The sequence below is a fragment of the Sinohyriopsis cumingii genome, chromosome 18 (assembly GCF_028554795.1).
Source record: "Sinohyriopsis cumingii isolate HCF-2022 chromosome 18, ASM2855479v2, whole genome shotgun sequence".
Taxonomy (NCBI): domain Eukaryota; kingdom Metazoa; phylum Mollusca; class Bivalvia; order Unionida; family Unionidae; genus Sinohyriopsis; species Sinohyriopsis cumingii.
Genome location: NC_142978.1, coordinates 54,779,276 through 54,851,364, shown reverse-complemented (window position 1 = coordinate 54,851,364; position 72,089 = coordinate 54,779,276). Strand labels below are relative to the sequence as shown.

Here is a 72,089-nt window from a genome sequence, read left to right as displayed (position 1 = left end):
TTTTCCTTAAAGGGGACGGGGACAGTTTTTATGAACAAATTAAATGCCGCAATCAGGGACCTAGTATAACTAATTCTTAAAAAATCAAATACACATATGAGGTCAAAAAGGTCCATATTTGTGGATACCTACATTAAAACAAAACATAAGAATAGTATCCACTTGACCAGAGAAGTCAATGGCAGTTCATTGCAGAAGGTTTTGCACGCCAATCCAAAATTTATACCTGCCATTTTCATGTCCGAAGGTTATTTTTGACACCATGTGATGCTCAAAGTGCAAACACAAACCCTTTCCTTAGATGACAATTCTGCAAAACAGTGTGTACTAAACATACTAATACCATAGCCTTCAGTTAAGAAATTTGCCAGGGGCCAATTTACGAAACTGGACCCTGCCACCAAAGGCACAGAACAAGAAAAATCAAAACCAACAAATTTGTATAATTGAAAAATATCAATTTATTTGCTTAAAGCACAATTTGAAGGAATTAAATATAACGTACAGTTGTTAATGAATTATTATGAAAATCCTAAAAGTTCCACAAATCCTTATAGTTACAAGTAATCCAAATACGTTCCAAACGTATTCTGAAGGATAACTGTAACGTACTGATGTACCAACAATACAGTGAAATCGTGTTATAAATACAAATGTCCATTTTATGAATTCACGGTAAATCCAAAATCTTTGAATGAATGTTACAGTACTGCAGTGCCAACGAATGATTATAATAAGTAAATAAATCAATCGTCTCAGTGATCTTATAAGATCAGTAATTCTTTGAAGAATGAACTATTCATCGAATTAATCCTTTATAAAGCAAATTAACATGTACTGTAGATACTACTTGGGCTTTGGATGAATCATCTGATATTTCTAAATCCTGAACAGCTGATTCAGTTCTATCCAATCAGGTACTATGTTGTCTGACAATTTCCACATCTTCCATTCACATGAACTAATGTCCTTGTTGGAACACGTGATGTTTATCTGAACTTCAGTAAATCTCAACCATGGAACTATATGAATGAAGCCGACCTGACATGCCTCATCTTTAAATCGCAGACTAAGATCACGTGACATTATCATTGATATTGTCGCTAACTATATGACCTTAACAAAAACTAGTATTATTAGGACAGAATCTTTTAGTTAAAGTAATACAATTTAAATATTCTCTAAATTGTCTTAAAAGTAATTTTTCATTAAATTATAATGACTGTAATTTTCTATTGAAATATATTGAGATTAAATTCATTTATTTCTGTATTACAATTATATAATATTTAATAAAGATTGCGTCCTTATGAGCAAAAAGGCGAAACTTTCTTGCACTATACATTTCTCTCGTATCGTAAGTCAACTAAAAAACTACACTCGGTAAGTTGTGTAGGTAGTTGAACTAACGAATTTCCCTCTGAGTGGGTAAATGCAGTGAAGATTCTATTGGAGGGCTTATATAATAAGTGAATAATAATTCAACGCGAAAGCAGCAGTGAATATAAAGTGCTCTTAAGAACTTTAAGAACAGACAATACATAATAACGATTTAACTGCAGTTGTTTTCTGTCACGATTCTGATATATATATATATATATATATATATATATATATATATATATATATATATATATATATATATATATATATATTCCACTCATCATAATCATCTAATTAAATCCTCTTAATTTTTGTGTTTGTTGTCTCTATATTTTACATAAGGTTGTCTCTATATTCTCCATAAGCAGCATTCCAACCATCCATTCCTCCGTTCAGTGACAGAAGGAATTTCTTGGATAGTTTATGTTTCGTTTTCATTTTCAGAAAGTTTTGGAACGAAGTTTAGATCATTTCAATTTTAGCAGTATTCCTGGTTCTTAATGAACTGATGTATGCCATTAACTTCAATTTCCACAAATTTATTTGACGAACCAGGCGGTTCAGTGCATTTCTTGATTTATTTACTCTCCTTCCCATCTTCAATTGGATCCATGAAATTTCATAACGGTCAGGTAAGTTATCATCGTGATATTCCACGCCGTGTAAAGGTGAGCTGAGAATCCATTTCTGGGTTTCATCTTAGCCGCGGTAGCTCAACTGGTCCGAGTTGTATTCAATTACTTCAGCGGGTTTCCTAAACGCCAACACCAGCTCGGGTAGACTAACTGCGTGCATCTTTGAGTAAGGGACTTATCACCCATTTCTTCGGAATAATATAGCAAGCAATGTCTTTAAAGTACCGTACACAAAACAAGCAACCATGTTAGGAATGTGATGTGTCTCTTAGATAGCAGCCCATATTCCTGACATTATTATAGCCTTGACTCTGAGGCATCTCCACATTACTGACATTATTATAGTCATGACTCTCAGACAGCCCACATTCCTGACATCATTATTGTCATGACTCTCAGACACACCCACATTCATGACATTATTATAGTCATGACTCTCAGACAGCCCACATTCCTGACATCATTATTGTCATGACTCTGAGACACACCCACATTCATGACATTATTATAGCCATGGCTCTCAGACTATCCACATTTCTGATATTATTATAGTCATGACTCTTAGACAGCCCACATTTCTGACATCATTATTGTCAGGACTCTGAGACTCACCCACATTCATGACATCATTATAGTCATGACTCTAAGACAGCCCACATTCATAGTCATGACTCTCAGACACTCCCACTCCCACGTTATTATAGACATGACTCTAAGTTACCTTCACTTTCCTGACATTATTATAGTCATGACTCTCAGACACCCTACATTCCTGGCATTATTATAGTCATGACTGTCAGACACCCCCTCATGTCTGTCATTATTATAGTCATGACTCTATGATACCTCCACTTTACTGACATCATTATAGTCATGACTCTTAGAGACACCCACATTCCTGGCATTATTATAGACATGACTGTGAGACAACCCCTCATGCCTATCATTATTATAGTCATGTCTCTCAGACACCTCCATATTCCTGACATTATTATAGTCATGACTCTCAGACAGCCCACATTCCTGACATTATTATAGTCATGACTCTCAGACAGCCCACATTCCTGACATCATTATAGTCATGACTCTAAGACAGCCCACATTCGTAGTCATGACTCTCAGACACCTCCAGATTCCTGAGGTTATTATATACATGACTCTAAGATGCCTTCACTTTCCTGACATTATTATAGTCATGACTCTCAGACACCCTACGTTCCTGGCATTATTATAGTCATGAGTGTCAGACACCCCACATTCCTGGCATTATTATATGTATCCTTAATAAACAACAAACTATCATTATCGTCACTGACTGCAAACATGATGTCATCCTTTAGAATGAAATCTGGATATTCACAACCTTCACTTGCCAATTCTCATCTTCTTATTTTCGGCTTCTTTTTATTTTTAATTGTTTTTCAATGACAGCAGACGACTTTGGTTTGCACGACAGACTGTCTCACGTGCATTCGGCGCGAATATAGCTTAAGTTATAATTAAACACTTATTTTATAACTGTTTCAGAAAATGATTGTTTTTCCTAAATATTGATTGAAAATATATTTTATATGCATTCCAAAATATAAATAGCTATGTTTACATAGATTTTATGGTAATTACGACATGGGTTGCTTACATAGATTTTATGGTAATTATAACATGGGTTTGTTTACATAGATTTTATGGTAATTATGACATGGGTTTGTTTACATAAATTGTATGGTAATTTTGACATGGGTTTTGTTTGCATAGATTTTATAGTAATTACGACAAAGGTTTGCTTGCTTAGATTTTATGGTAATTACGACTTCCGTTTGTTTACAAATCTGGAAAGGAGGTGACAATTACTAATGCTAAAAGCAGAGCGAGTTATTCGCCTTACTTAGACACACGTGGGATTGTGGCTGTGGATGATGTATGGTGGTTATATGGGTGTTACTAACCCCAAAAAGCTTTCACGGATTGGATGCACTGTATCGAATGAATGCATTCTCTAGTGTCATTAGGTAATTAAGATAACATGTACAGAATAAAGAGGGAAATAAATATTCAAGTCCCCTTTCGAGCTTCTCTGAACAAAAATATATTTAATTCCCCAAGCAGCAGGAAGGGCGAACAGACCACTTGGTTGAAATATAATTTGCTTAAAACAAAACATCATACGAAAAAAAAAATAAGGTCACAAACATCTTAGGGGTTATTCTTCGTATGTACTTTGTTTATATATATGAGGTCGCGCCCTTCCCGCTGCTATTAATTAAAAAAATTTATTGTTATAATAAAATGGTACATCCGGAATCTTATACTGCAAGAATAGCTCGAGAACGATTAGAAGCAATTAAGAAATTTCTTCCTGTTAGAGACTCATTTAGAAAAAACCTACAAGCGCAGCAGGAAGCACAAGTTGAGTACGAAGAAGACACTAAAAAACTATTTAAACATGTTACTGCAGCTACTGAGAAAGTTACAACTGTCATCAAGGAAGATCTTCCAGTATCAAAACAAACCGCAGAACAAACTGAAAAAATAGCAAGAAGAACCAACCAAACAAAAAAGATCTTACGAAACTAATATAGCTGCAGCTCAGTCTCAATCTGTTAGTAAAGAAATACCTGAGGATAGCACTGAAACAGATCGCACACCACAAACAGAACAAGCCAGGGCTAGAGTTAATATAAACGAAAAATTTACCGAAGATAGTATTAAAGCCATAAGGATAATTAAAAACAGATATTTTTGCTGAGTTTGCCGTGCGGAGTTATTTTAGACGAGGCGAAGTTTTAAAACCCGAGTATGCCAGTGATAATATAGGTCACGAAAATTGGAATAAATGGATATATCGTATATGCCATGATACTGATCAGGTTAAAAACACTGATCCTAGATATATTAATTTTGATAAAGCAGTAGATAGATTTTATACACGATTACAACAACAATAACCTCCTCAGCAACAGAAAAAACAACAACCTTCTCCACCTGAGCAAGATCCATATCAACTTCCTCCACCTCTGCAACAAACAGAACAACCCAAGAAATTATTACCATCACAACCTGCAGTAATGTTTACCGACGCGGTTCTTGATATTTTTACTGACGGGGATAAATTAATTGATATTGCTGCGTATCATTATGATTCTAGAGAGAATTATATGAAACCTGAATATTCTAGATAGTAGATAATAAAAATTGGATTTCTTCATTATATTTTGCTTCTAAAAACTCGACTACTAATACAAGGGATATAGAGTACTTAAAATTTAGACGGGATATAAATGTTAAAATAAAACGAGATAAACAACAATCTCCAGGAAAGAAACCAGGTGCTACTGGTAGTGGTTTGGGAAATAATTATGTTTGTCCTGATAATATCCTCAATGACGTATCACGGTTAGAAGTTCTCATAGGAGGAAAACGTGCCGGAAATAACTCACCAGAAATTATTAATGAAGCAGCTGATATTTGTCGGCGATTATTTCAAGGTGGTATTATGCATATCAGCGTTTACCGAGAACTTATCGATGAACTTGTTGATGATTACAGTGACTATTTATTAGATAAATGGCAATTAAAATAAGATGATTGTACACAATAATCATTGTAACTCTGTACCTGTCAGAGTAGTGAACTCACGATTACCTGTCTACAAGGTATTTTACGGAGATGGACTTGGTGATGTTGTACGGGGATTATTTACAAGGATGGCCCCAAAAGCAGCACCTATTGTAAAACAATTATCGATGAAGGCTATTGATATTGTTTGTGAAAAAACTCCTGGTGCAATTGTCAATGCTGCTGGTAAGGCTTTCTCAGCGATCAAAGATAGACTAGCACGATTAATAAGACGAAAATCACAACCAGTAAAATTACCAAGTACTGAAATTATGCCCGCAGATGTCAGTAAAATAATAAATCAAGCTGCAAATCAGAGACGAGCAGCACTAGCAGATCAAGGGCTCGGTTAACCAAGGAATAATATTTCAAGTTTAATATCAGGGAGTGGAATTTCCCGAACACGATGATTCTCGTGTTAGATAAAAATAATTATAATAAAATGTTCTAGCGCGTATCCGACGAAGCATTTGATATGGAAGCACCTGTCCGTAAGGATGAATCGGTACGTGATTATCAATTTTATTCCTATGATGCACGATTACCAGATCAACATGGAGGAAGAATTTAACTACAAGTTCATGACACAAGTAGATATTTTCTACCCGCTGAGGCTTTTATTGAGGTAGAAGGTGAAATTATTAAAACTGAATACGCAGATGCAGCACAAGCTGGTTTTGTCAACAACGGTATTATGGCATTGTTTGATAGCGCCACCTATATGATCGATGGAAAAATATCGAGACGATTCAGAAAGATGTCGACGTTGCTACAACAATAATAGGGTTGGCAAGATACTCTGATGATTATACAAGATCAGCAGGTCCCACGATGATGTTTGTAAAAGATAATTCTAATCATCCAGATGATAATCCGTATAATATAAGACGACCAAGAAATTTTGCAGGAAACGATAACGCTGATGTGGCGCCAGTAGTTCATGGTTCTAATCCAAATTTCAACTTGGGATTTGCAACACGCTGATTAATGTTGAATACACAGAGGAGAAATTTTTCGTGTGCTATTCCACTATCGCACATCTTCGGATTTTGTAGAAATGTTAGAAAAGTTATCTTTGGAGCTAGACACACGGTTGCTCTCGTGAGAAAGGTTACCGACGACGATGCTGTCTGGAGACCTGCTGGTGATGCTGGTAAAGTAGTACTAAAAAAACACTATCGTTGTGGATGCCGGTAATGACTCCAACGATCGCAGAAGAACAAAACTTGCATTCTTTCATGGATACGGGTGGTAAGTCTCTGTTGTCGTGGTTAACAACAACCACGGATAGTATACAAATTAATACTAACCAGTTTACATGGCATATAGCATCACAACAAAGTGTTTCTGCACCGCGACATATTTTTATTGCGCTGCAAAATTATAATCGGTTGAATAGTCAGGAACGTTCACATATGATATTTGACCAACTAGATGTTAGAGAGGTTTCGTTGAGGATAAACGGACAACAAGAATCAACTGAAAATATACTACTAAATTATGAACAAAATTATATAGCACGTGTATATCATCGTTTGATGACATTCATGGGGCGTGATCAAAATGTAGATACTGGGTTGCAAATATCACAACATGATTTTAGAACTCGGTATCCGATCTATTATTTTTCGCTGGAGCATATTGATTTAACGAAGCAATCTGTTGTTGATATACACTTTAAAGTCAGCGTGAATGCAGGTGGTGTTAATTACAGAGCAATCGCGGTTATACTCAGCGACAAAACAATGTTACTTGAAGGTGGTAGTGGTCGAATGAGAGTCGTTGATGCACCAGTGGAAAGTCTATAATCATTATTTGGAGCGTGGCAAGTATTTATCATAAAATGTCATACAGTCATGTTAACGTAACTCTGACTCCTGGTCAGGTGAAAAAGCTTCAAACAAATTCAACAAAACTGCAGAACAAAAAAAAAACGTTAAAACAAGATCAGATTTCTAGTGGTGGTCCAAATAAACTGTCACTAACCAAAAATCAGATTGAACACTTCAATAAAGCACTGAAATCAAAAACTGGAGTTCAACTTGTTCTTTCTCCGAGCGCCATTAAAGATATGGTTAAAACAGGTGGTATTTTCCCACTTCCTGCAGCAATAATCTGCGTTAATAGCTGCTGCTGCTCCAGCCGTAGCAAAGGCAGCTGCGTTAGGTGATGTTGGAACCGCTGTTGGAATGGCTCTAAAGAAAGCAACAGGAAAAGGATATATAAAAAAGGAAGGGGTCTAAGATTACCAGGATCTCGTTGGGGATGAGGTCTGAGGCTTCCAGGATCACTTCGTTAGACGCTCCAGCATCAAATTTTGATTTACTTGATGCTAAACGATTAAAAATAAAAAACTTCAGAGGTGTCTTTATGTGAGATCAATTACCGAAACAACCAAACAGTGTTGAAACAGGTATTATTAATCTCGACTCAAATTCAGGACCCGGTACTCATTGGGTATCATACGCGGTTGATCCACGTGGAATTGTTTATTTTGATTCATACGGGTTAGCTCCACCGCCTGAGTTTATCAAGTATGTCGCGCCATTTCGCACGCTAGTTTGGTATTCAACGCTACCCACACAAACAATGACAGATCCACCAATATGCGGCCGTGAAGCAATTAATGTACTTAACGCTATATCAAAATCATCCAAACCGCCACATAAAGTCGTGCATGATTATACAAGTAACCGATTCGTTTTAAATAGATCTTAGATCTTATATAATGGTTGATATTTACGGAAGAAGATCTTCTTCTACCGGCGCTAAAAAAAGGAAAGATGATATTGATCTGTCGAAGTACGCGACTAAAGATGAACTTGCTGATATCATGAATCTTGCTGGAGTTGACCCAGATGAGGTTGTTATTTTTCAGGATGGATCTGGTAAACTAAAAACAGTAATATCAAATGGAATGATATAGTTCGACGAGTACTCGGTGCTGTCATGGATAACATCCCTATGTTTACTGACAGCGGAAAAATCAGGGATTCAAGTATATCGTTTGCAACTATCAGAGATGAAATTACAAGAAGCGTTGCTAATCGCGTGAAAAATACCGGTGACACAATGACGGGAGAACTCAGTATGAACTGGAATAAGATAGTGGTTTTAAGAGATCCAACATCTGACGAAGACGCAGCAACAAAAAAATATGTTTACGTTAACTACAACACCGTAGATGGTAAACTATCCACGTTGCGGGCCGAGTATGACGTTCACGTAAACGTGTTTACAAATCTCCATAGAAATTTTAGAAAACTTAACGAAACCGCAGATAAATTATTTGGTAATCCGTTGACCGTTGACGCAAAACTATCTGATATAAAATAAAAACATTAGATACGATTAAAAAACACAAGAAGACATCGTAGCGGCGATTCCTGAAATCGTTAATAAAATTAGTTTGATTAAAATTCCACCCGGAGTAACTCCCGGGCATATTACCAACATCGTATACACGGTATCATCTGGATTCGCAACATGGTCACAGCAAAATAAAACTCTCAAATATACCGCAGCAGTCACTGGCGTGTACAGGCTGTCTGTGTTCAGTGCTGCAAAATTTGAGATATTTACAAAGTATCTATGGCGACATTCAACTGATAGGTTTTCCGGGGTTGTGTCTGTTGTATTAAGTAAAGGAACCGAAGGAGAATTTATGCTGGAAGCAGCTGATAAGACATTAAACGCAGCATCTTACTGGTGGTGTTTGGAATTTGTAGCTTAAACACCTCAATTGTTTACTGCATAAAATAATAATGAGTACCTCAATCGACGATGCATCTCAATACAGGTACAATCAAGCACGTGAATGGCAAGCAAAATTAAAAGATATCATCGAAAAATACAAGATAAAAATAAAAAATATCGACGATGGCTAGTTATCGTTGACGTGATTGTTTATTCAGTATCCGTTGTTGTTGCTGGAACCGGTGTGATATTATCAACAATGACAATGATGGAACCAGTAGCCGTGACAATCTGTATTTCAGCTACAACAAAATTTATTTTTAGGTATTATACAACATTAAAATAGTGATATAATTCAACAAATAGTTTCAACAATAGAACATTTAAACCAGGTTATATCAGACCTTGAGTTCATTAATAAGGTTATTACCGAAGAAGTAATTTTAGAAGGTGATGAAATAGTTAAAAAAATTGAACGCCGAATTTCTGATTTGGGAGTTAAAAAAATAGCTGATGATAACAAAGGTTCTAATATTATTATTCCAGATTATATAGAGGTAAAAATAACACTTAAAAAATTATTACTGATCATTATAAGATAACTGACGCGGATATACCAACGCTCATATTACCAGGATTTTCCACAGGCGAATTAAAAAAAATCTCTCAACGATCTTATCACGAAAAACTTTCCTAAAATCGTCGAATCATGGAGAAAAATAGCCCCACCTCCGATTGTTCTCTGACATAATAATGATCCATACAGAGGCGATAGACATGTATCGCCGGGAATAGTCAATATAACATCGACAATCGCAGTTAATCTCGTTTGTGATGTGATCGATGGCAGCTATCAAATAGACCTTGGAAAATCAAATCAGGTTCAACAAGGATATATCTTATACACGTTCACTCCACAAGTTCCCCCGGAAGTTTAATCGTACAAGAACCAACTAATCCTGTTTATCTGCGTTGTCATAATAATATGTAAACACGAATAAATTTTAAGTTCACAGACCACATCGGGCGCTTAATTCACCTGCGTGGGTAAGAATTTATTGTGAATCTGTATGTAAAATTGTAGATTTTTCTGATTTTTTATCAGAAATATTTTATTATTATTCTGAAATATTTTATTTATTCTGAAATATTTTAATTATTTCTGAAATATTTTATTTTTTATGAAATTGATAGGGTAGTAAGGTACTCAAAATTATACAAATCGATCAGTTTTGCAAAAATACTACAAAAATATATCTTATTATTATTCTAAAATATTTTTTTATTATTCTGAAATATTGATTTTTATTCTAAAATTGATGGGGTGGATGGTACTCAAAATTATACAAATCGATCAGATTTTATGATAAAAAAATATTTCAGAAATAAAAGAATATTTCAGAATAATAATAAAATATTACACGTGCTCATGCTCGGTCGTTTCATCAGTAATGAAGTTACTTTGGATCGTTTCACGATCTGACATAATTTTTCTTAATTGTCTTACACGAGCATTAATTGTTTTCTTTGCCTAGTATTCACGAGATAACTCCAATCTAATATTTTTTCTACTGCGGCAGAGAGAGGGACAAATTCCTTGACCTGATCATCTTTTACTGCAGCTAGTGACTGGAACATCGCCGCCTGAATTCGTTTTATAAACTTGTATTCAGACGACAGTGTATAACCACCATCAATTGTACGTTCTTCTAAAAATTCATAATCAGAAATAATCTTTTCAGGATTCAGTTCATCAGATATATTAATACCGTCTTTTTATAATTTTTTAATAGCAACAATTACATCAGTGATATTTTCATGGTACATTATTTAGTATATATATATATATATATATATCTTTAAAATAAATTTTAACAAAAATAAACAGTAGCATGATGAGCGGTTATCTTTCATTGGGGCCCCTTTGTGTGTCTCCATGGGGTCCTTTCTTTGAGATCTTTCTTATGGTCTTCTCGGCACCCTATGATTGTTTCTTTTTGGCCACATTCTTTCTAAATGTTTTTGTAGGGTACCCTCAATGAGATTTAGAGCTTACCCATCCACGCTACTGTTTATTTTGGGGGTGTCACAATTTCTTTCATAAACATATCTCCTGCGAATTTTCTAACCAAAACGAAATGTTAGGATATTCAGAAGATTGTCCATGCACTTCATTCATGTACACCTCCCGCCAGGACAAACCCAGGGGCGAATGTAAAATGCATTCGCCGCGCGGCTTGCGTGGCGAGAGGTGTACATGAATGCTTTCGGGCTGGCGCCCCCACTTATATAGGAAAAACCCTATAGATCAGTACCGTCGACAATATGCCCGTTACGAGATTCGAACCGCTGACCCCCAGAACATGAATCAGCTGCCTTACCACTGCGATATGGTTCTAATCTGCTTGTATATGTTTCAGAAATTATTATATAGCTTAACCATCACTAAAGAAATCAGTATTTACTATTTTGTCCTAAAATACAACTGAATTTTGGTCCTGAAGATATAACTTCGGCAGAAATAAATAATATAAACGTATTTCTGCGTAACAAGTCAGATTTATAAAATTAGTTATTTTCGGGATAATATATGTACCCGAAAATAATTAGAGAAAAGTTCTGGTTACTTGTTGTTTGCGTTATTAACTATTATCGCAGACAAAAATACAGATGAACCAAGAAACCAAACGAATTTAATAAAATAACAATATTGTTTCTTAAAAATATATTGTTTGTGCTTAATAAAAAGATCACATGTACCATAATGACTGTCACTGATACAAAATAACGGAAAATATCAGGGAGATAACTGATACTCTTCCTGTAAGCAAACGGAAAATATAAGGAAAATAACTGATACTCTTCCTGTAAGCCACTCTTGACAAATCGAAATTAAATAAGTACGGTTTGTCGAATTAATTGTTTCTCAACTGACTTTAGAAATACATAACAAACCACCAAAAAAATATTATTTACAAGTTTATATTTATGTATAACAATTCTCCGCTTACACAGAGTGCATGTGATAATATTTATTTGCGAGTGTCTTTGTCAAGGGGAAGTAACTTCATTACATGAATATACTCAACGGAGTTATCTCCCTTAAATACACTGAAATTTATATTTTTAACGTAGAATACAAAATAAGAACAATTTATCGAATTTATGATACAATATTACGGGTTTTCACCTGACATAACAAGGATAATTAACGCCAAAAAAATGTATTCATTTACAAGTCTCATATTTTATCGTAAATATGTCTGCGGGTCCGTGACATGGTCAAAGAGACGTAACTTAATTACATGAGTATACTCAACGGAGTTATCTCCCTTAAATACACTAAATTTATGTTTCAACGATATAGAAAAAAATTAAATAAATAGTTAATAAATATAATTCGAGGTAATTACTTACTAAAGATGATAGTTTATCTCCATTATTGATATTGGAAGATGACTCTTTATTTATATTTTTTAGAAAAGGTATTCTTGGTTGCCAGCTGAACTGATTGATTAAAAAAAACCTCTCTCTTCGCTAGTCTCTGTATTGAAGGATTTAATCGTTCTAGGAATTTTTGAGTATTTTCCAGTCCCTCCCCGTGCCGAGTTCTCTCTCTGTGTAAAAGCCTGAAGGTTGGATAAATTATTGTCGGTTTTCACCACGTTGATGTGATTGATCACAAGACCGTCTTTGATCACCCCGAAGAAACACTCGTATGTGAATCGGTGAAAGAAATACTTTTTATTCCCAACACCAAACATGAGATAACCAGTATTAATAACAAAACCAACCGGTTTTTTAACCTGCAATTTCTAATCACACCATCACGACTTGATTCGTAGTTTGTTATTGTAGGATGCTTCATAAACTCTCTGTTCATTATAATAATATGATTTGTTTAAATCAGAATTTGTCTGAAAACTTAGATAGTCCTCCACGGATTTTATAGCGTTGTTACTGTTATTAATTTAAATATTTGTTTGAAATATAATATGAATGAATTCGATAGATTATCAAGAATCAAGCCTTGGAAAGCAGATAAATTTAATCTCGACAGAATATCTCCTGACCTACCGATGCGAGATCTGGTTGATCCGAAAAATAAAAGTTTGATTAATAAAATTCACGACGCGAAGAAAGAATTTCACGCAGATGGTGCATCTCATTTCTGGTCAACTTTCAAGATTATACGCAACAAAGATATCATCGACGCTACGATGAACGACAAACGAGCGGTAACTATCATTAAATACCTTGATAATCGCAAATATCTTTCCAGAATAAAATTTGTTGTGCTAACAGAAACAGATTATTGGATCATTCGTGACAAATATATTCCTGTTCATGTTAATAAAAAAACTGTCGTACTAAGTAAAGATTCCAAACCAAGTCTATTGACTGGTATTGACAAACCGTATTATGAACGAGCATATCCTGTAACAGCAGTCATTTATGGAATCTATCCGATAAATGAAAAACCCAGCGTTGATAATCTGAAGCCGATGAAATTTTCAAAAATAAACTGTGTAGCTGAACGAGTAACAGAACATTTTACCTTTTCTACTCGTGGAAACGGTTTAACGGATAAAAGACGTAAAATAATAAACGAGTGGGAAGAAATGGTTAAAGATACCGGGGTGTCTATCAAGGATGTCGCTTAGTTAGGAAAAAAATTTAAATTTCCAATAACCGTAGCGACGATAACTGGAGAGATTTTGTATGAATCAAAATATAAATCAAAAGGAGCTTCGATTAAAATTATTGATCATAACGCGTACGCGTGGACTAGCGCAGTAATAGTGTTTCCATGAAATCGAACTGTTAAATTTTACCGCGGAGATATGTTTGATTTTATTAACGAAATAAGTAAAAACGATCCTGTGTCAGTATGGTTGTTTCAAAGTTCTGAGAACGACGAATCAGATATGGAAGAAAAAAGTAAATTTGATCAGTTTGTAAGACCGAATGGCGTTATTTATCGAACAGATCTTCTTCACGAGAAAATGAAAAATCTTGCGCTGCAATATGCTGATAATACTGACGAACTATCGAGCAATTGTTTTACTGTTCCTCAGTTGCGGCTCATTTCGCTAGAAAGAAAAATTCTTGGAAACCAACTCGATTTGATTTTCTTGATGATGTAATATCGAGCTGTGTCGAATACGGGCACGGTGGGCTATGAAATACTAAATACGATCATAAAGATGTTATTTCAGTTGATATGGTTGCATGTTATCCGGGAAGTTTTCTCGGATACGGAGATTGTTCTGTATACTTCAAGAGATTCGGTCATCCCACACAAGAAATGACACGAGTATCGATAAATGAACCATTACCTGATTTTGACCTGACTGGATTTGCTTGTGTCGAGTCATTCGAGTTTGCTGATGATCTCCATACGATTTGTTATGTTTCATTCTGTAGGCATTTTTCAGAAAAGATGTTGGCACCAATAGTATTGCTACGGTATATGCTTGATTGCGCGAATTTCATATCGTTGATTGTAAGTGAAGCAATTATATCATATCGGAAACAAACCGAAGTTTGGTTACCACAAAAAAATATTCCGATGATGAAAACCCCGATAAAACAGATTACGAAAATAAAATCGCAAAAGATCTTGGCAGAAAAATAATTGGTAAGTTCACCCAGGGAGGATCATATGATCATAAACAACTTTGTACAAGACTGATTATGGACGATGCTGAGTTAGATTTTATAATCACTGATACAACGAATAGAAACACGTTTATAAGTCGAGAAATAGCTTTCTTGCCAAATGGAACTAAAGTAGGTACAATTGTGAGCTATATGGACGGTAAGTCACCTCAATATACTCATTTAAGATCTTCAATGTTAGCGTACGTTTCGATAAATCTATTATCGATGATAAACAAGGTTTCTGAGTTTGCTGTCAGAGTCGTTACGGATTCGTTTTATGCCAATAAAAAATATTCCGGACTGTTAGAAAAATTAAATATAGACTTGTGGGGTTCGTGGAGAATAAAAAAGGAAATATTACTTAATTATTCCGAATCCGCTGATGTTGCGGTTAAAGATATTTATTGTAAAAAATATCAAACATTAAAGCTATCGTCTGCACCATCGGTATACGATCCAATAACTAGAAATAAAACGGTTTATCTAAACGGACTGGCGGTTCTGGTAAAACCATCGATCGAAGTATTTCAGAACTCAGATATGATCGTGCTAACACGTACACACAGACTCGCGCGAGAGATGAAACAACGAGGAGTACAATCATGTACTTATCACAGCTTTTTTAGGTACAGTGGTGATGCATGGACTCCTGATCGAATGGGAGAAAAATACATTCCAATTATTATAATCTGTGATGAAATATGTACAGTATCATCAGAAACATTAAAAACATTTCTTGATTGGTTATTAACAAGAAATACTGCTGTGATAATGTGTGGCGATCACGTTCAACCACCACCTATAATTGGACCATCTCCACATGATTGGCTGAAAAATTTCGTTGATTACTATGAAGAAATAACTGATGTACATAGAGCACTTGATGCAGAATTAAGAGAATTAACAAAATTAATCAGACTACAACCGAATAAAATTCAATGTGAAATTATGCGTAAAATAATTTCAGAAACTTCAATAAACGACTTTCTGCAAACGTGGAGACCAAACGATTTGATAGTGGCAAGTAGAAAAATAGTTCGTAATACACTTCAACGTGAGTTGTTTCAGTTACAACGAGAAAAGTTTCCAACGTTGCCAGTTCCGTTATGTTGTCGACCAGCAGATACGATACGGCAAAATATTGACGTTGATATACAAGGACAGGGGAAACAGAATCTTGTGTTGAATTATATTGTTGCAGTTGATGTCAATGTTGTTGAGGAAGCGCTAAAAGCAAATAAATCCCCGTGGACGATTGGATACGCGATGACGATTCACTCATTTCAAGGATTAACTATTACTGATACAGTTGTTTGGATCGTTGATGATGGTATCGAGTGGTCGAACTTAGTTAATCTTACAGCATCTCGAGTTAGAAGAATATCTCAACTACGGAGAATCGTTATGGACTCGTCAGTGATCAATGATGACCTCGATAAATATCGAGGTGATATAATAAGAAAAAAATTGGCTGGTTACAAACAAAGTGACAAAACAAAAATAAACGCGATTTTGATCCCGATGTTGAATTTATTAACACGCTGAAACAACAGCAGAACAATCATTGTGCAAGTTGTAATTGTATAATGCTGTGGAAGTACTCGAGTAATGATCCAAGACAATTTACCGTAGATAGAAAAGATACCCGTCTTGGTCATGCACGCGAAAACACGATGTTGACCTGTCTTGAGTGTAATTGACGTAGAGGTGCTAGTTAAGCGATTTGGGCGGTAATTGTGTGTCCTTGGGAATTATTTGTAATTGTTCACGTGTAAATTCACGCTGAGGAGCAGTTGAATCCAGTCTGTGGATTGCTGGTCTACCAGTGGATCTTGTTACGCTAGACATATTGTGTGTCGTGATGCTCCAAATAGGATCAGTCGCTCTTTTTTTTACCACCTTCAAGTTCACCCGTTTCATATAAATACCTGACAGTGGTATTACCTAATACTGGCTGTGTTGAAAAATCACGTCGTTGTGTAGGTATATATATTTATTTTGTGATTGCATGAATAGGTTTTATGTTGGTTGTTTGAGTTATTTCATTATTTAACGCAGTTGTCACACTTGGTAATCTTGCAACCCATTCGCGAGATCTTTTATCTTGAATAAATTCCTTCGCGTATTGATATCCAAATAACCGCTCAGCAAGTGTTCGATTAAATCGACAACAATTGCCTGATCACGATGAATTGCAGTATGTCCTCGTCGTATTTTGACATTATGTTGATTCATCAACGATGATACTGGGCCAAGAAATTATTTGCCAGGATCAAGCTGTAATAGTTGTGGCCATCGTAGACCACCTCGTTGATAAATTCGTTCAAACGCAGAAGCTACCTCAGATGCTGTTTTAGTTGATAGCGGTTCTGCATCTTTATATCTACTTGAAACATCAACAACTGTTAGCGCGTATTTATATGTTATTTGACCTCTTTGGATTTTAACGGTATCATGTGGCAGAAGTAATATATCAGCTTAATGAACTTCATTAGGAACACTTACATCAAAATGTGCAAAGTGAATTTGCTTAGGTGGTGGTAGATAAATTTGCCATCTTGCCTGTTTGGATAACCACGCTTTAACAGTAGAATACTTGACTTTTGCTGCATCAGCGAGTTTACTAATTGCTGCTTTACCCCTCCAGTATCCTCTTGGAGAATAATAAATCGATTCTATTTATACATTACCAGCACCTAGGGCTAATTTACCTTTCATCGCGGATCTTACTAACCAATTAGCTAATGATTCTCTTATATTTTTATTTTTTTTTATAGAATTTAGCGCATGAATCAACTTCACATCTGCAATATGTCTGTCTTGCAGGTTTTTGCTTTTATAAGCTACATCATGAACATGGCACGCTTCATCAATATCATTTATAGGATATTCACCTGGTTGTGGTTGATCTTGGCTGTCAAGCCTGATATCGAGTCGAGTACCAGGACCACAGTAATTATATCCTGGAAGATGTTTTTCTCCAGGGTATTTAGCCCAGGGAGATCCCGGTAATTTTCATAATTTTGCTGCAATATCACCTCCTCGTTTTTTTTTTTTTTGTTTTTTTTTTTTGTTTTTTTTTTAACACTGACTTTGTCTCTGACTTATCACCAGGAATAAATTTAAATTTATTCGTACCACACCGCGTACACTTACACGTAAGTGCTGATCTGTTATTTTTTGTTATAATAGTTGTTAGATCACATGTTGGGGTACGCGTCCTACATTTCACACAATATAAATCCACGGATATTTTATATTCATGGATATAATTGATTTCTCAGCGACAAGTAAACGAGAACCTGTCAAGCATCATGCTGCGTTACCGAATTCTATTAGAATGATAATAATATGACCATCTGGAAGTGGAAAGACACAGTTGTTACTTAATCTTATAATGAGATGGTTAAAGTGGGATAAGTTGTATTTAGTAGCCCCGTCTGTAGATGATCAGAGATGTTACGATGTGCTTAAAGATTTTAATGAAAACGCAAGATTATTGGATAATCTATAATTTACATGATCCCAGAACAAGATATCGAATCGGACTTGATAAAATTTTTGGATAAATTAATAGCAGCAGGAAGGGCGCGACCTCATATATGTAAACAAAGTACATACAAATAATAACCCCTAAGATATTTGTGACCTGATTTTTTTTTCGTATGATGTTTTGTTTTAAGCAAATTATATTTCAATCAAGTGGTCTGTTCGCCCTTCCTGCTGCTTCCCACATACACCTCCATTGACTCTCTCTCTCTCAATCAATTTTCCAATCTAGACTTTGTCAGCAGCTATTTCCAGTCTTAAAGGTAAGTAATAACTGATCACATCTCCAGTCTTTCAACCAGAGTTGTTTACCTTTGTGTTGAGAACATACTGAGTATTTTGAATATGTTAAGAGTAAATGGCAAAATGTACATATATTGTTTTTGTTTTTGTTTTTTTTAATAAACGTGCACATTCACGTGCCAGAGTAAAACGTGCACATGTTCCGTGCTCTTTGAGCCACATTTTTGAAAGTAACAATTCTGCGTTAGGTAAAGAATGCAATGACGAAACTCTTCGTCTTTCCAAAAAGAAGCAATAGGTGATGCTGATGGTGATAATGACTTCGATGATCATGTACGAAGGCCGCCTAGCAGGCAGATTTATAAGGAATGAGGAGGAGGAAAAGGAGGAAGAGAAGGAGTATATAATGACTTTGAGAAGAAACACGAGGACGACGACGATGATGACAATGACGATGACAAGAGGATAAGGCATATTATTTGTTAATTAGAGTAACTAATTTGTTAATTCGTCAATCAAACAAGAGTTTCATTTAATGCATGTGTGTCGATCTTAGTAACTATATTTATCGCTTTTATCAGATGTAATATGTAAAGCAGGTGGATTTTTGTTTTCTTGCATTCCATTGTAAATCTTTAGTTTACCATATCGAATGTGATCTTTGCCCTGCCTCTGCGAGAATTTGTACATTCTATTGCGCGCAAAGCGTACAAAAAGAATCAAAAACTTTCATTATGACATGATCATTCTTGAATCTTGGTGATGATAAATATAAGTGCAACACATGTATGCAATAAAACAAGCAGGTCAATGTCAAGCGAACAGAATGTTTTCTACTGATCGATCTAGATACATGTATAATTTTTTTAGCTGTCTCGTGTTAAACTATGTAACTGAAAGAAGCAAAACCAACAAGTTTTGTAAAACTTCGCAAACAATTTAATTATCAATGTTTATAAAATAAAAATTCAAGAGGAACATACAGCATTATGAATCCAATATGATCCTAAAATATGTCTTGTTAAGTCCAAAAGAATTAAATGTTTCTTATAAATTTCATATCCGGAAATGTACTGACGCGGCAAGAATCTTACGTTGTCAGAATGGCGTTGTCCATAACTACTTTGAATAATTCACAATATTACCAGAATAATAGTGTAGTCCAATCAGCATTTTCTATTTCCACTGAATAATCGTAACAAATGTTTAGTCTCAAATTATCTAAACACAACATCAAACACATCTGCGGACTGATTTCAAAATATAGAATAAAATTCCGACATAAGAACGAATCCAAAATAGGAATAATTGTGATTTATATTTCCTCCTTATATATACCTTCAGGAGTCTATGACGACTATATACCCCACCTGACAGATCCTACTACTCAATGTTATATTTCAAAACACTATTCATGTGACCTAACTCATCTAATGGGAAATTACTTAATTCATCATAGAACCCACCTGACCTAAACCCTCTACCCAATGAAAAATTACCTTAAAGTTGTCAATGTTTTATTATTAGAAACATGACAACGTCTATTTATAGATCTTGCGCAATTTGCACAAGAAACATCTTAAAATTTAATTTTATACCCGATTATAAAACGTCAGCTATCTAATATATTATCTACAGATGATCACTACAATTTATTGTGATGAATAAAAACTACACATCATATAGATACAGATATGAATCAGTAATTACAAAAGATAGTGATATACATAACACCATAAGATAGTGATATACATAACACCATAAGATAGTGATATACATAACACCATAAGATAGTGATATACATAACGCCATAAGATCTCCCCTTATAAACAAAAGAACGATTTATGCAGTCAAGCTTTCATTTTCTATATCAGCAAAAACATACATATGATAATAACAAAAAATACACAGGAAGATGTCTCATAAAAACACAAAAATACATATAAATTAAGGTAATACAGATCTTATATTCATGAGAGAGTGCATTTGAGATCAAGTTTTCTTTTCCCTTGATGTGCCTAATGTCGATGTTGTAATCTTGCAACATCAATTTCCACCGTAACAATGTCTGAATTTTGTTTTTCCTTTTGTTGAAGAGAGTAAGAGGGTTGTGATTACTTTATACAACAATAAGAGAAGGAGCAGAATTAATATACACATCAAAATATTATAAAGGCAAAATTAAAGTCAAACACTCCTTCTCGGTTAATTGTTCTTGTGCTTATTTAATTTGCTAGAAAAATAGCACACTGCGTAATTAATGTCATTGTCTTGAATTAATACGCCACCAACCTTTACATCATTTGCATTAACAGACGGTTTAAATAATTGGATGAAGTCTGGATCTTAAAGAACTGGTGGACTTTTAAGTGTGATCTTTAATTTATTGAATCCCTTCTGACACTTGTCAGTCCAATAAAACTTGGTCTTCTTAATCAATAAATTGGTCAGGGTTTCAGCAGTTATGGAAAAGGTTGAGCAAAATTTCTTACAATATCCAGCCATGTCCAAATATCGTATCAGTTGCCTTGTTTTTGATAATCAAAGACCAGTATCTCTTTTATGACATTATTTGTGGCCCTGACAATAGCCCTTTGAAGTTTTTCACACACACAACAAAATCATCGACGTTCCATCATGAACTGTATCTTATTAAATCATAAACAAACCCATCAAAGTGATTAATATTTCTGATATAAATACACCGATCAAAGTGATTAATATTTCTGACATAAATACACCCATTAAAATACACATATCAATGTGATTCATATTTCTGATATAAATATACCAGTCAAAGTGATTAATAGTTCTTACATAACTACACTCATCAAAGTGATTAACATTTATGACATAAATACACCCAACAAAGTTCAGAATTGCACACACGAATGTGAATTGTCTTCCTTAAATATGATGCAAGTAAGGATATTATGTCAAAATCTGTCTGCACGATGAACACAATGAAAATTCTGAAGACACCTTCTGATTCGCTCTTTTTGCATACATGACTCTCTCTCTCTCTCTCTCTCTCTCTCTCTCTCTCTCACACACACACACACACACACACACACACATATACGATGAAGCTGAAAGAAAAGAAGAAGAAAAGCTGTTTAAATTTACACAATTCTTTGGAATAAGTAAATAAACAAGCTTACAAATTGTTTATTCAGTCTCTGCTGTTATTGTTGGAACCGGTGTATTATTGTCAACGATAACAATGATGGCACCAGCGGTCATAACAGTTTGTGTTTCAGCCGCAGCAACGATTGTTGGTCTTCCTAATATCATTGCGAAAAAATATATTAACGTGCACAAATACAAAATTGCATGATTATATAATAAAATTACACGCATCAATGCTAGCATATTCCTAATTATCCTCGTTATTATCAACAAGTCCTAATGATGGGAAAATATCAGATTTTGAGTTCACGGAGATAATTAAAATTTACAATGAAGTAATGACTTTTATATAATCCACGCCTGATTTAGAAAATCAGGACTTAAATAAGAATGTCAACTCCACTGACATCGCCAAACGAGTTACTGCAACAGATTGTAAATAATACAACTCCGTGAAAAACTACAATGATATAAGTAAATTCAACCAATCCTGAATTTAATATTAACTTTCCAACTGCGATTCCAGGAAAAGAAATAGCTCTTGCACAATTACGAGTGTATCATAGTTGGCCAAATATCAGATCAAAATCATTTGGTGGATTACAGGCGAATATATTGCTTGTATTTGCAAATAAAAATCTTGACAATGGAACTTCCGATTGGCAGGTTGTTGGCGTACGAACAGGTAATAATCAAATCGAAAAAATCAATGATGAACTTCAGCGCGTAATAAAATCTATAAAGAATCGAATATAGCTATAACAGTCCACGAACCGCCATTATCAGCTGCGATTGAAATATATTCGCCCGATTACGCCGTAGACATGTATCAATCATCGATCAGAACCGTCTTAGGATGGCCTAAAATTCCACCTGAATATCACCGACCACCAGAACCATCTGTAAATGAATTCCTTACACGGAGAGGAAAATACATGACAATTCCAAAGTATGATAATGGATATCCATGGCGTAGGTGGGGAACTGACGAGATTGAAATTGATGGTAAGAAATATATCACTTTGTCGTTATAATTATTTGCTGCTGGTGGAAATATTGTTTATAAAAAAATTCAAATCACTGGTGGATACAATTAATACTGAGGATAAAGATATGTTCACAGCGTTAGAGCAGTTGTTTCATAATTTTGTTCTGGAGTATCCTAATGACGATTTAAAAAATAAAATGATTGCAACAATACAACATTTAAATAATATTGTATCAGACCTCCAGTTTGTTAACCGATATATTGTTATGATAATAATTAATAGTACTTACGATATTGGAGGAAACGGAATAAAAATTATAGGGAACTATTATATAAATCATTATAAGAAACGATGAACAATTACCAAATTTTACAAAACCAGGACGTGAAAATGACAATTTAAAAAAAAATTACTTAACGATCTTATCGATGAATATTTTTCCTAAATCGTTGAGTCATGGAGAAAAATAGCCCCACCACCGGCTATTTTCAGACATAACAATGATCCGAACGGTGGCGGTAGACTTATTTCGCCTGGAATTGTAAATATAACATCAACTATTACAGTCAATCTTGTATGTGAAGCAATTGATGGCAGTTATAAAATAGATCTTGAAAAATCTAGTCAGGCTCAACAAAGATACATTTTATACACATTTACACCGCAAGTACCTCAGATATTTGATTGTGCAAGAACCGATCAATCCGGTTTATTTCATAATCCATACTTGTCAAGAATACTTTTCAAACTTACTGACGAATCCGGACACTTAACTGATTTAAGAAATGAAAATTTTAATATAGATCTCTACTTAAAGTCTTAACGATTTTAATCATGAAGAGTGATTTACACTTAATTATTTAATCAAGAGTTATTATATAATGTACCAGATTGTGAGAGTTTTCATACACCCCAAAGACGTACTAGAAACGGCATCAGAACAATAATGACACCTCCTCAAGCCGCGGAAGAACAATTTAGTGTCAATATATAAAAAAATTATGGATACGGTAGTCAAAAATACATTATTGACGCAGGAACAATTAAATGAACTGCAGCGAGAACATATTATTATGATCACGTGTGATAGAGATCAGATTATGAATTATGCGCATTCTTTTATTGAATTTGATCAAAATATAAAAATGTAATCTAATTCCTCAGATTGATGACAATTTCATAGGATAACAAAATACAGACAAAATCCAGATTTTTAACACTGATTCTCTTACACACAGTCCCTACTTTCACTGACATCACTTTTGTTTTCACCATCTGACATAATCTTTCTTAATTCTCTAACACATATGTTTATAATATTCTTCCTCTCGTATTCGTGAGACTGTTCTGAACTAATTTTTTCGATCGCGTGTGAAGCGAGATGAATTTATCAACTTCTGTTTCCTCCACCGCAGCAACAGATTTAAACATAGATTGCTGAATTAGTTTCATTAATCTGTGTTCAGCGGATAACGTATGTTCATTTTGAAATTTTTGTTGTTGTATTGATTCAAAATCACAAATTATTTTTTCAGGATTTAGATCATCAGATATTTTTATACCGTCATGTTTTAAATGTTTAATTTCAGAAATAATAGCATTAATATTTTCGTAGTTTATTTTATATATATATATATATATATATATATATATATATATATATATATATATATATATATATATATATATATATATATATATATATATTATGTTTAGTTAAACAGTACTTGTGCAGTGACAAAGTCAAGGTAAATATTTACCTAGAGATCTAAAAAATAGCTTATCTGTATCATACATGTAACGGCGCGTGTACCATTGTTTCTACCTTGATTTTTGCCGATAAGTTAGAAACCGTTAAGATCCCTTTACTACTTTGAACTATTATATAATTATGTTACTTCACTGATTTTAATTATTATATAAATGGTTAATTAATTAATCACGATGACAAAAATATTAAGCTCAATGGAGAAAGAAAGCTACAGAGTTATATTCCTTCTTTTAGGTCATTCGCAGCAACAAACGATGTAACTACTGAGTGACTCTGCCATAGAGATAGAGTTATCTCCCGAAAACTGAAGACCTACCACCAACGAGGAGACCCTTGCAAGTGTTGAAACTCGCATAGATACAATATTATATATGATTTTGCGAAATATTTAGCAGCTGCATATGTTAATTGAAATATTATTTCTTCACCTGTCTCTACATTTACAGATACAACTGCTTTGACTCTATTATCACTAGAGCTAGTATTTCCAAATCTGCAATTCTGACTTTGTGTAACAGCTCGCAAATTGCACAAATTATTATGTTTCTCATTTGAATCAACATAATCGATCACAATATATTCTTCGATTAACATTCGAAAATAAATCAATGACAGAAATATATTTTCTTCCCAGCAGTAAATCTTAGATAACAAAAATTACTGACATAGCCGATTATAGGTCTTCTACTTGACAATTCCTGATGATGCCATCACAAGATGCTTCATAATTCGTTATGACAGGATGTCTCACAAATTCTTTTTGTTCCATTTATATATAATATTATTTGTTTAAATTATTATTTGTCTAAACTTTTTGAAAATCTAGCTAGATAGTCTTTTACATTTGTTATAACTTTATCATTATTGTCGTTATTTTTTATCATTATATCTTTTGAGGTTTCTGTATGCTTTACCGCCACATTGCACACAGTTTCTACTCTAACTCCAACCGTAAAGATGGTTTTGGTCCTAAACTCCTAGAACATATCATAAGCCACCTGCATTCAATCTTTGTTTGTATCATTATCTATCTATCTATCTATCTATCTATCTATCTATCTATCTATATATATATATATATATATATATATATATATATATATATATATATATATATATATATATATATATATATATATATATATATATATAATTATAGTATCTTAGTTGTGTTTAACGGAGTCGATACACATACTCGGCGTAAAATTCATCAAACTTGGTGCAGCGGAGATATGGACTTGATTAAGTTCAACACGATCGCCGATCACAATATCGCATGGGACTTGATAAAATATTTGGTTGATCTAATTATAGCAAATGAAAGGCTGCGAGTTCATAAAATGTTCCTCGGTAAACGAAACGCTCATACTTTTTATGAAAGCATTAACAACAGCGATAAAGTAACAAAATAAACTAACCCAATTAGAGAAACTCTCGGTAAGTTAGAGGCTTCGGTTTGGAGTTATTGACTTTTTATTTTCATTTTCGTAGGAAGCTTTAATTTTTCAAAAGTGACGTTTCAGCAAAAACTCGATTCACCCTCTCTGCTTCTCGTACTCTTAGAGAAATTTTCTCGGTATCAATGGAAAAGAAAACCAATGCAATCGACACTAAAATAAATGTGCATGAGAAGTAACTCATCTTTTCCAAATAATGATTGTCTTTGTTACGACTCCAAAATAAACGTCATCGACAGTTTCAGACCTAGTTTTATCAACTTTGAAACAAAGTATATAACCTGAGTTAGACTGAATATAGATAGATACAGAGGCAGAGATACAATTCGGCATCAAATATGGAGTACGTCTATGAACATTGCAATTAGGCATCAAATATGGAGTATGTCTATGGTCTTTCTGTCAACTAGACCAGAGCAGGTAATTGCGATGAGTACTATATTTTCGGTGTTTGAAAACGTTTTTCTACTTTAAAGAAAAACACCCGGGTCTTACCTCCATTCGGGGATCTCTATATGCAGGCACATCTGGGGACATCTCTTACTTTTGCGCGGTGTTGACTTTTTAGGTGTTCGGTTCTCCTTTATATTTTTCATATACTTCAATATCAAACTGAATAAGGATCTGAAATCGGAAGACGGAGATTTTGTATTCACCGTCTAACATTTATACAATGAAAGACACGTCTTATCCAGCGAGGCTTCTTTATATCTAATTTCATACGTGAAATATGAGGCAACGTGAAGATTTGAGCAATTATAAAGGGCTTCTTTTGCAGTTCATTGTACGATCATTTAACGTACTAAACCAAACATCATAGAAACTATGCATCTTTGCATCCTGGATAAATATTGTATAACATTTTAAATGACGAATACGAGGTAAAATATTATGATCGATGGAATTGGTCTTTTGCTAATTATAATTAATCCTTTTTCTTACATTATTAGATATGCTAATACAACTAGAAGCTGAAAAATGAGGTAACATTATCTTCATACTATTCTAATCAAAGCCTTTTATGGATTATTTTAAAACATGGATGGTTTACGTAGTGAAAAACATATTAATACTTTCATAATGGATAGATTACGTTTAATGAAGTTAGGGGTTATTGGTCACGTAAATTGTCTAATCTGGAACGATGACGTCATGAAGAAGGCTGTGTTGACTGGTACTACAGACAAAGTGTAACTGTATGCCAACATACATTCACCCCACCTCCATGTGTGTGTATGTGTGTGTGTGTGTGTGTTTGTGTCTGTGTCTGTTTGTGACTTAGATTTGTAACGTAGCATTAACGATTTTTCACTCATATTGCCTGGATGTCTGAATTGTGGTAGTTCATGCTAATGTCCAGCACTGGGACATCATACCGCAGATATGCAGCAGCATGTACCGCCTGAAACCAGGCCGACCAGTCGAAAAAGGAACAGATTAATGATGAACGCCTTGTCAGGCAGCTGCTAGTAACATTTTTATAAGTCTTTGGTATGACTCAGACGAGTTTCGAATCCGAGGTCTTCATATACAGAGGCGGACGCTCAAACCACTTACGCCACCGGAGAGGTCACCACATGCATACATACATACATACATACAAACATACTTACATACATACTAATCAGAATCAATTATCGGATGCTAGAAATTCTCCTCTGAAAAACAATGACATGAATGATGTGAATAATAATAATTCAAAACCAATCCAGGTACGAATCAGTACTATGCCATTCAGTGGAATGAAGAGGAGTTCGAAAACAAAATATTTGTTGTTATCTCGAATTAAAGCAGACAATGGCCCAGAAGAGCTAATTCATGTAATACGCAGACATGCATACAATCGAGGAGTAAATATCACAAATATTTGGATTCTTAAAAAGTGGTCAAATATGAATGGAGAAACTTATACCGTTCGTGTCACTGTTCCGGAAAATCTGCTTACCAAATCTTTACAGCAGGGGTTTTGGCCGGAATTTATATTAGCCAGAGAATGGTATGAGAGATAAATGATCCCGTGTCCCTAAATTGCATGTGGAATAGCTTTTGTTTACTTTTTGAAAGACTACTCTAAACATAATGACTTGGAATGCGAAGAGCATTATGACAGGAACGCCCTATCTTCAAATGGTAGATATTGTATGCATACAAGAGCATTGGCTATATCCAGAGCAACTGCAATTTTTTCAAAGCATTGACAGGAAATTTACTGCTTTTTCGAGACCGGATAACAGAATTGATACATGTCCATGGGAAAGAAAGCGTACCTCTGGATTTGGAGGAACTGCAATTTTCTATCGGAAATCGTTACCGGTTCGTATTATGAATAACATCGGGAACGACAGAGTTATTGCAATTGAAATTAGCCTGCGGGCTATCAAATTGTTTTTGTTCCGTGTGTGGTTTCCTTCCACAAACGCCTCACCAGATGATTATAATGAAATACTGGAAACTGTGGAATGCCTTAATGATGAATATAGTCAAAAAGGTTTAGTGATTATTTGTGGTGACTTTAATGCGGAACTACACAAAAAAAGTGATTCCAAAAAGTACAAATGGTAAAGGTTACATACTTCAATCCTTTCTTAAAAATAGGCATCTAATGTCAACAAGTGATATTTTCCCTTCTGTAATACCAGGATATACATATTGCTCATCAGACGGCAAGCACTCGTCCTTGATTGACTACATTTTGATACCTTCCTCCAAAATAGATTTAGTCCGTAGTGCCAATATTGAAGATGACCATCATCTCAATCTATCTGATCATTTACCTGTACGAGCAGAGTTGTTAGTTCCAGACGAACTCCTGGAATCAACCTTTTCCAGATATCCAGTTACAATCAACTAGCTAAAAGCTTCTTCAAAACACCAGGAGCGGTACAGAAGTGAAACCAACGAGCACTTAAACTCATTGGAGCTATTTTTACACAAGATTTCAGATGTACAAAACGCCCTAGTTACTGTTTCGACTGTTTTACGCAATACAGCTGACAAAATTCTTCCAAAGAAAACCTTCCTGCCACACTTAAAACCTTACTGGAAATTCACTAATATGGCTGAACTACATAAAGAGATGAGAAGAACACAAGCGTTATGGATAAACGAAGACCGGCCACATGGCACACAATTTAAAACTTATGCAGATTATAAAAATGCGAAAAGAAAATTCAGAAACCAATTAAACAAGGCAAAAGAGCAATACGAACAGGAACAATTCGATAAACTAGAAAAAGCTGCAGAACTGGATATTGGGAAATTCTACAGAATAGTACAACTTCTTAAGAAGGGACAGAGACAAGACATTTCTGAACTAAAAGTGGAAGGAGAAATAATACAAGAACCTGATTTGATTCGTGACGCGTGACGCCAGCATTTTAAAATTTTAGGTACTGAAATAATACCAGATAGTCATTTTAACGAATCGTTCGCAGCTGAAATAAGAAACAAAATGAAGAATAGTGTGGATTCAAATATTGATGACTGAGCAGATAAGGATATGTGTGAAACCATATTACAGAAAGACATTGAAGAGGCTGCAAGAGAGCTGAAGAAAAATAAATCACGTGACATGATACAATATATGTAGAGCATTTAATGTTTGCCTGTCAATCAATTAGTTCCATTTTGTGTAAAGTGTATAATAGCATAATTTCCTTGGAAACCTATCCTGACTACTTCAAAACTGTAAATGTTATACCTATCTTCAAAGGTGGGGAAAAAGACAGACTAGATATGAATAACTATAGAGATATCTCAATCGTTCCTGTTTTTTCAAAAAGTATTGCAAAAATATTGTTGAAAAGACTAATTCTTTTTAGTGAAAGGATCAATTTCCCTCATCCATTACAACAGGGATTTTGAAGCGAATGCAGTGGCATCACTGCAGCCTTTATTATAAAAGAGGGAATAAGCCATTATTTAGAAGGTCAATCAAAAGTTTATGCTGCATTCCTGGACAATGCGAATGCCATTTATACGGTATGGCGTGATATATATATATATATGGATACTCAATCATGGCAGGCATTCATGTGTGTGGTGGCAGAAGGAATAGACGCAATATACAGAAGAACAAATAAATTTGAAAATGATATTTGATATTATGCTTGTTCAGTAAATTAGGGAAATGGAACGATTTCATTTCTATCTTATACATGATTTAGAGATGTCATAAGTGAGAGAGAACATGATAATCCATTTAAATCGTTACAGTCGAATGTAAATAATTCCAATTCCTTTATCTTCCTCTCTTAATCTATGTTGCGTATATATCTCGTTTGCAATTAGTTCTCTCACTCATGTGTTTAGATATTGCATATTTCTTACGTTTCTTGATATCTATCTATATATATATATATATATATATATATATATATATATATATATATATATATATATATATATATATATATATATATATATATATATATATATATATATATATTCTAAGTGCATGTGTATATACATAAATACAAGCACGTGTATATACATAAATAAATACATACATACATACATATATGTATATATATGTATGTATATGTATGTATGTGTATATATATGTATATGTATGCATATGTGTATATATGTTTGTATGCATGTGTGTATGTATATATATATATGTATATATATATATATATATATATATATATATATATATATATATATATATATATATATATATATATATATATATATATATGTGTGTGTGTGTGTGTCTGTATGTATGTATATATGTATATATGTGTGCATGTATACATATGTATGTATATATATATATATATATATATATATATATATATATATATATATATATATATATATATATATATATAGCGTACTGTAGGTCCATTAATGTCAAGCTATGTTCCAATCTTTTCTGTATTAACGAAAAATTAACTGAATGAAATCTCTTCTGAAGAGGAAATAAAGTCAGTCAGTCAGTCAGTCATACATACATACTTACATACATACATACATACATACACATATGTGTGTGTATGTGCGTACGTACGTACATACACACACATACATACATACATACATACATACATACATACATACATACATACAAACATGCGTACATACATACATACATACATACATACATACATACATACATACATACATACATACATTAGATACGTACTCAGAAGGCACAGAACAACAATAAGTTCATCACGTGACTATTCAAGGATTTTACTCTATGTCAAAGGTGAAATGCATGCTTGTATTGCCTAAATAAAGGTAATTAATGCGAAGACGTATATACAGATACCATCATCTGTCAGTGTACGCAGGTCATATGACAGTACTAATTCATAATAAAGGTGCATTTACATAACTGTGGACTGAAAGTAAAACACCGATAAACAAGGTTTACGAAGTAATGTCTATGCCATAATATGTTTTTGCACAGGACATTTTGTTAGCATAATTAAATAGAGAGAGCTTCGTAAGGGCGGCTACAAATTGTTTTACCTCCTCCTTAATCAACGACCACTATTTCGTGAGCCCATCTTCCAGAAGAAAAAGCATGGTATAAATGAATTCAATACAAAATAGATGAGTTTCAATGGGTCATCTGTCTTGGAGAAGACAAAGGAATAATGCCTCTTTGACCAAACATACAAGTGCGATATATATTCATGGCATACCTTCAACCTGATGTAATACATTATGACGACTAGTCAATCAAATAAAGGGACGTACTTGAAAACCCATAGCTAATAGGCATTTGCACTAGTCAAGGAATTGAAGGGATGTAATGGCAACTCCTAAGTTAATAGTTGTTTTTACGATTAGTCAATAAACGAAATGGATGTAAAGATAACCCCAAAAAGCAGTGGGCCTTTCTATTATTAATATATTATTGCTTGTAAGTGCATTGGTTTCTTCAGCGATTAAATTTCTTTTTAATTCAGTCTGTTCATGATTTTGACTTTTTTGATAAATCTGTATTCATTTTTTATATGGCTCACTGAAACGAGAATGGAATTTTTTACCTTAAATTCGAGCTGATGGATCACTTTCTACAGGTCTACGATTATTAAAACACGTGCCTTTATTCTTTTTCAGATTTAATTATACAACCAACATTTATGTCGAGGATCTTGAGTTAACACCTTTTCTGGCAGTTGATATTAATGTATCCTATGTATTTTATTGTATAGTAATCACGAGGGATTACATTTTTGGACTGTAAAATTCATACCTTTACTTGTTTTTGCTTCCTATCGACCCTTCGTCACTCTACATTATTACTCTTCTGTTAAAGTCATCCATCAAATTGCTACAAATTAAGTCACATTGAAATATTTCTCCGTAAGGAATCTCTTTTCCGATTTACAAATTGGCTTTGACCTAGATGACTGATCTATTACTTAAAGGTCACCGGCCATACTCCAACATTTTCCTATTTATATCAGATTTGCATTACATGATTGAAAATAGTCATACTCGTACACACAAAAAAAAAATTTATCAAGTGTTAAGAAGAAATAATAATTGAATTACTCGAAATAGAAGTATACAACGCTGTTACTTACCCTTAGTTACGATTTCCCACCTATAGAGGACGCAACCGGAAATGACGTACATTTATCCCTACAAGACGAAGTACATGCTTCTTATTGTCGAAAAATAAAACACTATAAACTATGGATAGGGAATATTTTAGATGAAAACTAATCTACAGTTCAGCCTTATATCGGTATGCGTGCACGACACACTATATTGTGTCGCTTTCAAAACTGTTTCATTGTTTCAATTTATTTTGAAAATTCCTGTTAATACAGGTAAAAAGAATCAATGCTGGCTTCCCTGTGTTTGCCATATGTAATTATAATTGATGTTTGCAGGGCAAATATTATACACAATTATAATTTGCTTTAATAATACTTTTGTAAACCATGCTAGCAAAAAGATTATCGTCTCACTTGTGCTTTTGTTATTTGACATAAGCGATACACACTACACTAAGGATGCATACGCAAGCCGGCATCCGCTACATATACGGAGTTCGTGAATATATATATTTTCTAAAATAATTTTCGCATGATGAAAAAGGAACGAATATATGATAACAATACAAGGTTAATTTCTTTCATTTTATTTTCAAACAAGTGTTGTTGTTGTTGTTGTGTTGTTCTTGTTGTAGGGTTTAACGCCATTTTTCAGCACACGATAGGCTATACATGGCGGCCAGTATTAATGATAGAGGAAGAACCCGGGAAAACCTCCTGAAAGAACCACCTACCCACGAGAAGCTACTGGCAGGCTTTCTCACATATCCACATTAGCCGAATCTGAGACTAGAACCAACGCAGACAGAGGTGAGATGGCAGTTATCCGTAACGGAGAGCGCTTTAGACCACTCGACCACTCGGGGCCCGTTAAAACAAATGTATGTTTATCAATTTATTTTGTATCGTGAGTGAGTGGGGGGGGGGGCACAAATTAAACAAAATTATTTCCTTTCTAATTGTTATTTTTTTTTTGTTTCTATTATATTTCGAGTTGGGCCGAATTGTCTTTGGGCCAAATTCACTATAATCCGGAATAAAAGATACAACTTTCCAATCCCTCCCCTATTCGATCCCACAGATTAAATACACTTTTTTTTCTGGTAAACATGGTTTTTCGGAAAACGAAAGAACGCTTTCCCCCCATCATCACTATTTTGGTTACATCCGTATGCAACACAGTGCACCATATTTGCTGTACAAAAGCACGATCGTACGCTATATCACATAGACTTTTACGTGGGGAAATTAAGCACTTGAATGGCTAGGTTGAAAAGAAGGGAGAAATGTACGTCATATTCGGTTTTGGCACGCGAAAACTACCGATTGTTTACGGAGATTGCCGAATAATGTTTTCATTTTATAAAGCGGAGTTTTAAGTCTAATTAAACGTTTTTATGGTGTGCATAGGGCCCCGAGTGGCCGAGTGGTCTAAAGCGCTCTTCGTTACGGATCATTGCCATCTCACTTCTGTCTGCGGCGGTTCGAGTCTCGGATTCAGCCAATGTGGGTATGTGAGAAAGCTTGCCAGTAGCTTCTCGTGGGTCGGTGGTTCTTTCCGGGGTTTTCCGGGTTCTTCCTCCACCATTAATACTGGCCGCCATGTATAGCCTATCATGTGCTGAAAAATGGCGTTAAACCCCACAACAACAACAACATGGTGTGCATACATAACCAATGGGTTTTGTTTATAACTATAATAATATCACACGTTTGTACAATATAGGTGGCCGGTGACCTTTAAGTTTAGCTATCTGTAATGCAGCTTTTGGGGCATATGAGGCCGCGGATTAATCAGCCTAGCAGGCCCGGATCCTTTACCCGTGTGATATGTATGCTTCACTGCGAAGCGGAAGTGCTCGGTTCTAAACTAAACATATGTTATGCTACATTTGTTGCCTTGACAAGGAAACATATTAACAAGGATCGATTCTCGCTCGCGAAAACTTTGTTTTGCATCTCACCCATTTATGGTTCGTCTGGGACGCACTACCTCGCGGTTCTACAGAGGACACATTGATATCGTCATTATGTGTGTGTGTGTGTGTGTGTGTGTGTGTGTGTGTGTGTGTGCATGATTGTGAAGCATAAGTACCGTGTTCGATACTCGACAGGAGCTATGCCTCGTCATTCGCTAGCTACAGTAGTGTACTGGCGGTCAATCAGATTTATGAAAATAATGGATTGTTCTTATTCACGCTCTTACCTCATATATATCTTTTATCAGTCCCACGACACACCACCGTCTTTAAAGCAACAAAGACAACAAGTAAACAAAATTCACAAGCGATGGCGTTAAAACTGAATTATTTCGGCTAATTTTCTTATTAGCTAAGACATCGTTGATTACACCCAACATGACAAGATGCATGTGGCCGCCGGTACTGCATCGAAGCTCTGCTTGATATACGTATTATCATATTTATATAAGCTATTATTCAGTGCATTACACATTAGGAAATAAATTTTGTTTCGATCTCTGATGATAAGAGGCCAACAATGATATTAGTAACAAAACATATAAGTTAATACATTACCAGTATACAAACAAGAGATAGAAGATAAGATAAAACTAATCGTACAATCAAAAGATACACTTTATTAATTGTTTTTGGTAAAACATTGGCACCCAGAGTATGCTGACAAAGGGGCTTCGATAGTGAAAACGAATTGCTCTTTGCAAAACAAACACTTTTCAGACCAGTCCCAGTTATTAATGGTATTTGAAGTGTCATATTAAGACGAGTGTAACTTGAAAACGTCTTGATCGTCTTGTAATAAATCAATGGCCACAAACCTTTTTTGCACAATATAAAGATCGTAAAAAAATCAGTAATTTGTAATGAGGTAATGGCAAGAATAAATAAAAAACAATTTACACATTAATATGTTTCTTTGCAGATTCGATAATTACCGTATCACTGGATACATAATCTTACGTGGCTTCCCCGACAGTAACGTATAATGGTGACCAAATTACTTATATTATTGATTTGTGCCGGTATTTATTGGTATGATGCAGATTTTTATTCCATTTCACATTTTAGGGGTAATCTGGGTGGGGTGGAGCGACAGTCTGAAGAGTTATGCAATCGTGCATTAAATGTGTCTTTTGTCATTTTATTATCGTATATATATATATATATATATATATATATATATATATATATATATATATATATATATATATATATATATATATATATATATATATATTAATCCAAAAAAATAAACGTATATGTGTGTTCAGTATTAATCATGGTTTGGAACTAATAATGTTTGTAAATACTTTGTGCCTAATTAACTTTATGTGAGATGCTAAAGATATGTGATAACAAATGAGATAATTTAAAAGATAAATACAATTGTAACTTATGTTACGTTCAATATATGTAAAGATCGTCCTATCGTAAAGAAATTACGAGACATTAATATTTCTCGCAACAAGAAGGCAACTGAATGCAATATGCACATGCAGTGTAATTAATTAGGGACATCTGTTTACGCATTTGTGACATAGATGAACAAAACGTGATGACATTATTCCCTTAGTGCAATTAGATAATTGTAACTTGGTAATTATTCTTGCAGGATGTGCTCGTGCACAAGAAATGAAAAACCACTAGATTCCTTTATAGTGAGTACCAGGTGAATTTAACACGTTCATTATTGCATATAACATTCCCATCTTGAATTTCTTTCCGATGTCAAAACCATACTTGGTTTATGAAAGGTGCAGATTAATCTAATATTACTACATAACTCCACGGTTTTTGTTTACTCATTTGGATGTAGTCCTTTTATTTCTACATATCTCCGCGGTTTTCGTCCACTCATTTGGATATTGTCATTTACATATTTTTAGCGCTTTGACCTGAACAGGGCGTATGGCTGTATAAGCCATACTAAATATCAACACACTTCGTAGAGTTTTATTTGTGAGTTCACCATCAATAGTCCTTTACAAAATGAATATATCTCAAATGACCAAACAATACAATTGGAAACAAAAATACCAAATTCAGGATGAAGGAATGATTGATTTGATCTACAGGAAAATGTTCTTATTTTGACCTTGTGATGCTGTAACTGATAATTCAACTGATCATACCACTGTCTCTTTTTTATAGTTTTGGGATTCAACATACCTATCTTTTAACCGGATTCTAATCTTGACGAGTAATTTTCTTTCCTATTTTGTTAGAATAGAAAGAATGTAAAATGTATTCATATCGTAAATGTGTGCCAAGTTAGTTTTATCGTCTCACCATAGATGTTTCACCGATTGGTATATTTTGTATTGTGCTTTGCACATTCTGTTTTGATTTGTATTTATAAAAACAAATACTGTATATTTTCCACGATGATATTTGAATTGGTTTATACGGTAAATAAAAAATAATAACATTTAATTTCTGGTGATTCTAAGATGACGATACCGTGCATTGCCGCAGGTTGATTGTGACAATAAATTGTTTTTGTTACCAAGTAAACATGATGGCAATTATGACTCTATTAATTAATAACATCTTGTCAACTTCCTTTATATTGCGTCACAAGACTTACGGTTGAATTGTAAAAATAAGTCACGCGAAAATATCCCAAATCTTCCAGCTGCGTTAGCAATTAGTCGCAATTATATCTAAGCATTTATCTGGGTATACGCCCTTTTTAAGTTGACAAATATTCACTTTTATGGAAATTACGACTGCATTGACTTTACTTCGAACATATTGGGCTAATCTTTCAACTGAAGAATACAAAATCTATCAATAAGGAGGGTAAGTCTAAAATATTTGTTTAACTAAATTTTACATTTTCTTCCTAAAGGACAAAACTTTGATATGGTTCTTTGTGGAGAAACCTTTCGTCTCCTTTCAAACTGACTTTGAACAAGTACATTTTGGGTCAGAAAAATCTACGTATTATGCTTAAGACATGACTTGTTTTGTAAGGAATTGGAATAGCGTTTCTACAGTACCTTGTTAAGCTTTTGCATTCAAGTCGTATGTACACCAAATTATCTATCTGTCTATCTATCTATCTATCTATCTATATATCTATCTATCTATCTATCTATCTATCTATCTGTCTGTCTGTCTGTCTGTCTGTCTGTCTGTCTGTGGATTGCTGTACTTTGATTTATATGTATTATTGTATTTAAATGTCGTCGGTCTGTCAGCTGTTTTGACCCGAAAAATGCTACTGATAAGATATCCACTATGGTCACGTGGGTGCTTTTATCTCTACTCCTCCTGGACGGATGTTCATATTGTCTTGGCTTTTTCAACAAAAGGACTTGTTATGATGTACAATTTGTCCTAAATAATAATAATAATAATAATAATGTAAACTTCGTACAGTGGCACAGCTTTAGAAGCTCTAAGCGCTTTATTGTATTAGATAACACTTAAAAACATATACAACGACAAGATTATAAAAGCAAACACAATAAAATTACGAAACACAAATATGCTGACAATAACTAAGGAGGTTAACATTATAAGTTCTTTAATGTTTACAGTTTCCGAAAAATTTTAGATTTTTTTAAAAAGTGAAAATGGTGTTGATCCGACATCTACACGGCCATCTTGGTAGCCATCTTGAATATTTTGCCAGCGCTACTAATACGTAATGGATGGTCTTATCGACATGGAGGGCTCACTAATGGATGGTCTTATCGACATGGAGGGCTCACTAATGGATGGTCTTATCGAGATGGAGGGTTCACTAATGGATGGTCTTATCGACATGGATGGCTCACAAATGGATGGTCTTATCGACATGGAGGGCTCACTAATGGATGGTCTGTCTTATCGACATGGAGGGCTCACTAATGGATGGTCTGTCTTTTCGACATGGAGGGCTCACTAATGGATGGTCTTATCGAGATGGAAGGCTCACTAATGGATGGTCTGTCTTATCGACATGGAGGGCTCACTAATGGATGGTCTTATCGACAGGGAGGGCTCACTAATGGATGGTCTGTCTTATCGACATGGAGGGCTCACTAATGGATGGTCTTATCGACCTGGAGGGCTCACTAATGGATGGTCTTATCGACATGGAGGGCTCACTAATGGATAGTCTTATCGACATGGAGGGCTCACTAATGGATGGTCTTATCGACAGGGAGGGCTCACTAATGGATGGTCTGTCTTATCGACATGGAGGGCTCACTAATGGATGGTCTTATCGACATGGAGGGATCACTAATGGATGGTCTTATCGACATGGAGGGCTCACTAATGGATGGTCTTATCGACCTGGAGGGCTCACTAACGGATGGTCTTATCGAGTGGAGGGCTCACTAATGGATAGTCTTATCGACATGGAGGGCTCACTAATGGATGGTCTTATCGACAGGGAGGGCTCACTAATGGATGGTCTTATCGACATGAGTGCTCACTAAAGACTAATAATAATGTTTTCTTCGTTCTAAATTAAATAGCGCCCCTAGGACATCCAATATAGTCACCTAATCTTTTAAATTGTTTTATCGCCATTCCTCATTAATTGATAAAAAAGTGTGGTTTTTACTAAGAGTCTTTTTAATGAAGACTATATGATTCGGCGTTGTCACTAAAATGTATTTAATGATGTCTAGCTGTATTTGATGATTTTTATAGTGATATAATTCAGAATGTCTTCGAATGAATTCAAAATAATACCAAATTAGAGTTTTAGTTCAAAATATCAATGAACATTTTGTAATCGAAATGAATAATTTCGAAATTACTGATTCCTCTTAAAAATAAATCTGAGCACAACAGTAAATAACTTCCCAGACTATACTTCAAGGAGAAAGTAATAATTTTTTTGACAAGGACTTTATATAAAACCGAATGCTACAATAAAATGACAGTGTGTAGTCAGACGTTTGCTTTCAAAACATTCTAAATTTAAAATAAAATAAACCCTGAACTCAAATATTAGTAAACAAGCTATTTAAAACTTACAAAAATGACAAAAAGCAGTAAACAACCAAACTCTATCCTCAATAATGGAGACAGGTCAAACACACAAAATAAATTAAATGCACAAAACAACAGTGATTCGAACCAATATACAATAATGTTGGCCAGACATTACATTTTGTTGCATTGCAATCAACAAGCCGATTATCGTCATCCTCATAATGCTTATAAGATTAAAGGTCTTGAATCAAGCTTTCAGCAGATCTGGTTTGTGATCAAAGTAATAAAGTCGGTTATGAACAGAGTTTTATTTATTTATACTGCTTGTGGATATATCTGATGAATAAATACAGCGATGATACTTAAATATCTATGCATCTTCCAATGAGATGTTGATTATAACCACATTTTGCATTCAGGATATCTTGATCGTCTAGAACACGTTCCATGATTTTCTATCCATGATATCAGATTCAGGGTCAAAACCAACAACCAGTAGTATCTACAACATTTACCTGCATCATGTGATCATGGTAACTCGTATATGTAAGAAAATATTTGTGTTACCAAACGTGATAGGTTGGAGTTTCTCCACAATATTAGAGGCTGTTTCAACAAGCAGCAGTTACAAAGAATGAAAAGACAGAAACACGGCCTTGTCATGGATTTCTAAATTTGTTTAAGTCCGTCTGATGGATTCATATTAGTTATTTCAACATTGTGTGATGTAAATTTATTTTGTGTTGTGTATTGGCTTTTGCCCAAGATTATATGTTATGTATACTTAACTTATATTGCGTAACTATTTTGTAAAGAACACAATGCATAGCTAATACTTGTCTTTGATTTTAGATTATATATATATATATATATATATATATATATATATATATATATATATATATATATATATATATACTAAATTGGATGCAAAACTGCTTTAAAATGACCGTATTTTTCAGAAAATAATGATTGCGTCATGGGTTAGGTGGAAAGGTTATAAAGTTGTTTACATCTTAATTACACTTTCCTGTCTTACCATTAGTCTTTAGGGGAATCAATTATTGTAAAGTTTGAATTTGAGACTTTTTATTTATTAAAATTATTCCTTGGAATTACAAAGTACAAAGCTCTTGGACTTATGACAAAATTAATAGTTTGGAAATTATTGTCAATTGATTCAAATAGACTTTGTATAATATTATTGCTGAAACATAAGCACAGTCAAGATTAGAATTCATTCGGAATAGACTATACTTGGACATGTGATCGAACTTTTAGGACTATTTGGGCTTAAATTCACAATAGAAATAAATTATATGTTGAAGTGTACTAAACATGTTGGTTTTCTCTCTTTTATGCTATTTACATACAATTGAAGCAATTGCAACCTCTCTCCGTCTTTGAGTTGTGTCAACGTGACATTCTTATAAGATATTTTGTACTGCAATTGATTTTAGTTTTATTAAAAAGCATTCAGTTCCGCCTTTATATGCTAGCTAAAACATGTCGTTGACATCGCTCCTCCATATGTTGACTTGTGTGTACTATTGACGTGTGTGTACTATTGACTTATGTGTACTATTGACTTGTGTGCAATTTGTTCCCTTTTTAGAAAAACTTACCTCCTGAGCAAAACCTTACAATATAGAGAACCTGTCGCATCATCCCACCATACAATCAGGGACTCAATCAAAAGGCTATAGTCGCATTCCATTAATGCAATTTAGCAATATACACGTGTTGAATATAAATATAAGTACAATATGATTTTAAGATTGTTAGTGTGTGGCGCAATTGCCAAATATAAACTTCTGTTGGAAGCCGTTTTTCTTTTATCTAAGTGTTATTTTGTAAACGAGGTTGTGCAAACTCTCCCTTTCAGCTTGTAAACACTGAACATCTAATTTATGAAGTATACATAAAACATTCATGCAAAGGCATATCATATATTCATACGAAAGCAACTAAATTTATTTACGTCCTGAATCTCTTAGAAATTCTCAAAATAGTATTTTTCACTTTAATTTGTTAAGAATTGCTGAAATTCAGCATAGCAAAGGTTGTTGCCTGCGTATCAATTATAAATGCAAAGATCAGAAAGGGCAGACTTTAAAGGTAAATGGATTATGAATGCATATATATATATATATATATATATATATATATATATATATATATATATATATATATATATATATATATATATATAGCTGACTAACATATGCATCGCTGATAGATGGATTATGCATGTCCATATATATGGTTAACCAAGATACGCATCGCTGATAGATGGATTATGCATGTCAATTTCTATGGTTCACCAAGATATGCAGCGCTGAGGAATTCATAGTTAATCGTCTTCAGTTGTATCAGGGTAGTTTGGACTACTAGGTGACGTGGACGTTGAGGTTGTAGTGAAGCCATCATTCCAACTGTTGCCATAAGGCCCAACTGTATATCCACCTCTGGCGTCACTCCACGTATTCTGCATTCCAAAATCATTTCCATAACGTCTCAATGTGCGCGTAGACCTATCATTCCAAGATGACCCATCATAGTGATAGGGATCATTGTAGGCTCCTTGGTTTGAGGAACCTCTGTTTCCGAAGTTATTTTTCGGTCTAGGCAACGGCTTAGACCATTGACCACCGGAAGCTGATTCGTTCTCTACCTCATTCGCCTCGTTTCCAGATTCCGTTCCCCTTACGGTGTTTCCGTTGCCGCTGTTCTTTGCTCGCCTGTTCTGTGTAGAATATCTGATATATAAAAAAAAACCAATTAAATGTATTATTCAAGTACTGATTAAACAATGTCACCAAGACAAATTATCAATGAAGGGAATTGTGCTCAAAACCATTTCTTTAAATCCTTTACGAGAAATTGTAATGTTGATTATATCTGAATGGTAAAGCCCTGAGAAGTAAAAGAACCAATATTTGCCACGAGTTAGGGAATTGGAGATGTAACTTTTATCCTAAACGATGACTAGGCTGAAACGCGTGTTGTAAGGCCTTTGTATTAACAAAGTAATATACTTGAATATAATAGTGTATTTATTGAGCGGAAAGTGATTTGGGGTCTCTCGGCATACTGGTTCAAGAATATACATTGCCTAGATAAGGCGTCAGTGCGGCAAGAGTATGGTGACTGCTCAGATAAAAATGAAATTCTGAAGATTATGTTGTCTGCCCGATATCTAACCCTCTCTGTAGTAGAAATATAAAAGAAGGCAAGCATAAAATCGGGCTAACAGGGCTCCAAGAAACAAATGGTGCGAATCGCGCATGAGTTGACTTCGATTTGTTGTTTACAAAATCGGCACCCCGATAGAGCAGGCATTAATATTTGAGGGTTTAATTCGGTCCTAACACGGGTTGGATCTATGTACGCTAGATCTGTGTACGCTATCTTGTATGCTAGATCTCATACTCTGCCTTGTGAAAAAGAGTATATTCCTCTGATCAAATTGGAAGACTATCCACCTTGTTAAACCATATCTGAGTCCCTAGTGGCCAAGACTTAGCTATTTCATGCAGCACGCGGACTTCTGGATATCATAAAGGTAAAGATGGCACTTAGAAGAACCATATTTGTATCAGGCTTCTTGACAAATGTATAAGGCTTGCAGACTCTTTGCTACACGAACCGATTTCCTGGCTTTGGTACTCTACCTAAGCCATAGTGATCCACTGAAATGAAGATGGACGTCGACTTCGTGATTGCAAATAGGATCTCTGCTACAATATGAGGAACGCTACCAATCGCCGTGAAGGACAACTCAAACTATTGCACAAGAAGTATCATTCCGCCTTTTTATATGATGAGCCACTTGGCTTTAGCTCACCTAAGCTTAGGACTAGGTTTAACGCACACATCATCGATAGTAAGCTAGATACTCGACAGGTCCATAGAAGCGTAATACTTGTTATGTATATCTGTTACGTGTGCTTAATATTTTGTCCATGCTTGTAGATTATAGTATAAGCTAATGTTCAGTTTACGTAGTTTAATTTCGTCCATGATTTTAAGTTGTAAACGAAACGTTGATATACATTTTTTGAGTACACAATATTCTTGAAACATTTTGCATGCACTCAATACCCATAATGCAACAGTATATATGTTAATTTCAAGAATAACACGACCGTCCACACTCCGCGTCGTTACAGAGTGTTTATGCTTGAGTGTGTACACGTCTTATCAAAGAATGTTATGACTGTTACTTTTTATGTGAGTTACGTGTTAATGTTTTAATAGCCGCAGCCTTTTACTAGTAAATTTATAAGATTAAAGTTTTTAGACTAAAGTTTTTAGGATAAAGTAGATATGTTTTTAATGTGTGGACCAGCATTAATTTTTATAAAGTGGAGAAAAGAACTTTTGTGGACTTTATTTTTCTTCAGCTTTTTCACTGGAACCTCTTTTAACAATAGTGCATTAACATTTAACGAGTTTATCTGAGTGGAGCTTTTTATGTGTCAAGAGCAACCAACCAATCGTTCTGATAATCTTTTTTTGGATGAAATTCAAATTAAATGCTAAATAAGGTCTATTACTCACGTGATTCAAAGGCGATAGCTATGCTTTTCGTTTTGTGAATTACATGAAAAGCGTGCACAATTGTTTAGGTGGCATGGGACAGTTTCGTAATTTGGCCCCTGAAAAATTTCTTAACTTAAGGCTATGGTGTAACTCTGTGAGCAACTATTGTGTCATAATTAATGATATGTATGTATGTATGTATGTATGTATGTATGTAATATATATATATATATATATATATATATATATATATATATATATATATATATATATATATATATATATATGCGCGCGTGTGTGTGTGTGTGTGTGTGTGTGTGTGTGTGTGTGTGCGTGTGTGTGTGTGAATTTGGTCTTTCCAGCTTGTGTTCTTTTTGAAACTGATGTGATGCATGTACACCTCATGTGGTCACTGCACAGCATGTAGCCAGTGAAATACCAATAGTCGATTAAGAAGCAGAGCTAGCCACATATAGCAGTAGACACGTTGGTTCAAGGCAAGCAGAATATCTCAAAAACTACCCGGATGACAATTACATTAAGCTATTAAGTACACTGTATTTTTCCAAAATTTTCACCAAGAGAAATGTCTCGTGTTTGCGCTGTGAGCATCACATGTTCTCAAATTTGGCCTTCGGAAATGAAAACTGCTAGTGTAAATTTGGGGGTGGCTGCGTCAACCTTTTATTCTGTGACTTTCTACTGACTTGTCAGGACAAGTGAATGATATTCTTATGTGCTGCTTTATTATAACTATCCAATAATATAGACCTTTGTGACCTCATTCATGTAATTTTTCTTTATGAATTTTTATATTAGGCAGGTGTATGCAAGCTCAAATTTGTGCATTAAAAATGTATATCATACCCGAAAGCGGAATTAAGAATTTATCCTATGATAAGGTTTTATTTTTCAACTTCCAACATATATTTTCTTCTGATTTTTGGATCTAAAATATATTTGGGTATTATAATTTTAACATCAACCATTTTGCATCATACATTATTATTGTGTGCTTTGATTTCTCTGTACATACCACGACATATCTTTTTAATCATGCCATTGTGTGCTTTGATTTCTCTGCACATACCACGGCATATCTTTTTAATCATGCCATTGTGTGCTTTGATTTCTCTATAATACCACGACGTATCTTTTTAATCATGCCATTGTGTGCTTTGATTTCTCTGTACATACCACGACGTATCCTTTTAATCATGCCATTGTGTGCTTTGATTTCTCTGCAATACCACGACGTATCTTTTTAATCATGCCATTGTGTGCTTTGATTTCTCTGTACATACCACGGCATATCTTTTTAATCATGCCATTGTGTGCTTTGATTTCTGTAATACCACGACATATCTTTTTAATCATGCCATTGTGTGCTTTGATTTCTCTGCAATACCACGACGTATCTTTTTAATCATGCCATTGTGTGCTTTGATTTCTCTGTAATACTACGACATATCTTTTTAATCAAGCCAATATGTGTTGATGGATGAAACGAAGTATATCTTCATAGATCTATTGATGATATGTGGGAGAGTAAGACCTATTGTCAGCTATTCTATTGATTATTTCCTTATCACCAATCCATTCATATATATGTAAATATGTCTGCAAGGCCGTAGAGAGCGATCACGTGCCCTGGTTTAAGAAACACCCGGGCCTTTCCTAGTTCTTGTTCAAACAGAATGTTTCTGTTATAAAAAAAAAAAAAAATTGGTTCGTTTGGCTCGGACCCCCCTAACGGGCCATTACCCGGGGATATATCCACGGTTGTCCCCACACGCACACACACACACACACACACCATTGTCGGCCCTGTATTTCTGTGTCTAAGTCCAATTATCTTTATTCACATGTTTGTGTCTTTGACATTCATCTTTATGCATATGTCTGTGTTGTTGTCATTTATCTTTATGTATATATGCATATATATCTGTCCATTCATCTTTATTCACATGTCTGTTTCCTTGTCCATTCATCTTTTTGCATATATGTTTGTGTCTCTGTCCATTCATCGTTATGTATATGTTGTATGTGTCTTTGTCCATTCATCTTTATTTATATGTCTGTGTCTTTGTCCATTCATCTTTATCATATGTCTGTGTCTTTGTCCATTCATCTTTATCATATGTCTGTGTCTTTGTCCATTCATCTTTATATACATTTGCCCTTATCTAGTTCCATTCATCTTTATTCACATGTCTGTTTATTTATCCATTCATCTTTATTTATACGTATGTGTCTTTGTTCATTCATCATTATGTATATGTGTATGTGTATCGGTCCATTCATCCTTATGTATATATATATGTCTGTGTCTTTGTCCATTAATCTCCATATGTCTGTATGTCTTTGGCCATTGTCCATTCCTCTTTATGTGTATGCCTGTGTTTCTTTAAAACAAATATTTATCTTACGTGGGAGAGTGTTGTTAATATAAACTGAGGTAGACTGTCGTTGCTATTTTCATTTATTTGTCGGTCTTTTCTTTCAAATTAACGATCTAAAGCAATGTTAATAGCATCATTAGGATATCTAGGTTGATTTATGACAGAGATTTAAAATATAGACCCTGTGCAAGGCACGGTCGTTGTAAAAACATTGTTTCGTCATAATTCATTACACGTTAAGATTAAGGTTTCAAACATCAGTATTTTTGTATGTTTTATTGTTTATTTATCATCATCCTATTTTGTCTTTTTGCTTGATTCAAACAGGGAGCCGCGATGGCTCATTGGGTACAGTGTCAGATTCGTACTGCAAAGGTCCTGGGCTCGATACTCGCCATTGTTAGTTGAGGTTGGCTACTTTCACGTGTCCTTGGGAAAAGCACCATGCTCTCATTTCTCGGCATGAGAGAGACAATAGTGTGCTAAAATGTTATAACACAAAACAAAACAATGCCAGGCATAATAAACAGAAGACGGCACAAAGTTACGAATGTGTTTGCCTATTAAGTGACAAATTACTGGTGACAAGTGGAGTGCTGAGAACATTTCGAGTTAAAAACATTTTAATGGTAAACTTCGCCCACATAAATAAATGATAGTATGGCGGCTTTTATCGTCACGAACATTTTAATTTTGTACACGTCTTGGTGATGAATATATGGGGTGATTATTATGTAAATGCTCTGGATAATGTTTATATGACAGCATATGCTTTTAAAATTAAATTCTTTGCACTGTTCGTCGTATTCTGGGTTACTATCCCATACCCTGCCCAAATGACATGAATAAAATAGATTCGTCCAAACTAAAATGGCTCGCAGTTGTAAGTCAGTAATAAAAAAAACTAATGCATACTGTACACAACTGTACAACTGTACGAAGAATTATATATTACAATAAATAAAAAATATTGCTATATTTTATATTTTGATCTTTCCGATCAGTATTATTGCTGATAAAAGCTGAGCCAATAAACGGTAGGGGCAAATCTTCCTGAAGCTGAAACGACACAACTTAAATGACGGTATCCTAAAACGACACTATTAAAATGACGGTATCCTAAATGGACACAATTAAAATGACGGTATCCTAAATGGACACTATTAAAATGACAGTATCCTAAAACGAAACAATTAAAATTACTTTCTCTAAAATGGACACAATTAAAATGACGATATCCTATATGGACACTATTAAAATGACGGTATCCTAAATGTACACTATTAAAATGACAGTATCCTAAACGGACACAATTAAAATGACGGTATCCTAAAATGACGGTATCCTAAACGGACACAATTAAAATGACGGTATCCTAAATGGACACTATTAAAATGACGGTATCCTAAATGGAAACAGTTAAAATGACGGTATCCTAAACGGACACAACTAAAATGTCGGTATCCTAAATGGACACTATTAAAATGACGGTATCCTAAATGGACACTATTAAAATGACGGTATCCTAAATAGACACAGTTAAAATGACAGTATCCTAAAACGACACAATTAAAATTACGGTATCCTTGCTGAATGACCTTAATGTGAATTTCATCTCTGATAATAAACCTGCCTGATTTTGTAACCGACTATGGGAAATTATTCTATAAATTAAGTGTTTCGGTAATGCCTAAGATCACCGAACATTCCCTTTTAGTGTTGTCCGTCAGCTCTTTACTTATAAATGTGAAGATCTGATTTACACAAGACTGAGTTTTCTTTCAACTTCGTAAATTAAGTCTTCTTTTTCTATTTTCTTTTAAATCATATAGTTGCTATATCTACTACTTGGTAAGTAATTAATTCAGATTTGACAATATATGCAGAGTAATTTATATCGGCAACTTCATGAATTAGAAACATGGTTATTAGGTGACGGTTTTCCCTCTAGATAGCATGCATTGAACCGACCCTACACTACTGAAGCGTATGGAAAGGTATTTCTTCACTGATAATATTCTGACTGAGATCTGTTGTGAAATGCAACTATCTAAAAGGCGAAAACTACTGATATGTAATGAGTTTTATTTGCTTTACTGTAAACATCGGATGGTATCTGTGGTATCAGATATTTCTTAAAACATTAATTGCAAACAATATTATTACATACTTGATCACATTTGCTGCTTTTTGTGCTTAAGCATTTACCCTTCGTTTTGAGAACCAATTTAAATAAAGGTCAAAGGTTGATAGTCAAGGTTTAAGGCCATGCTAAAGGTCGTAATCTGATAAAACTAAAGCAATGGTATAAATGAGTTTAAGAGAGTAACATTTAGACCTTTAAATATCTTCAATAAATAATGAGACTTCAACAAAAATTATCAGGGCATAGACCAAAATTATAAACTTGTAGGGATATACAATTAATAAATGTATGTGTACGTTTGTTTAAAACTTTTTGGACAGTGCATATATAGCCACCTTGACATCAATATCTTCATGTATTTTAAGGGATCATAGTTTATATTTTGCATAAGGCTTTCTTAATCGTTTACACTAATATCGATCAAATCGTATTTATTTCATTAGGAATAAATGCAGTATCCTACGAAAGCAAAACTGCAAAAGAACTGAATTATTTCGTTAGTAAAATGCCGTCCGAACTGGTAAATTAAGAACTTTCTGCAAAACGTTGAAAGACATGAATACTAAATTATGAACTTTAATTTAGACCTTGAATTACGTGAGTACTAAATTAAGGATTTTATGCAAGACGTTGAAAGACGCGAGTATTAAATTATGGACTTCTTGCAAGATGTTGAAAGACGAACCATTTCATAACTAATGTTGAATTATTCCCCTTTGTACAAATTTTTATGATTGTAAAAGTTCATTAATATCAGATTATAAAATTAGAAATAATATTAGGAAAATATTGTTTTTCTATAAATCTGATAAATATATAGTTTCAAGAAAGACCACAATGAGGAATGTACATTTTTAAATTGCACAATACTTCTTTAGTGACATATTTATCAGTTTTCTACAATTAATAAATGAAGTGTTAAATGTTCAGTTCATTGGATAATGGGTGAGTAATGTTTATTATATTTAAACAGGTGGGGAAACATACTTTTTTGGATCGGTTTTCGTTCATATACTTTAAAGCGCACTTGGCCCAACTAAACCATTTATTCAGGTTGTGTTTCTGACATACAACAATAATATCTAAAGTGTCCAAACACATTAAAGACTGTTACGATGAAGTTCATTTACAAAGTTAGGATTCAAACCCATTTGACAGATAATAACCAGATGGTGAATCCAATATGCTTCGTTTAACAGACATTCCATTTACGAATTACTAATATCAACTGCCTTAAATAAAAAATCTTGTACATTATGGAAGCAGTCACTAAAGTGCTTGGTGTCGTGAGATGAAAAAGATGAATCGATAAGGTAATTATGTCAAATCTATGTTTGTTCATGCGTTAGGTGCTTGCTGATGGATTTATTCAGCATACTATATGCCACACTCTTTACAAATGATCAAATATGTTACGACTCTATGCTCTTAAATTAAGTGAGAGAAACAAGCTAAACCAAAAAGTTTATTAAATTCAACCAATACATTTAGTTATCTAAGTTAAAATGGGAAATTTTAAGACGAACTTACAGTATTGTGAATTAAATCCCAAATAATCCTAAATGTTCCATCACAAGTCCAAAAGATTACAATTTTCCGAATGAATTCAAATATTGAAAGTGCTGATGTACCAATGGTCTTGAATGTGTAGATATACCAATAGTTTTGATGAATCAGGTAGATATAATCCACAATGTCTTCGAATGAATTCACGATAATCTCTAAGTAGTGTTTTAGTCCAAATTGTAAATTAGTACTTTATAATGCCAATGTATAATTTAAATAAATGATTAGTTTCAAATTATATCTGAATACAACTAGAATCACTGATTATAGATTCGCAATGACCGATATCAAAAACAAGAATAAATAATTATGTTTTCCATCACATTATATAAAAACCAAAGACACAATAAAATGACCAGTTTGTAAGTCACATGTTCTCTCTTCATCCGCAGTTGCGGGGATGCTATGCACCTGCTGTGAAAAAATTTCTAAAGAAATGATTATCAGAAATAATTAGTTTATATCGTTTCTCTTGACTGTACGGTATTCCGACTCTACATGATTTTCGCTGACACAAAGAATGGTCAACATAATAATGAACATTTCTTTTATTAATGTGTACCGTGGTGGTCATATTGTTAATTCGATTTCTATTATTAATGTGTACCGTGGTGGTCATATTGTTAATTAGATCTGTATTATTAATGTGTACCGTAGTGTTCATATTGTTAATTCGATTTATATTATTAGTGTGTACCGTGGTGGTCATATTGTTACATTCAATTTAGCGACATCTATGTCCCAATAATAGTACCTTATTTTTCGACACGTTGAATGTACATTTAATTGTAGTGTGAACTTTACTTAAACAGGTGATGAAAGTGTACAGGTCTTCTAATAAATGATTCCAGATAATAAAATTGTCATCTTGAATTCCTAGCCATACATCTGGTTTCAAAAGGCATTTATTCAAGAAGTCATTTTCTCACTTTCCCATAAATATCAATGGATAAAAAGGATCCATAGAAGTACATGTTACTGTACCTACACATGGAACATAGTAAGCACCACCAATTTGAAGAAAGACATGTTTTATTTAATCATATTTTTTTATTGGTCTGGATTGTCTACGTGTACTGTCATCAGTACTAATGTAGTATTTACAAGCCTCAGCACCACCAGGATGTAGTCAATTTGAGCAGAAAGAAGTAACACTTAAATTAAATAAGAAAGATTTGTTTGATAATGTAGGACGCGATTTCAATTTGAAAATGAACTTTGAAGTGCTTTTAACATATGAAGGTAGATGTTTCATTAAAACTGTAAAATATGTTCAATATAATTAGAAATATCATCAGTCTACGAGCGGTATGGAGAAACTATGCAAAATGTAGAGATTTTGAATGTAGAAATGGGGGGGGGGAGGGCGGGCAAGGCACATACTAGGTTATAATGGTGTCAAATACGTCAGCATTTGATTCTTTGAAATAAGCTGTATCTTCTTAGCTCGTAAAAATTACTATAGTCGCCACTGTTACTGTATTTAAATTAAAAATGGTGGCTATGTTCCCTCGCTGCTAACCAATAAACAGAGAATTATTTGCATGCGTTCGTAATCTAGGAACACTTGGAAATCACCACAAAAACGCCTCATGATGCTTTCCACTGTAATTTCTTTGGTGACCCACCCACCCACCCCTATTTACTTCTTCCCCTGTGAGAACTTCGTTTTAAAATACAGTAACATATCTTCAATGGAGTAAAGCATATTTGATCCGCAATTTTAGAGCAATAGATAAATCAAGTCATTTGTTGTGTAAAGGAATCGTTTAGGTTATTGACCGTGGTACCAAGTAAACGTAAACGCTGCAGTGTCTCTCTCTCTCTCCCTCCCTCTCTCTCTCTCTCTCTCTCTCTCTCTCTCTCTCTCTCTCTCTATAGTTGGATATCTAAGACAATTATAACTGATCGACACAGTGTGCCAGACACTATGTTACTCGTTAACATTCAAATTCAACACTCAAGTTGAGATTGTAATGACCTACCCTTCTTGCTAAACTGGCAAGTGCTAAGTGTTCAGATTGTGTACTATACAGAGACAAGTGCGAAGTTGTTAGATTGTGTACTATATGGGGGCGAAGCAAGTAAAACGGCAACAGATTTTCCCGTTGGTTAATTCCTTGCAAAGACCTTCAAATTAAATATATAATTATCAGCGTGAAGAAATATAAAAAATGTGGAGGTCATAATAAGTTGATCAGCAATTTAAAATGACTGGCTGAACCAGGCGGGGTCTGTGTGTGTGTGTGTGTGTGTGTGTGTGTGTGTGTGTGTGTGTGTGTGTATTCGTATCTTTTGATTTTGTTGTTTTTGTTCTGCTAAGACATGTTTGTAACTTCTTGAATATTTTTTCTGTATCTGAAGACACGTTCAATAAGCAAGGATGTGAGGTGTTAAGAAAGGTTGATTGACACGGTGGACGTATTTATTACAGCACCTGGAGCAATATCAATTCGAATTTGGTATCTCTCCATCATGACTCTGCTTTGATCTGATGATTTATTTATGGCAACATGCGATATCACAGAAGGAATATCACACGTAAGATGACAGATATCGTCAATCATTTAATATGAATTACAAATACGTTTCTGAGCATCATGCCAGACAACATTCGTATTGCTTTCATTAGACGACAAGGGCTATTTATAAAGTACAAAAAAGGAGCTTTTCTTCTTGATTATATCGGCAATTCATAAACTTGTCGACATTAATCCTATCCATATTTGACAATGTTTTAGCACACAGCTCCGGTGGCCTAGTGGTTAGAGCGTCCGCCTCGGATACGGGAGGTCGCGGGCTCGAACCACGGCCAAGTCATATTAAAGACTTACAAAAATGGTACTAACAGCTGCCTCGCTTGGTGCTCAGCATTAAGAGGTTAGTGTTAGGACTGGTCGGCCTGGTGTCAGGATAATGTGACTAGGTGGGACATCATGATACATGACTGCGGTATCATGCCCCAGTGCTAGACATCACTATAAACTGTCACATTGCAGACATCGTAGCGATATGACTGAAAAATTGTTAAAGCTACGTTAAAAATCCAAATCTCACACACACACACACACACACACTATTTTAGCTGTTCAATCATTTATAAAAGCAGTACAGAGAAAGTTGACCTGAAACTTTCGAGACAGGTTATAACGGCCCCCGTTCCTGTTCAGCATCACCAGATGTTACGAGTCTAGGCTCTTACAAAAAGTAACAGAAACGAGTGAAGACAACAAGCTTTGTAAAATTTAGCAAATAATTTATTTCCCTAGAATATCAAGTGAAAAATGAGAAAAAAGAACTTACGGTTTTACGAATCAAATCCAAAAATAATCCAAGAATTATAAAATAGAAGTCTAGTAATAAAAAATCCTGAATGAAACTGAGTTCGAATCCCGATGAAATCCAAAATGGAAGACGATGACGTCTGTTGTAACCTGCGAAGTGCTGTTCTGTCAACAGTTTCTTGTTGAATCACAGAAAATATTATTCACGTTTTGAATTCCGTATAAATTTCAGTGAATGTCTTTGTCCAAGAATTTTGTAGGAGCACTCACATATTTCCAGGGAAAAGAATTACTTGAATTCAAAGTAATTTGAAGAAACTAAAATAATTAGCCTTAACTTATCACAACATAAAACAACTTTTTCTTTTCAAGTGTTAAGGCACGACTGACTAAATTCTTATCATGGCATGAGTTATAAAACGCGTAACAGATGCCTGCTAAGGGTCAAGAATTCATCTTTCCAGAAGGAATATAAGTTTGTTACCTGATACTTACCACGTCATCCAGGCATGACCTTGACTTTACTTAATAATTCTTACTCTGAGAAAAAATAGATTTTTTAAAAAAAAAATTGTTTACCAAAACTGTCACTGGTTCTGAATCAAGTTCAGAAACTAGACAGTGTTTCTATTATTACATGTTTATCAATGAAATAAAAATGTCAGATCAAACATAATTAAACCCAGTTCAGGACGATATCAAGTCCAGTAAACAAAGTTACATTACAATAGCAAGTAATGGAATTTAAAAAAAAATTAAAACTAACAAACAAATAATTAAATTACATATACATAACACAAAATTGTCGACATTAAGTTTGAATGTTGTCGCTGTTTTACATGTTACGGGATAGTGTTGTATACTTTTGAAGTGGAAACCGATTATTGTTATTTACACTATATAAAAATATTAAACTAGTTTCATCATCAGAGAGGAAATATACATTTCCCTCCCTTTCTTAAATGAGAATATGTTGAGAAAACTTGACACATCACGACAAATGTAATCTTTAGAGACGTACACCAAAAAAACGATTTCATTCTGACGACATCCAATTGAAACATCGAGAACCATGAATGTGTGTGTGTGTGTGTGTGTGTGTGTGTGAGAGAGAGAGAGAGAGAGAGAGAGAGAGAGATTTGGATTTTTAACGTAGTCATATAGCTACGGTGTCTGCGAGGCAGTTGCTACTACCATTTTATATATAAAAAAGTCATTTGAAATTCGAGTCTGGGAGGGATAATTGGTTAATGTACACGAATAAAATATAATATGGAAATTTTATTTTCTTTCTTTTTTTACGGAACTAGCTACAAATATCGATAATTTTGAAGAGTTAAGCTGATACTCACAACATCTACAAATGCATATGAAATGTGCAGTGCTTATGAACTCTACTAACTTCAACTATAACTTCCGATGAATATAGACCAAACTGCGAAATTGTTATTCATTTTTCAAATCAAGACTAATGATCTTCATTTAGAAATACATTTCCAAAATATATGAACAGATTTCAATCACTCAGGCTCTCGTTATCGAGTTTTAAGGATCATAGTCAAAATTATAACGTTTCCAGTTTAAGCCTACAAATAGAAATACAGATGTTTGAATCCTTATTTTATCAGCTCCAAAGGAAACTATTTCTTCTATCTTGTTATACTTTTTTCAGTTTGGTAATATGTTTCGATATTCCCAGTGTGTTATAGACTACAATGAGATATGCACGTTATTTCTTGGTGAATAGCACTGCTGAGGTAATTGTATATTTTTGGATATATAGCATATCAACTAGTCGACTGAATATTTTAAAACGTCAACCAATTTGGAACTAATATTGCGGACGCAAAGTAAAGTAGTCATCTGTAACAGTTTTTAGATCATGTATAATACTTTAGCTTCTTGAAAATCAGGTTGACTGGAAACCCGTCAATATTCCAGTTACGTTTGAGTAATAAAACACGGTATATTGATTTTAAGTGAACATATTGTGAGTTCTTAACATATATTATTTCTAGATTATGAGATTGGCATAATAGTTATAACCGTCTTTTAACGAACATACACAAACACATGAAATACGATGGAAAAAAAATATTTTAAAAACGTCTGCAATGTAAGAGTGACAAATAAATAAAATTTCACATTCGTGATTCTGAGTGCGATCCTAGAATGGTGCAGGGATTCACTCCTCTAAGGTAATGTTTTGCTTGTTTTTATTTATATTTCTTTCATTGGCTTTCTTGCATTTTACACCTCCACTACAGTACATGGTCCGTCGGTAGCCAAGTTACGCCGTAGCATTTTTAAACAAAAGAAAACAAAATAAAGCTTTTAAAAGCGCAATGTACGTACTAACTCCTGCATTCTTTGAATTTATTTGGTATCAAACTATATCCTATTAGTTTCAACAAATTTGTAACATATATAGACAATACAAATATTTGAACGGAAAATAATGAAAATTAAATTGTTTACCCGTGGAGTAGAAGCGGTTTTATAGTCCCGTGTTCCTCATTTTCAGCGGGATCTGTCCATCCCTGAGGAGCACCTTTTACACCATTAGGGTTTACAAGGTTAGGATCGCAAAAAATCAGGAAGAAACACCACACCACACGAATTGATGCTTTTCCCATAATGCTTAGCTGCCGCGTGCTCTGTGAAGAAGTTTTTAAATATAAATTCCTAAACTTAAGCCACTATCATTCACGGCAGGTTGTAATGTATGGTGACTTATAGGTTCGGTGATGAATAAGGTATGCATGAGTCCCTCATTTTCTCCGTGCAATCTTTACTTTTATATTGCGGTATTGACCAAACTTGAAACAAATCGATATTCTGAGAGCACTAAGATTGTAGATGAAAAAATTTCCATATATGCAAATCAGCTCATATTTCGTAGTACATAATTTCTTTGATATAATGACTTCACTCCCTCATCTACCTGACTTAATGGATGTGCACTTTTGGAATGAGCTGTCAAATGTAAATTGCTATGATTTATGAGATGAGCAAGCATTATATTCCTCTAACCTTGATCAGAAATTGTGGATCTTTGAAATCAGAACCAATGAATATGAGGAAGGGAAATACATCCTTTTGTTATCCATCCACACTTTTGACAGAAACGTTTGTCTAGCTGCATTGACAAACATCCATTGCACCATTACTTCTTCAGAACACTAGTAAGCCACACACACACACACACACACACACACATATATATATATATATATATATATATATATATATATATATATATATATATATATATATATATATATATATATATATATATATATATATATCTCTCTCTCTCTCTCTCTCTCTCTCTCTCTCTCTATATATATATATATATATATATATATATATATATATATATATATATATATATATATATATATATACACACACACAAACACAAATATGTTACGCATTAAGAAGTCTAAATGAGAGTTCTACTTTTGAAGACAGTATAACGTAGATATGATCTTGAAAGAGTTGTTCGTTCTTGTCACCTGACCCGATTTATATGGAATAAAATTAAAACTGAGATAGTGAACATTCTAATCTCACATCCCTACATTAGTGTAATCATCTTTTTCAGCGTAGAACACAGCGGGATGACTAATTTAGAATAGTGGTACATCATAATGTTTCTAGAGGGAACTCACTATAACGAACAATATTAAACAGCAATGATTGCTATCCTTACACGTTTCTACAAAAACTGCTATATTTAACGAGGGAATTGTATTTAAAGACACTAAATCACATTCCTTATTACAGAACCTGGTACAATTGGGAAGTAAAACAATGTGTCAAATATGTACCTTGGACTTAGAACAATATATCAAAAATGGACATTCAATCAAAATTCTGGAAATTAACCCTGGAATTGGTAAATATTAATTCAAACTATTTCATATTAGGCAGTAGCTATTCCTACAGTTAACATAAAGTTTGCAAAAGCCTTCTATATGTCTTAGGGAAACGGTGATGAGAAAGATTGCATCAAATTATTTTCATAGGGAGCTAAATGAAAATAAAAATCGTATTATAGTACTTACCGCATTCATCAAACCCAATGATAAAAGAAGTTTACCGTATTACTTAACATAATATTAATGTAACACAAAATATAGAATATATCTTAAAGCAGAGTAATATAAACTTTATGTCGAATCAGTAATCATGAAGTCAGCGGGATTAGGCCTGCAGAAACATACCGTATTTCCTGAGGTGATGGTAACTGGTAATCGAACAGTTTATCAAATTGTTTCATGAGCGAAAACTCCAAGAAAACAAAAAGTAACTATGAAGTCATTAAATTCATGTTTTTATAAAACAAAGTCTACTATATTTGTCCAAGACACTATAACAAAAAGCTTGCAGACTATTCCTGAGACAGAAGTAAAGAAGAACAGTATCAAACGTCAAATTATGTCACGTGGAAATTCTATGCAACCGTGGAGATAGCAATTATCAAAAACAGTTCTGCAACAAACTACCGTGATTCCATCGTAAAATTTAATATACAGCAGGATATCAAATTATTTTATGAGGAATCTTTGTAGAAACTTTATGTAAAACAGTAGCCATGCGGCCATTGAACACCATTTTGTATAAAGCAACTTTAGAAGGGAAAAGCAATGGAGACTCACTAAATTAGTTCCTGGGGGAACTCGGTGAATAAACAGCCAGTACATTGCCATCAACAAATATAGCATTGCAATAAATTAATTGTTACATTTCCCTAGGAATGTTTGTTGAGAACAGTATATCGAATTAATTGCGGATGGAACTCTGTAATAAATACATATACAACAGCAGGCATGCAGTCATTAAACTTTTCGAAGAAATAATGGAGAATGAAAATGGAACTAATAATAAAGGACGTTTTCCCCAATACTTCCCCCAGAAACTTAGTAAAGTATTTATATAAAGCAGACCCACGCGCTCATCTAGAACAAAGTTTCAATATTTCTGGAAGAAATAGTATCAAAGAAACGTTTTAAATGCAGTATTTTGCCATTGAATAATCTAGTGTTGCAAATACCTACTACATTTCCCCAGGGATAAGTAATGAAGAACCGTTTCTACAGGTGTTCCCTGAGATAACTCAGTAAAATATATTCATGTAAAGCAGTAGCAATCAAACCCATCGCTTTAGAAACAGAAAGAAATATTTCCAAAATAATCCACATTTCCTGAGATGACAGCAATAAGAAAAAAATATTTCAGATTATTCCATGTGGAATCTTAGTAACAATATAAAGTAAAGCAGAAACCAAGCAGTGAATAATCCAAATCTGTGAAGATAATCGTTATATCCAACAGGATAAGTAATGCCATTGTTCCTTGAAAAGTGTTTTTGAAATTCATGGAACATTTAATAAGTTATGATCTTGACAAGTTTTAAAGTGGTGTGTACCTTATTATTGTTTAACAATAAACAAGGTATCAAAAAGCACAGATGACTGGCTCTAATGTTGATAAGACTGTAACGAGAACATAAGAGTTTCTTTATTTAGAAAAACTTACCACGAGTATTCAATTGTAGTATTCAATATTGTTTCATACACTGCGTTTTGCTGTCCTCCCCAGGCTTGATTAAATAGACTAAATGTCCAATCTAGTTGTAGTGGATGTCGACTTTCGAGTTGAGACTTTTGCTAATGTGGTTTTTGTGATCATTCATTAGCTTTTCGCCAGAAGGATGAACGCTTGATCTCCATCCGGGAATCTGTTTTGCGTTGCAGTTTGACGTATTAATGATGTTTTGAGAAAGAATAATTATTAGTGCCTTAACACTGGACACGTCCAGCTTTTTATGTTGTGTCCAATTTGGGCTAATTATTTTATTTTCTTCAAATTATTTTAAAGAAATGTGGTTCTTTTCCCTGAAAATACTTGTGCTCTAAATTAATTCTTGGACAAAAACATTTATCGAAATTTGTACAGAGTTCAAGAACTGGAATAATATTTTCTGCGATTCAACAAGAGGTAGTTGACACTGCAACACTTCACAGGTTACATCAGCCGTCATCGTCTTCTATTTTGGATTTTGTCGGGATTCGAACTCAGTTTCGTTTAGGACATTTTAACAATAGGACTTCTATTTTTTAGCTCTTGGATTAATTTTGGATTTGATTCGTAAAACCTTCAGTTCTTTTTCTCATTTTTACCTTGTTTTTTCTAGGGAAATAAATTATCTGTTAAATTTTTACAAAGGTTATTGTCTTCATTTGTTTTCTTGTTGCGTTTTGTAAGGGCCTAAACACGTAACAGGTGGCACAGATTTTGCCTATCAGAAGATCGATTGCATTCTTGGCTAGACATCCAAAGTTCTGATTGATCGTGTAATAACTCCTGCGGTACAACTTCTGAAAGATTAGGTCTAGGGCAATATTTGCAAATTAGGCAACGCTGGTCTTTTTAGTGGTATGTGACTGCGTCTGTGGTCTTGCTTGAAATTACCTCTGCAAGCAACAGACGATCCTTGAGATTATATATCTACAGTACACAACCATACGGACTTCTTCAAATGTACCCTTTAGATGTTTGGACGATCAATATGGTGTCAAGTTTTCTGAATAATTCGGCATCATTTTGGAACGTTACTACAAAAGAGACAAGCTTGTTTGTTTTTCTGGTTTTATTTTTCAGGATGGCTCATCTACTTTAGTTAATAAGGTTCACCTTGAACTCTCAGAGACTCTTTTGAAAAGTTGCAGGATTGGAGCATTTATTGCAAAAACATAATGTATATCTTTTATTACATGCTCTGGTTGGCAGTTAGTCGGCAGTAAAAATTGGTGAGAGTAAGTCGGTTAGGATTACAGGTCAGGTTCCATTATGTATATTGGAGTTCATATGTTGTCATTACAAGGTGCCTATATGTCATTACTCCAGTTTAAGTAATTGTTCTTTACTCAGTCTTGATAATGGAAGACATGAATTAGGCACCTATAAAATTTGGTATCTCCCAAGTACGTGCTCAGTTATGAACGATTAAATGTTTAACGCACAAATGGCAGTTACACGGTGTGTTATGGATGGAGAAAACTTCATGCTGTATCCTAGTAAACGTAACCAACTGGTTTCACAGTAATACTATATAAAGTATTTCACGGATTTAGATTCGGATCAGTTTCTAATTATCAATATCAATTAGTTTCAGTAACTTGTGAATTCAGTTACAGTTAAACTAATTTGCGATCTGAGTTGTGACAACCTCCTCCACACTGTCATTTTTTGGTTTTAGCACATAATTAATTATGGGAAACATGCCGTGGTAAAATGTCTCCATATTAATTCACTTGCTCTTGAAAGAAATCTGAAAATAAGCTACACATACAGAGGTCAGACGTTCAATGATTACGGTCACCCAAGTGAACGAAAGGACTTTAGCATCGTAATAATCCTAATGTTTGCACAGAATAAGGCAAGACATAACTTGGTTCACCTTAGAACGATTTGATCATTTTTCGTCGTACAAGCGTACAACGTTACCAAGGGTGGTTAATTGTTTTTCATTTAGTTAAGTGACGGAACTAGCATGTATTTCGTCGTAGATCGCTTGCGGCGAGAGACACAAAAACACGGTATGCACGGGTATTTTACCCTACTAATACTCATTCCCTTACAGATTTAAGGCATTTTTCTTTCCTAATTGCCATTGGTCTTTAGTGATCTTGTCAAGGAGAGTCCTTTCTCCTTTTGTTCTACAGCCATAGGGCTATCTGTGTATGTACGCATGGTGGATCCATGAAGGGTGTGTGTGGCCAATATAACTGTGGGCGGACCCAAAAATTCAGGAGAACTGTGTGTTTTGACAATGGATGTATGAACCAGGTCACACTATTTCGTTTGCAAGTTTATACACGTATTTATATGAGTCATACTTGGTTATGAATCGTACAGACTGTACAAATGAACAAGTCACGAGTCGTATGTTTGGTACAATTGTTATGTTGATTAGAATTGATCATGTTTGTTTCAACTGTTTATGTTGTTTCAAGTGAGTACATGGAACATATGGCGTGTTTCAATTGAGTACAATTGAGTCACCTTCATTACATGAGATTATATGAATTTTACTTCCATTGCATTAGTTCAGATGAATTTTACTTTCGTTACGTGAGATTATATTAATCTTACTTCCATTACACGAGATTATATGAATCTTACCTATCTTACATGAGAATAAATGAGTCACATTTTTGTTTTCCCATTTGTAAATGTTTGAGTAAAGTAACTGAATGAGTCGTGTGTTTAGATGTTGAAAGGATCACGCTGTATTTGTGGAGGATGTACATATTTGTATTAATTCATTTCATAAACTTCCATCTTTCATCACAATGTGCTGTGTTGTCATTTAATCCAAGCATCCATTGAAGTCAAATCCTGTTACAATGTTCAATAGTGAAATAATGCTTTGTACAGGAGTTTAATACAGCAATAATGACCAACATTTAGTACAGTAACGTTTAATACAGGAATAATGTTTAGTTCAGCAATAAGGTTTGATATAACAATACAGTTTAATATAGGATTACTGTTTTTAAAATGTTGTAATCTCTCTCTCTCTCTTTATATATATATATATATATATATATATATATATATATATATATATATATATATATATATATATATATATATATATATATATACCACAGTACTTGGCCAATTATGTGGTATGTATGTTTCTTTTTTGTACAGGAGTAGAACCAAGCTAGATTAGAAGCAAGGTATGGATCCGCTTCCTTTAATGTTTGCAATAGCGCTGTCATTGCCCACGTGTGCAACACAACCCTTGGAAAGGGGTAATTCAATGAGCAGCAGTAGTTCAAACACATTCAAGAGGTAATTGGGTCACTATTATCGTTTTTAATTGTTTTCTTGTCCTTCTCGTTGACCTTCAGTACTTTTCACCTATCTTCTCCCTCACATCATCCATCATTTATCCATTTACACATACACGCATCCATCCATTCATTTGTTGATGGCTAAATGTTCTAATTATAACCTTTTCTCATCTTCGATTTATTTTATTTCTTCATCAAAGTAGAAGAAAATCAATTTATTTACATACAAGTGGACATACAGATAGACAATCATAAACGAGGGATAGATACTATTCCATTAACACAATTTATATTTTATGACATAAAAATGCATAGTTACATGGAATTCTTGTATTGTGCTTGTTGCTTACATTCATATGTATATTGATAGCTTTTGTATGGTCACGTGGTCGGTTTAACTAGAAACAACCTATCCGACTCAATCTTTACAATGCATCATATCTAAAATGAATGAATAAACGATCGATTGATGCTAAAAGCATGGTTATAACACCAAATCACACGACATTTCATTTCGCTGTTGAAATGAATGGGTATAATGGCATTTTGACATTTAAGGTATTGCTTATTATCTATAGGTCATGGGTGTAATGACACTTAGACATGTAAGACATTGTTTGTATCTATAGATAATTAGTATAATGGCATTTTTACATATAAGGTATTGCTTGTATCTATAGGTAATATATATAATGGCATTTTGGCATTTAAGACATTGCTTATATGTATAATGTGTGTAATGGCATTTTGACATTCAAGGCGTTGCTTATGTTTATAATGGGTGTAATGGCACTTTGACATTTAAGGCGTTGCTTATATCTATAATGGGTGTAATGGCACTTTAACATTCAAGGCGTTGCTTATGTCTATAATGTGTATAATGGCATTTTGACATTTAAGGCGTTGCTTATATCTATAATGGGTGCAATGGCACTTTGACATTCAAGGCGTTGCTTATGTCTATAATGTGTGTAATGGCACTTTGACATTCAAGGCGTTGCTTATATCTATAATGGGTGTAATGGCACTTTGACATTCAAGGCGTTGCTTATGCCTATAATATTTGTAATGGCATTTTGACATTCAAGGCGTTGCTTATGTCTATAATGGTTGTAATGGGACTTTGACATTTAAGGCGTTGCTTATATCTATAATGGGTGTAATGGCACTTTGACATTTAAAGCGTTGTTTGTATCTATAGGTGATGGGTGTGATGCCACTTTGACATTTAAGACATTGTTTATATTTATAGGCAATAGGTGTAATGACACTTTGACATTTAAGACGTTACTTACATATATAGGCAATGGGTGTAATGGCACGTTTACATTTAAGCCATTGTATGTATCTACAGGTAATGGGTGTAAAGGTTTCTAAAGAAGCTCATGGATGTAATTAATGTTCAAAATTCATTTATTTTATTTGGCCATAGGTGTTCTAATAATAGTAGATATTAGCGACAATGGAAATTTTTACATATTACATCGAATTAATATATTTACTTTCAATAGACAATGATGCAATGAAAATATTAAACCTACTTAGGCATCTAATTATTTTAAGTCTGTCGTTGACGAAAGGTGATTTTTGGAAGTATGATTTGATAATGCAACGCGTCAAAAATACATGTTTGATACATGATAAAAGTAACTGACCAATTCTAGAACGATGGAGATAATTGGGTGACGGACCAAATAAACGAGTTGACCCTGTCGTGAATTGTGATTTTATTAAATGAATCATGAGTTAAGTTAACTAGTTCTTTATAGACGGTGATAATGGGAAGACTGATCAAATGAGGCACTTTACATTTAATTAATTTTGAGTTTACCAGATTAAAAGTGTGATGGACCAAGTGAAGCAATTTACGCTGTAATGAATTTAATTTTACCAAATATATGGGGTGACGGAGCAAGAGATGGAATTTGCCTAGTGGGGAAATTTGATTTTACCACATGAGTCATCCATAAAGCTCTCTGAGCATACGTTTTGTTCCCATTATATAATATGAAGGATTTCCGTATGTTAGTGTAACAGAAACCAGGGGCAAATTAATGCTGAGAAAGGCACTTCTACTTTAATGCTCTATGGGGGAACTGGGCTGGCTGACTTTGGACATTATTATGACCATTTGTATGATCGACGTACTGTGTACGGTTACTGTAACATTTACTATCCACATTTTGGTATAGAGAAACGAAACGTTTAAAACTAATATAGATATCGGAACTAAGGACGAGAATAAACCACACTTGACTTAACTTCATGTCCAGAAAGAGAAATATCACATATGCAGCTGGTAAACAGAGAAGGAAAGCTCGAATATAAGCTGGAAACGCCATTGCAGGTTACTGTTTATCGAAGCCGATTTACCTATTACACCTGTGGGCACCATCTACAGAGGTTCACCGATATTGCTTCCAGTGTTGAAACTTGGGATGTAATATGAACTGCCAAAAGTAGAGATACAAAAGTATTTGTCCTGAAATAGAATGTGCTGCAACAACAACAACAACAACATTAATACTAATTTATGTCAATAATAGACAATGGGGTGGATAAGCTACAAGGAGAGAAACTGACGCGCTGTAGGTTAAAGAAGCCGTAAAGAACTTGAGCCATCTAAGACATGTTTGCATCTGCAATATTCCAAATTTTTGTTTTTGGCCACGTTCATCATCAATTCGTCTTTGATTAGACTCAGTGACAGTCATTAAAGGTGACAGAACAGTTTTTGATTGAGGTAAATGGTTGGTGAGCCTCCGTTTAATATTGCTTCCGCCGTTGTTCAGTCTTGCCTAACGTCATTGTTTGCTAACATATCGTCGACTCAAATTCGTCATGTCAGAACGCGAAAGAGATTTACACTGACAAATCCTAAGCAATGATTTATATTTAAAGTAACTCTGTTGATGAACTCTCTACAATGTTTTTCTCTGGAACTCCTTTACATGTTAAACAATGTGCTTGTTTTTATCTTTATGTTCCGATTTCTGTCTCATGGTTTGATTTTGATTTAGGAACGTCAAAGTGGTCTTTCGAGATTCTGGGTCTTGCTTTACCAATAATATGTCAATCTTTTGAAGACATTTTAGCCGTGCAGAGAGGTCACTTAAATGCGAGTGGAAAAGGAAAATTTGCCTTTAGCTTTGGGCATTAGAGTAGTATATTGTGATGGAGCAGATTGCATTGATCAACAACAGATTTTTCAGTCGCCAAATGCATAGTTTTATTCTTTCGCCCCTCATTGTATGTACGCTCTGAGTTTCCTCATGTTTATGTCCAAACGAAAACGTTTAAGCTATATCTTTTAAGATGGCAGAGTGTACGGTAAAATGCATTGATGGCAGTCTACCGGTTTCCAAAAACTAGTCAGCTTCAATGTTTTCGTCTGTTGTAATACTGACCAGGAATCCTTGAACATGCTGTCGGGCTGTGATGAACACAACGTTAATTTAACTGTATACAGAGGGGGCCTTAAATGCGAGTGAAAAAGGAAAATTTGCATTTTTTATTTTGGGCATTAGAGTAGTATATTGTGATCGAGCAGATTGCATTGATCAATGACAAATTTGTCGGTCGCCAAATGCATAGTTTTATTATTTCTTCCCTCGTTGTATGTACCGTCTGAGTTTCCGCATGCTTATAGTCAATACATAGGCCAGACGCTAAGTATCCACACTTTTTATGCGAACAAATAAGCCAGACGCTGAATTTCCACACGTGTTTATGTGAACAAATATTCCAAACGAAAACGTTTGGGTTATATGTTTTAAGATGGCAGAGTGTACAGTAAAATACATCGATGGCAGTCTGCCGGTTTCCAAAAACAAGTCAGCTTCCATGTTTCCGTCTCTTGTAATAGGGACTAGGATTCCATGAACATGCTGACGGACTTTGATGAATACAACGTTAATTTAACTGTGTACTGTAAACTGTTAGCAAATCTTACCATTTTGCTCTCTACTCTTTAAAAAATATATATATAGATAGGTATGGGCCGAGAACAGACTCATTGACACCGAATGTAACAAGCTGACATTTCCAGAATGTATGTATTTTTTAAGAACAATGTTTAATGAACATAACGCAGTTTTTTCATCAAGTGTCATAAATATTAGGAAATATATCTTGGTTTAAATGTATCAAGGCTATGACTGTATAAATTAATTTTGTAAGACGTCATATATTGTAGGATGATGTCAGATTGTCCGAAGGAACTTCTTTAATATTCCGTTTAAATTAAAATATAAAATGCTATTTAACTGCGTGCCCTTGATTATTATAGTTTATCGAAACAAGTAGATGGGAACGATGCAGACTTAAAACCGATATGGAGATGGAGAGCTAATAGATAGGAACAAACGGGCACGCAAGCATTTGTTTGTATTTGCCACCAATTTGCATCGCATCAAATTCACGCTGGAATAATCTGGCAAGTTAAATCTATTTCTAGATACTTGATCCATATTACACGATGGAAGCACGAAGATGACGTGTTTTGCAAACAGATCGACTCGCATCAATATATCATATCTATCTTGTAGCCTATCTTGTGCTGAAAAATGGCGTTAAACCCCACAACAACAACAACAACATATCATACCTGTCAACCTAGATATGTAATAAAAACCTTCAGGTCGGCCTAGATGCATATAAAGTATCTGCTGAAAGGATGAGATGACCAATAGCATGTATGTATGTATGTATGTATGTATGTATGTATGTATGTAAAGAAAAAAATGATACAAACAAAAAAAAATGATACAAATACCTACCTATGATTGTTTATCGGCGACCAAACACTTAAACGCTACCTTGTGATGCGTGCCGAGTTGAACTTAAATCAAAATACGAAAGCAGAAACACTAAGACGTAAAGAAAGACCTTGAATAATCTGTAGATATTGCAGGATGTTATTACATTCAAGAAATTATCAGCTTTAGAATTTAGGTATTGAAGTGAAATAGCCGTGTCATCCAATAGGCTGAAGTGAGCAAAAAAATGAACACACAAAAATCCTCATCAGCTCGGTCAACCATTTAAGCTTAGTCACCCATTTCAAATCAACTCAGTCAACCATTTTAGCTTAGTCACCAATTTCAAATCAACTCAGTTAACCATTTCAGCTTAGTCACCCATTTCAAATCAACTCAGTCAACCATTTTAGCTTAGTCACCCATTTCAAATCAACTCAGTCAACCATTTCAGTTCAGTCAACCATTTCAACTCAGTTCAGCTATTTCAGTTCAGTCAGACACTCGGCTGAGTCCCTGAAAATGCTTACGGACAATGTAATCAAATCAATTGGGTATATTATGTAAATGACAAAAGGGAGAAATATTTGGATATTGCAGATGTGAATACACAAAGAAAATAATCTAGTCCAAAATGTTTTTGTTTAACCCAACACGCGTACAGTTTGTGTGTGTGTGTGTGTAAAATATGCACAACCTTGATATGATTATTATTATTATTATTATTATTATTATTACCTTTTATCTACTGTGATGCATCTTACTTTGATAATGAAAATACCTTATCTTAGTTCCTCGTAGTGGTCGTTTTTCAAAGGTAGAAGCATATACTGAAGATTGATTTCCTCACAATGACGTCTTCCCAAACAATATTCCGGTGTTGCGCTAACAAGTGTGCACTTAATCCCGGGTGCTTGTGGATTTATCTCTGTGCAATGTGTTCTATTGCCCCTGAGGACGATCTTATTTAGGTCGAAACGTAGAATTTGCTAATTATGTTTTCGAGCTTTTCTGTCGTATATATATATATATATATATATATATATATATATATATATATATATATCATAGTATGGTGCCCAGAAATGAAGACGGTGATTACCGATTTGTGATGCCAGAAGCTTCAACACAAAAGCAGGCTGAAATAAAGCTTTTAAGCGGAGGTAGAGTTGGGGTGACACAAACTGAGACAACACCGTACGGTGCCAATTTCTACGCACGGAGGGATCAGATTTTCCGTCAAAACCTACTGAAAAATCTGCAAAGAACATTTAAAAAGACGGGGTATTTTACCTTTCATATTTACATTTACTATATATATATATATATATATATATATATATATATATATATATATATATATACACGTTTCTTTGAAGTAACGAAATGTTTGTCATTTTGTTAACTTTTGTTACTTTTGTAGACATTTGTGTACCATCACACACTTTGCTTTTATTGTTACGGCTAGGGGCTTCATCTAAGTAACAAGACAAGGTTAAACCCAACAACCACTCAATTTTCAAAAATATACATTTATTTCCCTAAAATATAAAATCGAGTACAGTGAAAGAATTAAAAATTAGTTACATGCATGCTTTCCTTGAATATTATCCTAAATTGTACTATCGATTTCACATTAATCCGCAAACTATCGAAAGGTATTCTGAAAGAAGGTTTTATTGTGCTTATGTGCTATGTTAACACCACTAAAGAATGACGGTTCTAATAATCCAAAAACTTTTACTTCGATGTAAGTTCCGTGAAAATAGAATATTACTAACATCCTTGAAAGTTTCACATAACCCGACATAATTATTTAAATGTTCATCTCCTTAAATAATTTCGCATATTCCTCAAGGTGCTGTATGCTTTAGAATAAAACAATTTCAATTATGTTAATCAAACGAACAAATTATGAATATATCATGATTTTCGCACCTTGATAAAACCTGCATATTAGTGTAGAATGAGACGGTGCGTATTTAATTCCCTTATAAAACCACCATATGCATCGAATCAACAAAGTTTGAATCACAGGAAATTCCGCTAGAAGTCATGGGTTTCCCCTAATTCCAAAGACTTCCGTACAACTTCTATCATAAATTAGAAAGCTAAAACGTGTCCATTCTACCAACTACCCTAAGTAATACAAGACCACAGATGTCTTGTACGGATCACTGCCATCTCACCTCTGTCTGCGTGGGTTCGAGTCTCGGATTCGGCTAATGTGGGTATGTGAGAAAGCTTACCAGTACCAATACGTTTTATATAGGATCTTAAAATATGACATTCCATTTCAAATCATATTAGATAAATGACGTTTCTAAATAAGCAAACTAAATCTCATAAAACCATTTCATTAGCCGTTAATCTTTATCCCGTTTTGTTTGCGTATGAGTGTACACGCCTTAGCTTATTAAAACCAAGTTTAGGCATAATAGAGCTAGTTTGTGGCAATTTTTCGAATAGTGCTCATTGCTACATGGACTCTACAAAATGGGATGATCTAAACATAAATAAACGTATGTCTTATATGATGGTAACAACATAAAACACCACTAAATGCTTCCATGATTAATCTCATCGAACATCTTTCTTAGTATATCATGGTCCATGTATACCATTTTTAAACGTAAATGTCTCATCGTTAATTGCTAATTTTTATTTTAAAATAGGAATTCTAGAGCTTATGGACCGGCAGTTGAATCTTATCCGCTGATAACGGATCTTCAGCGGTCACGAAGTGAGTTTGAACGACGCAAACAGATGGCGCTAAATCGGTTCCGCAACGCAGGAAATAGTCTTTCAAATGTAAACAAACGCTCCCAGGAAAAAGGTGGAGCACTGAACACTCATACTGTGTCGTTTACCAATCAGAATCGCTTACCTGAACGGCAAGTCGTACAGCCGTCCAGCATATCACACGCAGGTTCCTGGACTGAAAGACAGCCAAGTCCTTCAAAATCAAGTCCATATGCAGCATCTGAACAAACAACTGGTGCGAAGTCGACCAATGGTCAGGAGCAAGAAGCCGAACGCCAAGAATCTGAACAGCCGGGAGCATCATCTGTACGTTCTGGGGCTGGGACACCATCTATTTCTCTTAGTGGTAGTTCTCATGCGGGATCTGGCCGGACGCCTGGGGCAATATCGACAAATGGTCAGAAGGACGAAGCTGAACGCCAGGCATCAGAGTATTCTGGAAGAGCGTCTTCACCTTCTTGGGCTGGTAAACCACCAAGTGTTATTAAAGCGAATTCCCCTGTGTTGCCAAAGCAAAGATCCCAGGTAACATCGACCAAAGTTCAGGAGCAAGAAGTTGAACGACAGGAATCAGGGTCTCCAAGCTTAACTCCCTCACAACGCTCAATAAAAACGCCGATGAGAGTAGTCTCCACACTTTCTCCTCCATGGCAACACCAAAGAGCTCCGACTATGTCGACTACTAAGGAATCGCCATGGGAAAGTCAGGTCTCAAATAGCAAGGGAACAGGCGGGTCTACCTCTGAAGAATCGTTTGAAAATCGTGTGCGTGGTACAACACCTGGAACTATGCAACAGAGGCAAACAAATGAAAATAATCACTATATCGCACATCATGATTATCACTACGAGCGCGTGGAACGTATGGACCGCACGCTTCGCATCTTATCCAGACTGGGTCTGAGCCATGTCATTCCTTTCATTACATTTCAATTTATGCACAATCATCCTTATGCACTTCCGCTGCCTTACGTCCCCTTCATCCTTGACCCAGAATACTTCATACATCCGGGCAATTCTGATTGACCGTATCATGCCTTATCGATATGGTTGATCACAAATTACTTTGAAAAGAATTTTAGTCTTCAGATCCCATGGTAGATTGAACATAATAATGTAAAAATTGATTACCTTCTAAAATAAATTTTAGCATACCAGAGAGTTGTATTTTCTGTAAATCCTCGAATCGTTATGCACAGTATCCAATACCGATTTCTTTGAGCAAGTTTATCATTGGTCAGATTATTTTGAAATCTTTTGTATCGTTTCATTTGTTGTAAATATATATTTAAAGTGGATACAATGGAAATGAAAATGTGCATAATTTCTGGCAGATTGTTTTAAAGATTGATATGCATTTTATATACCATGGTTTATAACTGATATGAAAGATTGATCATTCAAATAGCAGCAAAACATCCTTCAGAGGAATCGGCAGCTTCCTTGTCATTTTCTTTAACTCAAATGATCAGATTACCAAAGCTCACTTATAATAAAATCTAACTGCATATATCTTCCACTATCTCAAACAAATACAAACTTTAGTAACTTACTATTCTCCACCATGTATTCAAATAATTATTTCCATGGTCCCCCTAAAATGACAAGGATATCACAAAAATAACAGCATCACGAACCATATTTATAGTTTGGATCTAAATTCAACTCTCACATGACACCGAAATCTTTCTTCAAGCTGTCCAAGTCGATACAGAGTTAAAACTTCGCAATTTAAATAACTTCTTCTTCTTAGTACAATTTACATTGTATTTAATTAGAGCAAAACGAATTGTGCATGAAGTGTCTTGACATGTCGTCTTCGACTTATCATTTAAACTGTCCCTATGCAGTGTCTAACATGTTGTCATTGACTTATTATGTAAGCTATCTCATTTCATTTGTGACTTATTTCTTTATATATTAAACTTTTTACTTGACTAGTCGTTACAATCTCTCTCATTTATTAACAATGAAAGCCTGCAAACTTAGTACAACTTTCCACAAATAGGCATAAATCAGTTCCTTCAAATTAGAGACACGCCCATCTCTTTAGCAATGTCAGTTAAATATTAGAAAGGATAACCATTAAACATAATTATAAATTCTTCCATAATCACGGCTTTCTCCATACATATCAATCTTGGTTTATACATGGTTCCTCGAACACATTTCTGACATTTT

At 34.3% G+C, this 72,089-nt stretch overlaps 2 protein-coding genes and 1 long non-coding RNA gene across 3 annotated transcripts; 1 reads left to right on the top strand and 2 right to left on the bottom strand.

Moving 5' to 3' along the window:
- Positions 1–19,719: 19,719 nt before the first annotated feature.
- Positions 19,720–30,229, bottom strand: LOC149776682 (uncharacterized). The gene is made up of 3 exons (XR_016416092.1): positions 28,906–30,229; positions 26,627–26,755; positions 19,720–21,874 (listed from the first exon to the last, which is right to left on the bottom strand). It is a non-coding gene; the product is annotated as an uncharacterized LOC149776682 (long non-coding RNA).
- A 6,984-nt stretch (positions 30,230–37,213) lies between these two features.
- On the top strand, positions 37,214–71,845 carry LOC149776680 (uncharacterized). The gene is made up of 4 exons (XM_089941214.1): positions 37,214–37,436; positions 62,243–62,386; positions 68,217–68,429; positions 69,821–71,845. The coding sequence occupies exons 2-4, from the start codon at positions 62,274–62,276 to the stop codon at positions 70,932–70,934; spliced, it is 1,440 nt and encodes a 479-aa protein (XP_089797340.1). The 5' UTR covers positions 37,214–37,436; positions 62,243–62,273; the 3' UTR covers positions 70,935–71,845.
- LOC149776681 (uncharacterized) lies at positions 41,793–56,355 on the bottom strand. Its single transcript, XM_089941215.1, has 2 exons — positions 55,994–56,355; positions 41,793–42,331 (listed from the first exon to the last, which is right to left on the bottom strand). Exons 1-2 carry the CDS (start codon positions 56,149–56,151, stop codon positions 41,926–41,928), a joined length of 564 nt encoding a protein of 187 aa, XP_089797341.1. The 5' UTR covers positions 56,152–56,355; the 3' UTR covers positions 41,793–41,925.
- Positions 71,846–72,089: the final 244 nt, after the last annotated feature.

Bases quoted from the DNA above. Each gene is read 5' to 3' on its own strand.
- LOC149776681 (XM_089941215.1), bottom strand. From the start codon at position 56,151: ATGGGAAAAGCATCAATTCGTGTGGTGTGGTGTTTCTTCCTGATTTTT. The intron at 42,332-55,993 runs GTAAACAATTTA...TTTATATATCAG, and splicing joins AAACCGCTTCTACTCCACGG to ATATTCTACACAGAACAGGC.
- LOC149776680 (XM_089941214.1), top strand. From the start codon at position 62,274: ATGGATCCGCTTCCTTTAATGTTTGCAATAGCGCTGTCATTGCCCACG. The intron at 62,387-68,216 runs GTAATTGGGTCA...TATATATCATAG, and splicing joins AGTTCAAACACATTCAAGAG to TATGGTGCCCAGAAATGAAG. The intron at 68,430-69,820 runs GTATTTTACCTT...ATTTTAAAATAG, and splicing joins AGAACATTTAAAAAGACGGG to GAATTCTAGAGCTTATGGAC.